General features: G+C 40.2%; 7 protein-coding genes and 1 pseudogene across 16 annotated transcripts in view; 5 read left to right on the forward strand and 3 right to left on the reverse strand.

Annotated features, from left to right (window-relative positions):
- The window catches only part of tspan5a (tetraspanin 5a), an 8,954-nt gene extending 4,902 nt beyond the window's left edge, over positions 1-4,052 (reverse strand). For all 4 annotated transcript variants that reach the window (XR_005205115.1, XM_037757815.1, XM_037757816.1 and 1 more), the window contains exons 1-5: positions 3,680-4,052; positions 1,811-1,861; positions 545-691; positions 279-449; positions 25-150 (exon numbers count right to left, since the gene is read on the reverse strand). Coding sequence is in view for 3 of the 4 variants with exons in the window: in XM_037757815.1 (XP_037613743.1) it covers positions 25-150; positions 279-449; positions 545-691; positions 1,811-1,861; positions 3,680-3,760 (576 nt within the window). In the remaining variant the exon portion in view is untranslated. The remainder of the gene's footprint in view (positions 1-24; positions 151-278; positions 450-544; positions 692-1,810; positions 1,862-3,679) is intronic.
- Positions 4,053-5,204: 1,152 nt separating this feature from the next.
- Positions 5,205-7,367, reverse strand: LOC119481158. The gene is made up of 2 exons (XM_037757819.1): positions 6,894-7,367; positions 5,205-6,144 (listed from the first exon to the last, which is right to left on the reverse strand). Exons 1-2 carry the CDS (start codon positions 7,177-7,179, stop codon positions 5,729-5,731), a joined length of 702 nt encoding a protein of 233 aa, XP_037613747.1. The 5' UTR covers positions 7,180-7,367; the 3' UTR covers positions 5,205-5,728.
- Positions 7,368-10,556: 3,189 nt separating this feature from the next.
- Positions 10,557-36,028, forward strand: frem1a (Fras1 related extracellular matrix 1a). Of its 3 annotated transcripts, XM_037757758.1 has the most exons (38): positions 10,557-10,675; positions 16,646-16,744; positions 16,804-17,091; positions 18,298-18,392; positions 18,498-18,808; positions 19,664-19,860; positions 20,269-20,592; positions 20,690-20,798; positions 21,454-21,585; positions 22,162-22,506; positions 22,603-22,745; positions 23,323-23,519; positions 23,612-23,702; positions 23,788-23,955; positions 24,040-24,248; positions 25,197-25,290; positions 25,399-25,651; positions 26,819-27,022; positions 27,148-27,333; positions 27,414-27,610; positions 27,707-27,917; positions 28,088-28,232; positions 28,314-28,455; positions 29,663-29,858; positions 30,005-30,269; positions 30,365-30,782; positions 30,937-31,138; positions 31,218-31,362; positions 31,440-31,569; positions 31,698-31,770; positions 32,372-32,521; positions 32,769-32,977; positions 33,086-33,133; positions 33,220-33,405; positions 33,539-33,670; positions 34,262-34,377; positions 34,521-34,606; positions 34,720-36,028. In XM_037757758.1, exons 3-38 carry the CDS (start codon positions 16,849-16,851, stop codon positions 34,920-34,922), a joined length of 6,555 nt encoding a protein of 2,184 aa, XP_037613686.1. In that variant the 5' UTR covers positions 10,557-10,675; positions 16,646-16,744; positions 16,804-16,848; the 3' UTR covers positions 34,923-36,028. The 3 variants fall into 3 exon arrangements, 2 of the variants coding, with proteins under 2 accessions (XP_037613686.1, XP_037613687.1); XM_037757759.1 differs by lacking the exons at positions 10,557-10,675; positions 16,646-16,744; positions 31,440-31,569; ... (6 more) ...; positions 34,521-34,606; positions 34,720-36,028 and having other exon boundaries at positions 16,849-17,091; positions 31,218-31,324; positions 32,348-32,513; XR_005205114.1 differs by lacking the exons at positions 10,557-10,675; positions 16,646-16,744; positions 26,819-27,022; ... (18 more) ...; positions 34,521-34,606; positions 34,720-36,028 and having other exon boundaries at positions 16,849-17,091; positions 24,040-24,243; positions 25,399-25,432.
- A 1,167-nt stretch (positions 36,029-37,195) lies between these two features.
- LOC119481160 (butyrophilin subfamily 2 member A1-like) lies at positions 37,196-40,145 on the forward strand. 2 transcript variants are annotated; one of them, XM_037757821.1, is made up of 4 exons: positions 37,196-37,513; positions 38,243-38,298; positions 38,430-38,789; positions 39,651-40,145. In XM_037757821.1, the coding sequence occupies exons 2-4, from the start codon at positions 38,244-38,246 to the stop codon at positions 39,887-39,889; spliced, it is 654 nt and encodes a 217-aa protein (XP_037613749.1). In that variant the 5' UTR covers positions 37,196-37,513; position 38,243; the 3' UTR covers positions 39,890-40,145. The 2 variants fall into 2 exon arrangements, with proteins under 2 accessions (XP_037613749.1, XP_037613748.1); XM_037757820.1 differs by having other exon boundaries at positions 37,200-37,513; positions 39,648-40,145.
- A 4,738-nt stretch (positions 40,146-44,883) lies between these two features.
- Positions 44,884-47,131, forward strand: LOC119482149 (annotated as a pseudogene).
- LOC119481162 (leucine-rich repeat-containing protein 72) lies at positions 47,043-53,478 on the forward strand. 4 transcript variants are annotated; one of them, XM_037757826.1, is made up of 6 exons: positions 47,043-47,127; positions 50,316-50,401; positions 51,125-51,210; positions 51,445-51,627; positions 51,717-51,794; positions 53,126-53,478. In XM_037757826.1, the coding sequence occupies exons 2-6, from the start codon at positions 50,372-50,374 to the stop codon at positions 53,316-53,318; spliced, it is 570 nt and encodes a 189-aa protein (XP_037613754.1). In that variant the 5' UTR covers positions 47,043-47,127; positions 50,316-50,371; the 3' UTR covers positions 53,319-53,478. The 4 variants fall into 4 exon arrangements, with proteins under 4 accessions (XP_037613754.1, XP_037613753.1, XP_037613755.1 ...); XM_037757825.1 differs by having other exon boundaries at positions 47,067-47,127; positions 51,045-51,210; XM_037757827.1 differs by lacking the exon at positions 47,043-47,127 and having other exon boundaries at positions 49,404-50,401.
- Positions 53,479-60,259: 6,781 nt separating this feature from the next.
- paqr9 (progestin and adipoQ receptor family member 9) lies at positions 60,260-63,652 on the forward strand. Its single transcript, XM_037757813.1, has one exon. It carries the CDS (start codon positions 61,268-61,270, stop codon positions 62,510-62,512), a length of 1,245 nt encoding a protein of 414 aa, XP_037613741.1. The 5' UTR covers positions 60,260-61,267; the 3' UTR covers positions 62,513-63,652.
- A 5,552-nt stretch (positions 63,653-69,204) lies between these two features.
- The window catches only part of aco1 (aconitase 1, soluble), a 13,414-nt gene continuing 12,423 nt past the window's right edge, over positions 69,205-70,195 (reverse strand). The window contains exon 21 of the mRNA XM_037757760.1: positions 69,205-70,155. Coding sequence (XP_037613688.1) covers positions 70,039-70,155 — 117 coding nt within the window. The 3' untranslated portion in view covers positions 69,205-70,038. The remainder of the gene's footprint in view (positions 70,156-70,195) is intronic.

Consider the following 70,195-nt stretch of genomic DNA (forward strand, 5'->3'; position numbering starts at 1 on the left):
CGTGCAGAGTGAGGGAAGTCGTACCGCTGGGTCCTTGGTGCAGCAGGAAAAGGGAACGCCACACTTTTCCCGACTGGGATTGGCGTCAGTACAGTTAAAATAGATGTTCAGGTTCCAGTCGTCTGCTCCGAACGCACCGCAGCAATCCCACTGAAAGGAGAAGGTGAAGCACACGGAGAGGAGAGAACAGTTAGAGGATCAGAGACAGAAAAGATACAGGGCAGTTTCAGACCCATCACAGGACATAATGAACATGCTGTTTTGTTTTTTAAACGTACGTATTCCTGAGTGAAGTCGATGAGGTTCTGCAGATCGATGTCGTCCCGGTACGCCCGGATGTTGTTGTTGATGAACAGGTTGAGCTGGTCTTTAATCCAGTCCTTAAAGACGAACGCCAGCACTCCTGTCGTCAGCTCCAAGAAAAAGATGATACCCAGAAACACCGAGAACTACAGCAGGAAGACACACAATGATACTGTCAGTTTTCCCATCATTCATGACAGCAGTGTGCATATTTGGAGGTCTTCTCATCATTGGAACATACAAACTTGAGTAGAAACGTGTTTTCCCGTAGCGCTCCGATGCATCCTGCAAAGCCCAGAATGAACATGACCGCCCCGACCACCATGAAGAGCCAGACTGGGTCCAGCCCCCCCAGGTCTGTGATGGACGAGATGTTGGACAGAACCCCCTGGAGGAGGAGAGACAGTGTGAGTCTGAGCCAGGCAGCTGGGTCTCCTTCAGGACCAACAGTCACATACAAGAAGATGGATGATCTCAAATAATGCTGCTGCAGCCACAAATAATACTACAATAGATGGTTTATCCTTTGATATGGTGCACTTTGATTTATTACATCTTTAGACCTATTTATCTTTAGAATGCTACTCTAGATAGCTGCGAATATGAACTGATTCAGTGAGATGTTTTAATTAGATTTCTTATTTCTATCACCCTGCATTTTACTGGTAGATATACAGTAAACTCTGTTTGAAAGATGAGCTAGTTTTAAAAGAACTGTGTAGCATTTAGGGGGATCCATTGGCAGAAATGGAATCTAATATTAATAAGTATGTTTTCTTTAGTGTATTAACACCTGAAAATAAGAACCATTGTGTTTTTGTTACCTTAGAATGAGCTGTTTATATACAATTAATGTAAGCGTTTGTTTAATCACATTCCCAATGATTAAATTCTGCAAACATTGGGCTGGAATTTAAAGCTGTATATATATTATTATTTTTTTTTTTCGCCCAGCAGAAGCAGAACTGCTAATTTATTGTAGGGTCGACCATTGGTGCTTTTATAAAATATTTACACTATGAGATTTTTGATAAATATTCATCAGTAATGTGGATATAATGACTAAGTGGGTAATGCAAATAATAGAACAGCTAGAACAGTCAGGTAAGTTCAGAAAAATACATCACTTTACTGTAATGCAGCCTTTAAAACCAGGAAAAGACAACACTTGTGCCATATTATTATATAACGATATAGAAAATCTAAGACGATATCTAGTCTTATATCACGATATTGATATAATATCAATATATTGCCCGGCCTTACTGTTAGTGTAAAGTGAGTTTATCATTTGCTCCGTGGGTTTGTCTTTATCTTTAAAAAGGTGCAGCTTTAAATTGCCAGAAGCGGTGGCATGAAAACAAGAAGATATTAATATCACATTGGCCTTCGATAAAAGAAATCTGTCAGCATGTCAGAAAATATTTGGAAATGTAGGAATAAAAAATATAATATCAACTCTGTATTTTGTAGTAGCATCAATAATAACTGAAGTGTCGCCACTTACCTTCTCACTCCATGCCCACAGTCCGATTCCAACTAAGGCCATGCCCAGCAGCTGTAAAAACACCACACTCATGTCAAAATCACTGGACAGATGTGTTGATGCAGAATGACATGATGGCAGTCTGTCACATTGTTATTCACACACATTTCCTCTGAGGCCGCCGTGACCCAGCTGGTTCTGCTCTGCCCTCAGTCAATCCCATATTGTCTTTTATTTCTCTCTCTCAGTACGACACCAGAGCTCTAGTGTACATGTTTCATAGTATGTTTACCCTCACAGTAACGTCACAGATGGGGCTTCTTATATCAGGTGGTATCTATCTCTGGGTCGTCAGATAGTGTGGAAAAAAACGGATAATTGTCTGAGACTGATGGTACCAACTGGCAACGACTTGTTGTGAAGTAAATGCAATGGAATGGGGGGAGGGAGAATGTGACATCTAGTGGCTGAATGTAATCAATGTTTTCAACTGTACCATTAAAATAAGGCCTGAAATGGCAAAAATGTGATGTTCCAGGTTTTCAAAAAGTGAAAATGTACTGCTTTTCTTGGTTTCTATGATAGTACATTGAATAAGTTTGATGACTCGGACTATTGGTTGAGCAAAACAAACCATCTGATGACATTAAAGTGGGCTCTGGGATATTTTAACTCTTTCCTGATGTTTATAGACTTTTACGACTTTTTTTCTTGTAAATTTACGACTTTATTCTCGTAATATTACAACTTTTTTCTCGTAAAGTTATGACTTAATTCTCGTAATAATATGATTTTTTTTCTCGTACAATTACAACTTCATTCTTGTAATTTTACTACTTTTTTTCTTGTAAATTTTCCGACTCTATTCTCGTAATATTACGACTTTTTTCTAGTAAAGTTATGACTTAATTCTCGTAATAATACGATTTTTTTCTCATACAATTACAACTTTATTCTTGTAATTTTACTACTTTTTTTCTTGAAAATGTACTACTTTTTTTCTTGTAATATTACGACTTTTTTCTCCTAATTTTACGACTTTTTTAATGTAAATTTACCACTTTATTCTCGTAATAATACGATTTTTTTCTTGTAAATGTACGACTTTATTCTCGTAATATTACGACTTTTTTCTTGTAAAGTTATGACTTTATTCTCGTAATATTACGACTTTTTTCTTGTAAAGTAATGACTTTATTCTCGTAATAATATGATTTTTTTTTTCTCGTAAAATTACGACTTTACTCTCTTAATTTTACGACTTTTTTTCTTATAAATTTACGACTTTATTCTCGAAATATTACGACTTTTTCTCCTAAATTTACGACTTTATTCTTGTAATTTTACGACTTTTTTAATGTAAATTTACAACTTTATTCTCGTAATAATACGATTTTTTTCTTGTAAATTTACAACTTTATTCTCGAAATATTACGACTTTTTTCTCCTAAATTTATAACTTTATTCTCAAAATCTCAGATTTGTTTTTCTCCTCAACGTGGCCCTAATACTCCATCATAAAGTAACGCATTTGATTGTGCATTAGGCTCCTGTATATAATGTGTGATATGAATGATAAGCCTGCAGCCTGAGACACTGCAGTCTGAGCTGTCATTAGTTCACTAGTAAAAGCCGATTAGCTCTGTGTAGTGAAGTGTTTACTTTACAGACATCACTGTACCATAATAAAAACACAATAATAAAACACTGCATGCATTGATCTGACTCTGAATAATGAACTTGAATGATAATCATGATAAGATGGAGATGATGATGATCAGGGCCTTCCTCCCTTATTATGGCCGATGGACATGATAATAACCGAGCTGTGCGCTACTAGAAATAGAGACGCGCATAACGTCATAATAAACCCATAATAAAGCTCCTCACCCAGAACAGGATGTTGAATCCGAAGATGAAGTATTTGATGCAGCAGCTGACTTCGTTGCCTTTGTAGAGATTGCCCGACATGTTTGAGCATCATCAGCTGGCTCTTCTCTGTGCTGGTGAAAGGACAAACACGGCCTGCTCTCACAGGCTTTGTGTGCTGCAGGATGGAAGAACAGGAACAGGTTCAGCTGCTGCAGGAGGAGGATGCATTTCACTTCAGATGTCCTCAGAGAGCAGCTTCAGCATGGTGGTGGAGGAGTCCCAGGGCCGGAGATATGAAGCTGCAGAAACCCGCAGGAATATATAAAGAAACGCTCCTCCGTTTTCTGGGCAAATTGCGCCTACAGGAGGCGGGAACAAGCTGCTGAGGGTGGTCGTCACTGATTGGCTGGAGAAACACTTGAAAGACTGAGGATGCAACCAATCACATCAGAGGAAGGATGGGGGTCATTTCCTGTGTCCTGAATGATGTCATGTAGCTTACTAATGATACTAGAGACATTTCTATTAAATAATAATAATTATAATAATAATAATAATAATAATAAAAATAATAAAACCCCTACATTTCCAGAAATATTACATTATATTTATATAAATATATTATATTATATTAATTTATTATTTATGTTATGATATAATAATAATACAAATACTACTCATAATAATAATAATAATAATAAACCCCCTAAATTTCCAGAAATATTAAATTATATTTATATAAATGTATTATATTATATATATTTATTATTTATATAATAATAATAATAATAATAATAATAATAATAATAATAAAACCCCTACATTTCCATAAATATTATATTATATTTATATAAATATATTATATTATATTAATTTATTATTTATATTATGATATGATAATAATACAAATACTACTCATAATAATAATGATAATAATAATAATAATAATAATAATAATAATAATAATAATAATAATAATAAACCCCCTAAATTTCCAGAAATATTATATTATATTTATATAAATGTATTATATTATATATATTTATTATTTATATAATAATAATAATAATAATAATAATAATAATAATAATAATAATTCCAAAACACTTTTTTTGGGGGGCATTTCCTGTGTCCTGAATGATGTCATGTAGCCTACTAATAATAATAGAGATATTTCTAAAAAGATGTCAATCATTTTATACTTGTTAACATTTTCTCAGATTTTGCACTATACTATAGAAATATTATATTTGGTTGCTATGATTACAGTGACAAAGACAGTAATGCATTTTTTCTTATTAATTTAATTTTAATTCTGTGTAGTGTAAATTTAAATTAAAGTGTAAATTTACCCCAAAAAAAGCTTAACTTCTTTGTATTTTTGAAAGAAATGGATCTATATCTGTAAACAACTTATTCCTCACAAAACAAAAAAGCAATGAAAACAATTAATGTATGCAATATCTTTAAATCTTTGCCACCAAATCCTACACTCTGTCCCTTTAAGTCATAATATTAGAGAAAAAGAGTTGTAATATCAGCTCAATGTGGTGTTACAGTTACTCACTGTGTCCACTGGAGGGCAGTGAGCTCCCATGATCAACACACTGACATCTCAATCAAGTCAGACATAACAGTACTGACACTTCCGGTGGAAACTTTCAAAATAAAAGATGGTAACTATGAAGTTCTAGTACAGTTTAGTTTTGTTTTTTTTTTCCAAAATAATGATCAGGATAATAAAAGTACATCACTCTTACTGTTTATTACTGGCTACATTTTCTGAAGGATATGCACACATGCCTAGACTGCACATGAAAGAAAAATATAGATATATACATATATAAAAAAAGAAAGGCTATTTCTATGGTTTTGTTTTTGTTAAGGTTTTGTGCATCTCAAAGTTACAACACTTTAACCGTGACATTATTACATCATGTCCTCACCCGCTTGTCAATTCTGTGCTGAATCATTGTGCATAATATATCCACCATATCAGAGGTGGATTAGATATGTTTTAATAAAAAACAACAGGTGATCATCTTCCCACTAATAGTGGATCCAGAGTTAGATGTGGAGGGGGTGTGACTGGTACAGCACCAGTAAGGGTTCACTCAGGGAGCCTCTGTTCAGACAGTAAAGACTCTGTGTCAGGGCTTCATGAAGGACCAGACTCCCACTCTCGTCTGTGTAACGCAGCTGGAAACCCAGCACCTCCAGAGGCTTCACAGGTAGAACAGCTGACACATCAAACACATCATATCCAGATGAGGACCGCTGGTCCAGGGTCAGCAGTCTCTCCTCGAGGGCAGGACTTTCCTTCAGGGCCCCCTGTGAAGCTGTGACACTGTGCAGGGTGACGGTCACGCTGATGGGACGGGGGTGCAGGGTTTTCCTGAACAGAACCAGCTCTGCACCCAGCATGGAGGGGTTCAGGCTGCTGACATTGAACCAGATCCATCCTGCAGGGGCCTGATGTGGACCTGGTGATCCAAAGAAAATAAAAAGAGAAGGGAAGGAAGTCTGCAGCACAAGGTTTTCTGCAGAAACATACCAATGTGTTTTTGCTCCTTAACTAACAATCATGTATAGTTACACATTTTACTGACCATTTTTCATTCATACAGATAAATGTAAAACATCACTTTCCGTTATTAGATAGGTTTCAATAAAACTAATTATTGAAAGAAAGTAGCAAATTTAAAGGTCCCATATCATGCTCATTTTCAGGTTCATACTTGTATTTTGTGTTTCTACTAGAACATGTATACATGCTGTAATGTTAAAAATAAACCTTTATTTTCCTCTCACTGTCGGCCTGAATATGCCTGTATTTACCCTCTGTCTGAAACGCTCCGTTTTAGCGCATTTTGACGGAATTGCATTGCTAGGCAACAGCTTGGGTCCATGTGTACTTCCTGTCAGCTGATGACATTCACATACACTGCAACCAGGAATAAACTGGGACACATTTAAAATGTTTACGTTTAAAATTGTGTCAAGGGTCTAAATATTGTATATTCGTGACATCACAAATGGGCAGAAATCCTGACAGCTTGTTTCAAATGCAGAGTTTCTGAATACGGGCTGTGTGTATTTCCCTGTGGATTGAGTGTTTCGATACTTTCACATTATTTATATAGGACTTAAGCCTGCTTTATAATAAAAATACATAACTTTTTTATAATATGGGACCTTTAAAACAAGATGGTAATTAATTTCACGTCCTTACCAACAACACTCCGAAAACTCTGCACCAGCGTTCCATCTGAAGTCCCAAAGTCTTGAGCCTCCAGTGAGTCCAGACGCTGATAGATCCCTCTCATGTAGGGATGTGGCTTAGCCTGATGGCTCGCAGACACTTTATTGATATGTAGCATTTCCAAAATGGCCTTGTTGCGCTCCTGGCCATCCTCTGCATCTCTGCGGTGATCCGTCTGCAGCAGGCCTGTGACGGAGCCCAGCAGGAGGAAGACCAGCGGTACGTCTAAAAATCCCAAGCAGACTCCTCGCATCATTCTGAGCTCAAATGATTTCCAACCAGTCTGATATGATCCTGTATCTGCACTTTCTTTTTCTGTCAAAATGCTGCTGGTATTTCCACCTGGCAGGCGGAACTGTACCAGTCTGTGCACTAATAGGTATGCAGGAACCACAGGGGCTGTCAGGACTTAGTGAAGCAATCCCATTCTGAAGCTGAGGAATGCTGCTTTCTTTTGACAAACACTCCACCGTGGACTGTACTGAGCCACACTGCTGCACCGCTCTCAACAACAAGCCACCACTGGGCTGATGCACAGGCACCAGAGCAATGGAGCCAGTGGAGCAAATGCATCCCCGTTATTCAATGAGGGGGAGCAAAGTTATAGTTTTGCTACTCCACTTTTTGTCTTTTTAAAATTAAACTTATCATCATACAGTCAGGTGATTATATTTAAAGGGACTGTTTGTAACTTCTTACACGTATAAATCAATCTGGGTCGGTGTACCATGCGCGCTCGCGTGTGGCTACGCTGTTCAGACAAGACTCCAACACAAACTACACGGAAGCACCAAAACCGCAAAGTTACAGTATATCTAGTAAAGCCCGTCTTGCAAAACAGTGTTGGCCGTGGTCAGAGGACGCGGGGGAGACCGTAGCTTTGGTCTCCAGGGCCGGAGTCTCTGCTGTACTCTGCTCCTCTGCCTGCCTGCCTTCACTCACACTCCGCGCTCGTTCTCACTCTTTCGCTCCACTCTCACGTGCATGCGCGCACACTACACACTGCAGAAGAGTTAGTTTAGCTCTGAGAATATATAGTGAATATACAGTGGACTTTTGTGCAGAAATAAATGCTGCAGCTCCTCCAGACCAACAGAGGTTTGTGAAGTGACGGGGCTCCGCAACGAGAAACGTTATCATTTCCGACCAAAACTCCGGTGTCTCCCCTGTTCCCTCCTTAGAAAATACAACAGAACTCATCTTCCTCCAAACCTCCAGCTTCGTTGCTCAGTACTGATCAACCCTGTAATAACACAATATGGATCCAGTAGTTCAAAAATACCTACGGTATAAATTAATTTTAAGTTCCCACATTGTTCCTAACTTTACATCTTTATCCCTTACACCTACATGTATACGTATCAAAACATGCTGTACTGGTACACAGTCAGTATTTTATTTAAATCAACATATAATATGAGATTTACATATACATATGAGTATTACTAACAACATTAGAATGATGATTCTGATGGCGTCTACATCATTTCTAGGTGACAGGGTGGTTTTCTGTGTTTTAATGGTAATGTGATTTCCATTAAACTGGTACTACATAATGAAAAATCCTTTTAACTTGCTTTAACAGTGGTTCACTAAGGCAGCTAGATGGAATACCATGTAGTGGTCACATTATGTTCTCAGGCTAATACTGAACTCTACTGGCTCTCTGCAGAACTACAGTCCTTTATACTGTATATTAGTAGAGCAGTGTTAAAATGATATTTGGAGGAATTTCTCTTCACTCACTTTAAAAAGGCTTTAATAAATGTTGTTCTGGTACTCCGTTTTAACAGCTTGAAAGGCTATAGGAGGTTGCTGGCAGGTATGGGAGATAAGTAGGAAGAATCCTGGGATACAAGAGAGACAGGTTGCACGAAACACAAAGATAAACACAGCTAATTGAATCTGTATTTTTTCTTTATACCACACAGTTAAAGCTTCAGTAGGCAAACTTTTTTTGGCATCATAGGGTAAAAATTCCATAATAACTTTCAGCATATTGTAATTCAAGTGTTCTGAGAGAAAATTTGACTTTTGCACCTCCTCATGTCTCTGTTTTCAGGCTTTAAAAAATCTAAATCTAATCTGACGGGAGACTTTGGCCAATCACACATCATTTCAGAGAAAGAGCGTTCCTATTGGCTGTGCTCCGGTCATGTGAGCGGTGCTTGGTATTTCCTTAAGAGATCTCAATATGGCTGCCGGGTCACAAACTTTCTCATTTTACAGCTAAACCGTGCAATACAAGATGATTCTGAAAACATTTGAGGAGAGAAATAGGCATTAATGTAACATAATATTGATTCATATTTGATCAACGCTGCCTAGTTTGACCGCTTGGTCGGAAGTTTGCGAGTGATTGACAGCCGGCTCTCATAGAAGGTTGCTGGAAAGCGGACCCCAGGTCAGCCCCTACTGTTTGTTTTACCCCGGTCTGTGAAATCTTGCAGATGCCATTAGGAGCACCGGAGGACACAGAGGTACATGTTTTTTTTCAGGTTACCTGTTTCATGTACTACTGTCACTATATAGCGATCGTTTTATAAAAATAACTTTTACTGACTTTAATCATATTTGCTCCCGCCTACTTCAGCTTACTTAATCTTAAAAAACAGTAGAATTGAACATTATCAACACAAAAACAATGACAAATATTGTCCAGAAACCCTCACAAGTACTGCATTTAGCATAAAAAGATGCTCAAATCATAACATGGCAAAGTCAAGGCCAAAAGGCAACAACAGCTGTCAGTGTGTCAGTGTGTTGACTTGACTATGACTTGCCCCAAACTGCATGTGATTATCATAAAGTGGGCATGTCTGTAAAGGGGAGACTCGTGGGTACCCATAGAACCCATTTTCATTCACATATCTTGAGGTCAGAGGTCAAGGGACCCCTTTGAAAATGGCCATTACAGTTTTTCCTCAACAAAATGTAGCGTAAATTTGGAGCGTTATTTAACCTCCTTGCTGACAACTTAGTATGACATGGTTTTCTAGTTTCATATGATACCAGTATCTTCACTCTAGCTTTAAAGCTGAGCCCTCTACAACCTACGAATTATCAATCTTGTTAACTTTGACAGTCCTATATACACACACACACACCACCGGATATACAGTATATAGGCCTGTGTATATAATCAAAGCAATGAGCTAAAAGAAGCTAAAAGGTTCTGGAGAGCTGACTAGTTTTTGTATAAGTTGAAGACCAGGATTTAGATTTGATTTCACAAACTCTTTGTGTTTTTTCACATCATCTGGTCAAACTCTCCTTTTTCCCCCCTCAGATTTACACCACTGTCTGTGGCTTTACAGGGTTTCTATCCTTTTATAGAGTACATGAGGTCCATTTTCTCTCCTTTGGTGTGGTCCTGACATTAGTGTGTGCTGTTAAGCCTTTTATCTCTGCATCTTTTCTGTTCAGTAATGACAAAGCTGCTCCGTAAACCACCAGGCACTTTGGACAGACTTTGATCTCGCAGCCCGGTGTTTGTCTTTGGGTTGTTCTGCTCCGATTACTGATCCCAAAGCAGCAGCAGCAGCAGCAGCAGCAGCAACAAGAGGAGGAAGCCGTCCTCAGCCTCTGTCCCTCCCTCCCGTCCCTCTCCCTAATCATCTCACTCTCTGGTGGGTGGAGTTTGTTACTGAGGAGTGAGCAAGATTCTGTCAATGAGGGAGTTGCAGTTGAAAGCAGAGGAGAGCAGACAGGTAGGGAAGAAGAAGAAGAGGTGCCAGATGTTAGCAGATCAGGTAAGGACATGTCTTAATGTATCTCTGCTGGAGACTACTATTGATCTGGAACATAATCAGATGTTTTCTTGGATATCTTTTTCTTCTTCCTACTCCTTTTTTGGGTAATTTTCTTCTTAATGACTTTGATTTATGCACTATCTGTCTTTGGTTCTCTCCCCTCTGTCTCCTCACAAACTATAATCTTAAGGATAAATCTGCCTTTTATCATCACAGAAATCTCCTGTAGTCTAAATGTAAGTATTTAATTAACACAGCCAGATATATATTTAATGAAATCTGGTTTTCATCATCAGTGATGGTGCATTTAAAGAGGGTATCATTTTAAAACATGCTCTTCTTTCTGTAACGGTACAGCACTGCAACATGCACCGGTGCACAAAACTGCACTTTCACCCATTTCTCCCATACTCAGCTCTGGTTTCTGCCAGTTAGGGAGTCTTTTAAGGGAGCCTTTTTAAGGCTTTTTTGTTGCACACTCTGGACTACGCTGCTGGACGGCAGCCAAAAGTTCTCCGTTCATGTTTTCAGCAGAATGCCTTCTTCTTCCCCGATGGCTCGTCTTCTTAGAAAATTGCTGGCTGCTAAGGACCCTGTCATTATTAAGATTAGAAGAAGAAGCTGTGAATGGATGGAACAGACAGCTGTGGAACGAAGCCACTTGTTACATGACACATCACATTCCCTCACAGCTGTGTGTTTTGTGATCATCACCACTGAAGTTTATGTTTTGGGAAAGGCCGGATGAAGTTCTGCCGGGTTACGTGAAGGTGACTCATTACGAGGATGGAATTATGACATGTTATTTGACCTTCATGACTGTTGATTATTATGTTATGCTTGCGCTGTGTGGAGCAAACAAGACAGAAAACACATGTTCTTGGTTTCCACAGCTGGTATATGTCTAATCTTTAATCTTGGTATCTCAGAACTACACCGGGTCCAAAGAAAACAGAGTCGTAACACGTAGAATTCATTATGTGTGTAGTACGTTTTTCAATTTGAAGGAGATTGGTGCAGAAGTGTTTGGGAAATTTTGTTTCTTTTCATATACATAACTGATGGCTAGTGCTCTTTGTAAAGAACTTTGAGTATTATGCACACTGTTTCTAATCTATTGAGATTAGAACTGTCCAGACTCATGGATTTAAATAGCCTCTGTGAACCGATCTTCACTGAAGGAATTATTATTATTATTGAAATGAATCGCATTTTTGAGGGCCTTACGGTGCTCAGAAAGTTGTTAAACTTTGCACACTGAAAAGTTTGTTATTTTAAGGTTCTCGGGCTTGGGTGTGGCAAAATGGCTCGCTGGCTCACCCTTGAAAGTTGAAAAAATTGAGCTCCTCATTCAGGTTTCACCTACATGTATGAAATTTGGAAGCAGATGTAACATGTGGAGACGCACAAAAAAAAACCTCTTGGAGGTATACCCAAATCCCAACAGGAAGTCAGCCATGGCCTTTTGCCATAAAACAGGAAGTTGTTGTAACCTCTACGTACTTTGTCAAATTTGCTCCACATTTTTCAGCCACGATGACGGTCCAAGCCTGAGGATATTTACATGCCAATACTGACTCGTAGTCCCGGCCCTGACATTTAGCCACACGCCCTTTCATAACCCATGAACTGTTTGTCATACATGGTAGAGGGAGGCATCATTGCACTCAGCAGAGTTCCTGTTTCATTGAGCCCGGGCATCCCGCCAGTACCCCCGAAGTGCGTGAATGTGCGAGAGCCCGTCCATCGCTGCTTGCAGCTTTAATTTTGGCTTTGAAGTCTTGCTGTTTTTAAATGCTGGTGTGACCTTGGAAGGCTCCCTGCTGGGCCACAGATGACATTATGCAACTGTTTTCACAGGATGAGTTGTACTCCTCATGAAAAACGACCTTCATGTGTAAAATCTGTGAAGTGCCCGTTTAAGAGGGTGTAAATGAGCTGGAGAGAGTGGTGCCATGCCATCCAACACTGATGTTTGGATTAGGCTTGGATTAGGGAGTGCATGTTGTACTACCACAAGCTTATGGGAATGTCAATGTAGTCTGTCATTAGACCTGCTGGCTCTGACACTCAGCCTCCTCCTGAATGTGAGTGAAGAAAACAATTCACTCCTGACATGTGAGGTTAATTCAAGAGGAAGTTGGTGGTCTTTGCCTATCTTGTCTATGATCTAGATCCACAGCACCCAACATGTCAGGAAATAGCACGGCTTCCCTGGATGCAATTTGTTGACTTTACATTGTAGAGTGACTGTAACATGACGCTCTGCCAAAACAGGAAAAGGATCAACTGCAAAACAGGGACAGGACCCTCAGAGTGCTCCAGGCAGCTTAACATTAGGACCTTTCCCAGCACTCCCACCTCCCGTCTGCAGTCTCCCCTCTGGGACTCACATCAGTCAAATCTTAACCAGGACAGATTAGTGAGTCCTTTGTGCCGTTACACTGACAGTTCATATCAGTGACATGCAGTAATTTAGTGTGACACAATGCTGGACAGGCTGTTATCTGCTCTAATGTGATCTTCACTCAGCTCTGCCATGTAGTCGGACTTTGGTTTGCTCTACGTCTCATTCCTCACAAAGCTGCGTGGTTTAGTAGTGTGTGCTCATGTAGACTAGGAGGGAAGATACTGCTCATCATGATCATGTTTCTTTCATCTGACCGACTGACTGACTGACTGCCTTTCAAATGTGCTTTCATTGTGACATGAAAACACATTCCATTCAACTACAAGAGCATCAGTGAGGTCCAGCGCTGATGATGGCTGATGAGGGTTTTAGTTGATGTTCCAGTTGACCCTAAAGGTGATGGATGGGGACGAGGTCAGGGCTCAGTGCAGACCAGTCAAGTTCTTCTACACCAAACTGGGAATATCATGTCTTTATGAAGCTGTACATGGGGCATTGTCATGTTGAAACAGGAAACCCAAACTGTTGACCCTTCACTGGAAAAACAGGGCCAAGCCATGAAAAACAGGCCCAGAGACCACTGTCCACATACTTTTGGTAATATACAGTAATGAATGACAACTGTTAACATCTGTAAGCACAACCCGTTCCCACTCCCAACGTGTCAAATACTGTAGCTTGGTCAGTGCTCCTCAGCGTCTGATACCGATTCACCGAGCTTTCAACTAACTCCGATGCAAACCCACCCGCGTCCTTATTAGACCATCAGAGCAACTGATGTAGTATAAAGTGCGTAATAATGCGCGATAGTCCACTTATGGTGGTGGGAGTGGTGATGGGTCAAACACAGGACTTTCACCGAGGAGACCCGTGTTTGTGTCCAATGTGAAAAAGTCAACGTTGACTTTATTTCTTTTGCCACATCAGCCAACACATTCTCACTCCCAACTCGTCAAATACCGCCACTTGGTCAATGCCCCTCGGCATCGGAGACCGACGCATGGGTTGCCACTCTTACGTTACTTTTGGACTGACCAGGGACGGCATGTCAATATACACTTGTTACATGCATAGTGTCCTTTCAAAATAAACTTGCGTTCTCACAGGAAGTTAGGTTTAGGCAACACAACCACTTTAGCAGGGTTAGACGGGACGGGACTCACAGGACTGACGATACCAAACGACGGTATTTGATGAGTTGGGAGTGAGAACGGGTTGCATCAGTCGTTTATCACGTGACTTGTTAGTATTGTTAGGGTTGTGTCTAGAAGGTAACCCACAAATTGCGAAAACTTGTAACACTTGCAAAAACTCTCGCGAGACTCACTGCCCGACGGCCTATCCTAACCATAACTATGTACTATTTACAATAGCTATGTGTAATGTGAAAGAGGTCAATCACAGTGAGGATTATCAGCAGACTCTGCAGTTCCCCTCAGTTCTATGGAGCATTTTAGCCTCTTTTAGCTCATTGTTTCGGTCTTACGACCCACAACTTGACTCTTTTTGTTCACCGCTCTCATCAACCTGGTTTTCAGCAGCAGTTAGTTCAGTTATAAAGCTCTGATAAACCCACTGCACACTGCCTGGTGAACATAGTGGAGCATTTAGCAGCTAAGAGACAGATATTTTTCTCAGGAGTTGGTGGAGACCAAACCAGAGCTAAAAGAGAGAGAGTGAATATTGAACTTATATTCATCAGGAGGACACAAACACGACTCCAAATGATCGCTGATGTTGCTCTGTGTCTGCTGGACGTGTAAATAGGCATCTATCTGCTACCATGTGAAAGAGGATTGTGACCGTTGGAAATCCTGTTTTTGCACTCAGCTCCTTGAACATGATCTTCCCAGCTCTCTAAACACAAGCATTGTTCATGGGGACAAGCTATAACTTGTTCCCTCGATGCAGAGGCTGATTATAAGGTGCTCTTCTGTTCAAGGTGCTTTCTGTGTGAGGTCTGGGTAGGTGTCCTAGACAAGTGTGGAAGGAATGTGGCAGGATGACATCTGAAGCCTGTTTTTAAATACTAAACAGCTACACCACACATCCTCAGTGGGATCTCGGCTGAGATCAAATTAAACTTTATTGATCAAGGACAAATTAGGTACTAAGAGCCAACAGCAAAACACGAAATAGAATGAAAACAGGCTATGGTTGCAAAAGAAGAGGAGCAATTTAAGGCACCCTTAGGTTATATTTAAAACATGGTTTTATAGGATGTTTGGGGGGTGGCTCTATGTAAAGGTCAAAGGTCACTGAAAAACATCACATCATTAGTAGAGAGAGCCTGTTTAGCCTCGGGGAAAAGACAACATTTGTTAGCAATGAAGATATTTCCTGGCAAGCTGAGAGCAGAACAAGCCGCACAGTCTCCTAATAGAGATGTGGAACACGCCTGAAGCTGGTTGAAAAATAATTTCTCTTCAAAAACAATGAGCAACAACTTTTTCATTCCGGCTTGTTGTCATAAACCAGCAGTGTTAATGTATTCCTGTATACCAGGGTGTGCTTATATTGGTGCTCATTCATCCTCCTGCTTGTAGACAGTAGATTTGTCCAATGATATCGTTTCTTGTGGAATTGGCTGCTGCTTAGCAGAAATTAAACTTTGGAGTTGCAGTATGATGGAGAACTGATGATGGAGGTTACTCCCTCTAGAACAAAGCATTTAAGATCAAAAGTTCAAGATCAAGTCAGGACACGGTCAGCCTAGCATAGCGTAAAGACGGGAAGCAGAAGAAACAGCTAGCCTGGCCAGACAGAGAATTATCCCCGACTCTGCAGTTCCCCTCATCTCTACAGAGCTTTTAGCCTCTTTTACTCGTTGTTTTGTTTTCAGGCCCATAAACTCTCATCACACCAACGATGTGTATTTTTCTTTGTGTTCAAAGTTATTTTGACCCAAAACACAATGTTTTTCCTTAAACTTAACTAAGTGATTTTATATGCCTAAACCTAAAGAAGTTGTAGTTTTGTTGCCTAAACCTAAAGAAGTTGTAGTTTTGTTACCTAAACCTAAAGAAGTTGTAGTTTTGTTGCCTAAACCTAAAGAAGTTGTAGTTTTGTTACCTAAACCTAACTGTTTTTTCTGCCTAAACCTAAAGATGTTGTAATGTTGTTGCCTAAACCTAAAGAAGTTGTAGTTTTGTTGCCTAAACCTAAAGAAGTTGTAGTTTTGTTACCTAAACCTAAAGAAGTTGTAGTTTTGTTACCTAAACCTAAAGAAGTTGTAGTTTTGTTACCTAAACCTGACTGTTTTTTTCTTCCTAAACCTAAAGAAGTTGCAGTTTTATTGCCTAAACCTAAAGAAGTTGTAGTTTTGTTACCTAAACCTAACTGTTTTTTTTCTGCCTAAACCTAAAGATGTTGTAGTTTTGTTGCCTTAACCTAAAAGAAGTTGTAGTTTTATTGGTTTTGTTTATTTAATTTCTGAAATGTTTGGTTTTGCACTTCCTTTCAAGTCACCCAATTACGTATATGTGTTACAGAAATTAGTGATAGAGAGAAGTAAATTAAACATTCTGCCACACACTGAAACTTGTTTAATTTCTTTACAGCTCCTGACCGATCATGTGAAGCGGTAAAAAGCAGATCAGACTTGCCACAATAACATCATAAAACCAGAGGAAAATGAAGCTTCTTCTGAAGAGAGAGACACCTTGGTTTACTTAAGTCTCTTACTGAAGTGTGTTTTTGAAAGCTTCAGTTTGTAAGCCAGTCCTTGAAGACCCTACAGGACACCGGCTTGTGACTGACAGTGATGGGTTCACGGGGTCAAACACTGGCCTGGACCTTGCTTCCAGTGCTTCTGCTGGGAATGACCTGCTCGTCACACGGCTCCCTTGTGAAAGTCAATAAGGGTTTAAAGGTGAAACGGGGTCAGTCGGCCTACCTCCAGGACGGTGACCTGCAGTTCCATATTCCCCGTCAGAAGGATGCATGCAAGCTGGAGGTGGTGTTAAATGAGCCCATAACTCAACGAGTGGGAAAAGTCATGCCTCAGGTGATGGAAAAACCTTTTTACAATGAGTGTGTTCCAGCCAATTTACCATGTGTAGTACAACAAAGCTGAAGGCATGCGTTACGCTTCCAGAGCACCGTTTGACAGCGAACATGTAGGAAAACATGCAATATATTATTAGTGTTGTGGTAATGAAGACAAGAGCCCAGTGCTGGGTTGTAAGGCTTTGGCACTATAAAAGCACATGCAATCTTTCAAAAACTAATTTTATTGACACAACAGCATTTTCAGCAATCTGAAAATGTTGCCCCAGGGCTTCGACTCCCAAGTGTAAACCCTATGGTTTAAGCTATAGGTTTAGGCTTTCTGTCCACTCGGGTTTAGGTTAGGTCAAGTCTGTGTGAAAGCTTTGTTAAGGACCTTTATGTCTGCCCTTCATCCTATATATACACACCTGGCTCGGAGATATATTCCCATGTCTGGAGCAGCATAGAGGAAAGAGAGGTATTTTGGGGAGGAGAGGGTGGAGGCACCCCTCCATACTTCTTCCTTTGTTTTCCAGGTTGACAGGCCGTCTCCTCTCTAATGACTCTGTGCTGACAGACACACTCATCTGTTGAACATCCAGAATGAGACGTTTTTCATGCTTAAAAGTACAAAAAACTAAAGTTTCAACTTGAAACATTTAAGTCTTTCACATGAGTTATGAGTTTAGTTACATATGAGTTGGTGACAATCAAGCCTTTTTTTTTTGCAGTTTACCTTAAAGGTCCCATCTTGTAAAAAGTGAGATTCTCATGTCTTTTATATTATAAAGCAAGTTCAAGTGCTATATAAATACTGTTAAACTATCGAAGCGCTCAATATACGGAGAAATACACACAGCTCGTATTCAGAAATTGTGCGTTTGAAACAAGCCGTTAGGATTTCTGTCCATTTGTGATGTCACAAATCTACAATATTTAGACCATTACACAGTTTTAAATGTAAGCATTCTCAGTGTGTCCCAGTTTATTTCCTGTTGCAGTGTATGTAAATAACATCAGCTGACAGGAAGTAAACATGGACCCAAACTGTTGCCTAGCAACGCACTTCCGTTGCAATTCCGTTGAAATTCACTGAAACGGAGCGTTTCAGACAGAGGGTAAATATAGGTATATTCGGGCAGACTATCAGGAAAATAACGTGTTTTTTTTAACATAACAGCATGTATTTGATAATTAAGATTTCTGCCTTTTATTTGTGCAGGTATTCGATTGCCACTATCTGGCTGACGAGGTCAAGTACGTCCATAACGGCTGTCCATTGTTAAAGGAGGACACTGTCATGCTTCGGCTTTACAGGTACAACACCTGGACATCCTTCAAATGGGAAACTTGATCATTCTCTTTCTTTCCTGTTCTTGCTGATGTGGCATTATGATCATCTTGTGTTTTTTTTTTTACCAGGTTCACAGAGACAGAGACACACATGGAGGTGTTTTCTCTCCATGTGGACATTTTAGACCCTGACTGCAGCATCATAAAGCTGGGGCCCAAATCCCTGGAGGTTCCTGAATTCTACGGCCTCTCCGATGCCGTGGATGGCAATGTGGTGTCCTTCCACTATGAGCGGAGGTCTAGCCTTGAGTGCAGCATCCATTTGAGTAGCCATGACACCCACCTGCCAGCCCACGGCCAACTGGTCACCGGAGACCCAGAGAAAGCCACAACAAGAGGGGACGAGCCAGAGAGCTTCATCCACCTACGCCAGCAGCTAGGTAACCTAGGAGTTGTAACAATAGCCAAAGAATTTGTTAATGATTAAGATATTATTTGTAAACCTTAAAGGTCCCATATTGTGCTCATTTTCAGGTTCATACTTGTATTTTGGGTTTCTACTAGAACATGTTTACATGCTTTAATGTTCAAAAAACACATTATTTTTCTGATACTGTCTGTCTGAATATACCTGTATTCATGCTGTGTCTGAAATGCTCCGTTTTAGCGCATTTCAGCGGAAGTGCGTTGCTAGGAAACAGCTTGGGCCCATGTTTACTCCCTGTCAGCTGATGACATTCACATACACTGCAACAGAAAATAAACTGGGACACATTTAGTATGTTTAAAACTGTGGAATGGTCTAAATATTGTAGATTTGTGACATCACAAATGTACAGAAATCCTAACGGCTTGTTTCAAACGCACAGTTTCTGAATGCGGGATGTGTGTATTTAACTGTGTTTTGATACTTTCACAGTATTTATTTATCACTTAAACCTGCTTTATGATATAAAAGACATGAAAATCTAATTTTTTACAATATGGGACCTTTAAAGAAGTTGTTTGTAAAACATCTATAAACATTATTTGGATGGCTATAATTTTATTGTTATCATCTCTTATCAGCTATTATACAATACAATACACAAACTAATGATGAAATAACAGAATTATAGCATTTCTAATAATTAGTTAACATTATTAATTATCATTTTGTTGTTTGTTAACAGTTAAATAACTATTAACTAAGTTTAATTAATTTAGTCTGCCATTATCTAGTCGTCACACTCAATAGGTAAAACAAGAACACAAAAAGTGATGTAATATCTCTCTATGCTTGTGTAATTATTCAGATAATAAAGCCAGAGCAATGTGTAAATCTGAAGACTGCCTAAAGGGTCTGAAGCTGGTGAAGTTCACCAAAATTCCCTGTGATGACTTCCTGATGATGGGGCTGAGGTATCAGCACATAGACCCTCCGTCTCCAGACGTAGACTACATCGCCATCAGACTGGATCTCAAGGACACCAGGAGTGGCAGCATATATCAGGTCATTTGGCTATTTTAATACTAAGTATTTTGTATTTCATTATTTAATGTGAACAATTTTGTATTTCTTTGTATTATGTTCCAAACCGCTTAGGGTTACTGTAAAATTTGGGGCTGCTATTCACCAGTTGTTAAGTGAGTTTATCTTTAAAATGTATTGAATGACAGCACAAAATATTGGATATCTGTCAGAATTAAATGAGTTTAGGAGAGTTTAACTGTTTTTTATTTAATATATTTTGCTTTTTTGCTCACAGCTTTAAAGATTTTAGTTCTTTTAGCCTTTGCTTTTAAAATACTGGCACTAAATTAACTTCATTAGAGACTCCAAACTTTAAAGATTGATACCATCCCTCTTCTCAAATTAGATGCCATTTGAAGTTCTGGTCATTGTGTTTTCTCTGTGTAGTCCGAACAGGCCTGGATTCCAGTGCAGATACTCGGTGCAATGCCCAACCAGCCTCCCAAACCGTCCTTCATGTCCATGTTTATCCTGGAAGTGGACCAGTTCATCCTCACTCCGCTCTCCACTGCGACACTAGACACCGAGGATGAGGAAACTCCCAAACAGCTTTTGGTCTTCAACATCACCAAACCGCCCGTGGACGGCTTCATCACCCATATGTCAGATCATACTCGCCCAATCTCCTCCTTTACATGGCTCGATCTCAATGACATGCTCATTGGGTATCAACCTCCAAACTCCTCACACACCCAACGCAGGAATTACAAGGTAACACTTCCCTTTCTTGTACTCTGTGCAGTATGTAAAACAGTTAGTTTGGTGTTGTGAATGGTTTCTGAAAAATCTTTGTAATCTTCCCTTACAGGTGGAATTTGAGGTTCATGATTTTTTCTTTGAGAAGAGCCCATCAATGACTGTTCACGTGTCTGTAAGGAATGCAGACACGAATGCACCCAGAGTGTCATGGAACATGGGTATGTTAACCACAAGTATAACTTCACCAGATGCTCCACGTTCCTCATTTTCACACAGGTGGCACGCTGCTCTATTTCCCCTCTAAAATAACACGTAAAATTATCACTTTATAATACTATGACTTTATTCTCATAAACTTCTGACTTTATTCTCATAATATTACAACTTTTTTTTCTTAAACTTATGACTTCATTCTCATAATACTACGACTTTTTTCTCTTAAACTTCTGACTTTATTCTCATAATACTACGGCTTTTTTGCTTTCAGTTGCAGCAGTTTTCAGAAAGAAAGCTTTGAAAAACCCACTGTACACTACCTGCAGAGCACTGACAAACAAACAAACAAACAAAGTTAGCAACATTTAGCAGCTAAAGAGCCAGATATTTATCTCAGGAGTTGGTGGAGACCAAAAACAGAGCAAAAAGAAGAGTGAATATTGAAGTTGTGGACAGAAATACAACCCAAATAAATTCTAATAAATGCTAATATTTTTGTCTGTCTGTTAATTGTTAGCTATTCCATGCAAGTTTTTCAAAGTGGTCAAAAAAAAAAGAAGGAATGCAGCTTTAAGGCTCTTTTTTCTATCCTTCAGAATTAGGCTCGGCATGTACAATATACTTAACTAAGTCATTTTTCTACAATATCTCTCATAGGCCTCAGTCTCTTAGAGGGTCAGTCTCGGCCAATAATGTGGGAGCAGCTCCAGATTGTGGACAACGACAACCTGAATGCTGTTCGTATCATCACTGTGGACGGCCTGCAGCATGGACGGCTCACTGTCAGAGGTACGGACGGACACCACAACTGCCAGTGGATGCAGACAAAACGACTTCTCATCACTTCTATCTCAATTAAACTTTATAAGCTCATTAATGCTAAAAATCTGTCTGGCTATGCTGCAGATATGTTAATCCATTATGAGCTGTTGCATCATCGGGTTAAGGTATACCTTTGGCTGTTCCCATTATCAAACCATAAGGCAACAGTGACTAGAGGGCTGAAGAGTGTCTTGATTAAATTGCTCATTAACAACCTGTCACATCAAGCTGAGGTTGGAAATCAGGTTTCACTCTAATGGTCCAGTCATGTATCTATAGAAAAATAGCAAAAACAGCAACGTTACTGATACATGTGACTAATGCTTGCTGTTGTTTCGGAACCATGGACAGCGCAGTTTGTTGTGTGTAGGTGCGGCGCTGTCCGTAGTACTGAACACCTTAAAAGTGAAAATGACAGCCTGCAATAATCTGGTCTATTTACTTAAATTTCTTAGTAATATAATATTGATGTTATTGATATCAACACATATCCAACATATTTTTTAATTCTGTTTTTATTTAATTGTTTCATGTCAAATCCAGGAGGAAAGGGCTTCATGTTCACCGTCAAAGACATCAAAGCAGGCGTGGTTCGCTATCACCACGACGACAGCGACTCCACCAAAGACTTCGTCATCTTCCGCATCACCGACGGCCACCATCAGACCCGACACAAGTTCCCCATCAAGATCCTGCCGAAGGACGACAGCCCTCCGTTCCTCATCACCAACATGCTGCTGGAGGTGTCTGAGGGCCAGACGGCGTTACTGAGAGGCTCCACCCTCCAGGCCTCAGACATGGACTCCAGCGATGACTACGTCCTCTTTAACATCACCCGCCCACCACAGGCAGGAGAGGTCATGAAAATGCCAACATCAGGGCTCACAGGTCAGATGGACGGATTTTATTTTATTATTATTTTTACCTACATGGATTGTTGTTTTAATTTTTAACCAAATCATGTTTCCGTTGGTTGTTATCCAGGTTATCCCGTCAGCCACTTCCTGCAGAAAGACCTGTCTCAGTCCATGGTTTACTATCGACACCTGGGAAACGAGGTGTTTTATGACTCCTTTGAGGTGGTGCTGTCAGATTTCCATGACCCCCCCAACCTGTCAGAGCCTCAAGTGGGTAACAGCAACATATCTAAAATCTAAACAACACATAAAAAAAAACGACTGCTAGCTACTGGCCGATAGCCGGTTGTTTGGGAACAGACGTTAATACATCCAAAACAGTACAAGTTTACATCATTTAGGACATAATGATTTAAATGAGGGCTATTTAAGTGTTCCTACTGGCAAGTTGATTTACGGCTGTTGTCAAAAAAGCACCAGAGTTTCGTCTGTTTGCTTCTATACTCTGTGGTCAAGGGACCGCTTTGAAAATGGCCATGCCAGTTTTTCCTCGCCAAAATTTAACCCAACTTTGGAGCGTTATTCCTTCGGTTCTTCTAGTTTCATATGATGTCTGTACCGTCACTCTAGCTCTAAAACAGAACCTGCTAGAGCCTCTGAAAGACAGTAATGTCAGTCAGGATCTCCTGAGATCCTGCGGGTCTCAGAGGCAGGAAAAACAGTTAATGAAGAATCCATGGTAATAACATCCATAGTCTAGGAAATAATCATACTACTTTGTGATGAAATTTCATCACATAATTGAACTTGATATCTGATCCAGTATAATGGTGCCCTTGTGGTGCAGGTGGTGATGGTGCACATAGAGCCGGTTCCAGACCAGCCACCTAAAGAAGTTCCCGGTTCCAGCCGCTGTCTTGTGATCAAAGAAACAGAAGTGGTCCATATAACACGGCAACAGCTTCACTTTGTAGACCAGGAGTCCCCCGACAGTGAGCTCACATACACGGTCACCACCCCACCCTTCTACTCTGGTCCTCGCGGGTTAGTATGTCCTCACCTTCGGGAAACACAGTGGACACCAAACTGTGGGAAAATGTTCTGTCTGAATCATGTCCCGTTGTCTTCATGAGCAGCGGTCCAGATGCTGGGAGGTTGTTCTTAGTCGACAGCATACCCAAATTCACCAAAGACTCCAACGCACCAGTGCTGAGGCTCTTCACACAGGTAATCCTTTTCATTTTTTATTCAGAAATTACCTACATGCAGTGAAACTATCTCATCCAAAATGTACCCAAACGTTTGTTTCCAGCATGCAGTGAACTTCATGAAAGTAGCCTACATGCCTCCAGTCCTGGACATCGGCCCTTACCCCCAGTATATCCAGTTTGTTCTCTCTGTAACCAACCACCTGGGTAAAACAGTCACTGGGATCTGCTTTAACATCACTGTGGTGCCAGTGGACAACCAGCCCCCACAGGTGCAAGAAAATTGTATTGTATTGTATTGTTTTCTCATTTTAGGGTGTGGATATGTTAAAAAGTGTGGATCCGTTGTGTTTCAGGTTATTACCAACCCTCTGACTGTAGATGAGGGAGGGGAGTGCTGGCTCGGTCCTGAACATTTGCTGCTGTCAGACGTGGACTCCATGGAAGAAGCCCTGCAGGTGGCGCTTCAGAGGGAGCCACAGCACGGAGCTCTGCAGCTCGGCGGCCTCCCACTAAAACCAGGACACGCTCTCACCGTGCAAGACCTGAAAGACCTTAAAGTTCGGTCAGACATCCTGCTGCATTTGTTTCTTCATTTCATGTGGGGATTATTTATGTCTAAAACATTCTCTCTAAATATGAACAGGGGGAAATAATCAACTTATAAAGCATTAATAGTTACACAATGAGATATTTGATAAATAATCCTTGATAATGTGGATATAATGACTAAGTGGGCAAAAGCAAATCATAGAACAGTCTGGTAAGTTCAGAAAAATACATCACTTTACTGTAACGCAGCCTTTAAAACCAGGAAAAGACGATGATGAAAAGACGTTATCTAGTCTCATATCACGATATTGCAACACAGTCTCACGGCAGTTTGTGAAATAGTGATAATTTTTGTGCATTTTCCTACAAATGTCCAGCAACACATGACGCACATGTCAATTTCCGCTCCAGTCTTTTCAAAATAAAGCTACTTAGTTAGGATTAGGAATAGATCGACTTGGTTAGGCTTAGGCAACAAAACTCTTTAGGAAAAGATGGTGGTTTGGGTTCAAATAACTCCAATGCTGTAACTTAAATACAGAAGTTACGTGACAAATAAATGAACTTTGACTTCCAAAAAAAGGGAAAAAAAGGATTAGTGCTACTTTAAACTAAAGTCAATAATTAAATCAATGAAAGTACTAATTATAAAGTTCATCCAAGTTTTGTGCTATTAGTATAGCTTTAAAGTAACCAACTCTCGTAAAGCAGGAGGAAAAGAACAGTATCAGTTTATCACTGTGTGTTCCTAAGAACACTGTAAGCCAATAGATAAACAGGATTCTTGCCAAATCCTCCAGCTGCAAGTCATTTTCAGACTAGATGGTGGGAGGCCACTAAGTAATCAAATACCAAAGCTGTTTAGAACAGATTCATTTATTTTGATTCTCTGACTCACATGTCAAACGTTGTGTTTATTTCATCACTCAGCAAATTTTTTATCTTGTCGTTTGTCAATCAGGTATAATCACGACAGCTCAGAGACCGTAGAGGACTTCATCGAATTCACTGCGACAGATGGCATCAATTCAGTCAGTTTCATGCTGCAAGTGAAGGTAACAGAACTGGACAACCTTTACATTCTTGGTCCTTCTGTGCAGTCAGAAAAATTAAAGTAGAACCATGAATTGTTTTACTAAAGTGACTTGGCATGTCATCTCCAGGTGATGCCCATCAATGATGAGGTCCCAGTGTTGGTTGCTGGTTTGAAACCAGTTCTCAGCTGTGCAGAGGGACAGGAAATAGTCATCACAGCTGAGTACATCTACGCTACTGATGCAGACAGCGACAACAGCAGCCTGGCCTTCCTGATCGCCCGCCAGCCCTATCATGGTGTGGTTCTCCGAAACTCCGTAGTGATTGATCGCTTCATCCAGGCAGACATCACTGCAGGGATCATCACCTACAAACACACAGGTGGGCCTAAGGCCAAAGGGTTTATTAATACTATTACTTCTACTACTGTCTTTAGGCTCAGGTATTGCTGAATTTATATCACCAGTTTGTTCATTGTTCAATTATTTTGCTAACTATTTTTTTTATCGTACTTGCAATATGTAATCGCAATTAATCGCAAATTAATTGCACATTATTTTTCTGTTCAAAATGTACCTTAAAGGGAGATTTTTCGAGTATTCAATACTGTTATCAACATGGGGGTGGACAAATATGCTGCTTTATGCAAATATGCTCAAATCATAACATGGCATACTGCAGCCCAACAGGCAACAACAGCTGTCAGTGTGTCAGTGTGCTGACTTGACTATGACTTGCCCCAAACTGCATGTGATTATCATAAAGTGGGCATGTCTGTAAAGGGGAGACTCGTGGGTACCCATAGAACCCATTTACATTCACATATCTTGAGGTCAGAGGTCAAGGGACCCCTTTGAAAATGTCTATGTCAATTTTTTGGTACCACTGGATTCATTAGGTTTTTTCTAGTTTCATATGAATATATAACATATATCTTCACTTTAGCTTTAAAACTGAAACTGAAATCGCAAGTTGCGTTAATGCATTAAAGAAATTAGTGGTGTTAAAACAAATTTGCGTTAACGTGTTATTATCATGTTAACTTTCTTTCTTTCTTTATTTATATCTTCATTTGTTACCTCAATGCAGAAAATGAGGTATAGTGTCCAATGGGCTTATTTATTTATTTATTTATTTATTTATTTATTTATTTATTTATTTATTTATTTATTTATTTATTTATTTATTTATTTATTTATTTTAGAGGGCGACCAGTGTCCCCCACAAGGTGGCGCCCTATGTGACCGCCTATGTGGCCTGTGCCTTAAGCCAACCCTGACTTAGTGCAAGCATTTGGGTCTCAGCTGTTAGACTAAGCGTATGTCCCACAATGTTAAACTAGACCTTGAGGTACATAGGTATATATAGTTGCTCCATTCTTTTCATTATCATTTCCAATATTCATAGCTGTACATCATTTTTTTTTTTTTACAAAGCACCAGGATATGTAACATATATATAATAAATATGTTGGAGAGATGAACGGGTATAACAATCCAGTACCGTAGGACCCGTCTCTAAATGTACTTTATATGTTTGTGGTTTTAGGACTGGAGATTGGACTCACTCCTCGCCATGACACCATCACCTTCGTTATTTCTGATGGCGAAACAGAAAACTCTGCTTTATGCTGCGGTGGAGAAATTCCCAGCAGGACCAGAGGCGTGACTCAGCTACGACACAGTCTGCCTGTGTATGACCTCCAGGTCACAGTGTTTCCAGTCGACAGCCAACCTCCTTCTCTCACAACAGGTCGCTGACGTTAAAACAAATTTACATCAACGTGTTATTATTGCGTTAACTTTGACAGCTCTACTTAAAATAATATCATTAGGCCCATGATCAATATATAAATACTGTGGTTAACTTTTTTTTAGGAGACATCTTTATGGTGGACGAAGGCGGGTCTGCCCCGATAACTGCATCCCATTTGAAGGCTTCTGATGTGGACACAGCTGTGGACAAACTGGTGGTCAGTCTGATTTCTCCGCCTCAGTTTGGCTACATTGAAAATGTCCTGCCCAGTCCTGGCTTTGAGAAAAGCAACACAGGCATAAGCATAGGTAAGTATTATGATATTCTTTATATTATCATCAGAATCAAAGCAATATTTCATGTTATTCTATAACCTCCTTCTCCCCAGCTTCCTTTTCATACAAAGACATCATTGATGGTCATGTGAACTACGTACAGTCCAGACACCAGAGGATGGAGCCCACAGCCGACCAGTTCATGCTCTGTGTATCAGACGGCAAACACAGCTCTGCCCACGTCCCCTTCTACATTATCATAAACCCCACAAATGATGAGATCCCACAGTTTGTGGCTCGGAACATCACAGTAAGGTTTTATAGTCAGTCTCACGTCTGAAGACCAAAATGAGACATCCTCATCAGATTATGGTTTGATGTTCATTAATGTCCTTTCTGTGATGAGGTACGAGAAGGAGAAATGAAGCAGCTGGACTCATCAGTTTTACATGCGATGGACCTGGACATCCCCAAGAATGGCTTGCTCTTCAGCGTGGTCAGAGCCCCGCAGCACGGCAGCATCATCACCCACAGCAGTGAAGAGACAGACTACAAGAGACGAGAGGCCAGTCCTCAACACTCTGTGGTCGACTTTACAATGACAGATCTGTCAAATGGTACGCTACTTTTTACATGTCAGCGCTTAAAGCATTTCATTTCACTCATAGGACTGATATGAAGAAATCAATGGCATCATAATGGCAGGAAATGCATTTGTAGAATAGTTTAAACTCACTATTGGACCTTTCTATAAGTCAAATAAATTTGTATGATCATGTGCGTTTAGGTATGGATCTGATGTACATGCACGATGACTCCGAGAATACGGAGGACAGTTTTACCATCCAGTTGACCGATGGCAGGCACCAACTCCAAAGACAAGTGATGGTTAAAGTGCTGCCAGTCAATGACGAGGAGCCTCGTGTCATCAGGTAACATCTTCACTACAGTTCCCGTTGAAAGGGAGTCGTCACATCATTGTGGGATGTTAACTGAGCCTTGCTGTCCTTCAGGAACAACGGACTGGAGGTGGAGCCGGGGGAAGCCAGGCTTATTTCCAGTGTTACGCTGTTTGCACAGGACAGTGATACTCCTTCTTCAGAGGTCATGTACATATTTGAGAGTGTTCCTACCCAAGGACTGCTTCAGCTGAAGGTTGGTGCAGTGCAACATTTTAAAGAGACACACCAAATATTGATGAATGATCTTTAATGATTCACAGCAAATTCTGTCAGTTTGGATTAATCTCATCTACAATAAGCAGTAGGTGATTTGTTAATTTGACCTGGTTTGTGTCATTCACCCGTGTCTAGCTAACCGCTTCATGAATGACTCTTTTGGTTATAAATCTGTCTGCTACTTCAGCACCACGGACAGCGCCATGTATTTATCAACACACAGCACATTTAGGTTACTGATATTTCTGAGCCATGGTCGGGGCCATAGATTCTAGCTTACTGATATTAGGGTTAGGGTTAAATCAAAATCAAAAATGAATAAATTGATTAATTAATAAATTAATAAATATGTCATTAAATGTAATATATGTAAATATAAAGAAATGTAAAACAATGCATATAAGTATACGTAAAATATATGTTAATATAAAGAAATGTATAAAGAAAAGAATACAGAAATAAATAAGTTTGGGGAAATAAATAAGGGATGAAATGCAAAGGGAACATTGTGAATAAATACATAAATAAATACATAAATACATATATACATAAATACATACACACATTTAAAATAAATATAAAATAAAAAATAAATGCATGAATAAATAGGTAAATAAAAATAAATAGAAAAAAAAATAAAATTAATAAAAAATAAAGGAAATAAGGGAATTAATACAAAGATAAAAATTAATAAAGAAGCAAATTAAAACAGAAATATCAATTTATGTCACATTTTATTAATTAATTAATGGCTACTTTTATTTTTAATATTATTTTTGCTACATTTAATGACATATTTATTGAGTCATTTATTTATTTTTTTATTTTGGCAGGTTCCGTCCTCCATACCTGAGCTCTATTGAGCTTTGAGTCTCTTTTAGTTCATTGTTTTGGTTTAGGCCTGGAGCATTTAGCAGCTAAAGAGTCCAGAGTTGGTGGAGACCAATGCTTTGACATTACTTGTTTTGGTTATGAATATTCACAATGTTGGAACTGAGGGATTGGATTGCACATGGAAATGTCCTATCATCATGTTTGTGTCATGTTTTCTTCTAATATCCTAAGGGAAATTTCAGTTTGTTAAATTCAGTCCCAATTGCCATTCCTTTGGGATATGCTGCTGAATAGTAGCTGTCACTGTAACCATTGGGATGACACTGGGAGGTGTTGTGCTCCTGTCTCAGGAAGGTCAGGACTGGCTGACGCTGACAGCAGGGAGAAACTGCTCCCAGGAGACGGTGGACATGAACCTTCTGCGCTACGTGCACACAGGCCTGCACGCTGCTAAAATACAGGACTTCTTTGTCTTCCACTTGTTGGATGGAAAGAATCGATCGCCCCCGCAGCACTTCCACATCTCCGTCAAAGATCTAGAAAAAGGTACTGGAATTCACTCTGAAATTCTTCATTAGACATCGGTTGGCATCAAATAGTCTACTCATGTTTCCCTGCCCTTTGCCCAATCTAGATTCAAACTGATCTGTCTTAACGTAGCCTCTAAATGTCTCCTCCACCATTATTTCCAGGAAGTATTGCCATGTTTGTGAAGCCGCTGAACGTCAGCCGTGGAGATCGTGTGGTTCTCACCACAGATGTGCTATTAGCCACAGACGGCACAGAAAAGCCAGAGGAGCTTCTGTACATCATCACCATCCCTCCTGCTCACGGACACATAGAGTACATCAAACATCCCGGACTGGCCATCTCCACCTTCAGCCAGATGGACGTAGCAGCCAACCTCGTGGCTTACGTGCACGACAACCGAGCCACCACACCGGCAGAAACCTTTCAGTGAGTCTAGATTAGAAGCCATTGTACAATTTGAGATTATGAATTTACATTAACCTTATCATGTTACTATTACATTTACATGTATGTTTTGGCAGGTTTGTGGTGAGTAACGGTAAAACCAGCCGTAATGGAAGCTTTGAGATCACAGTGGAGATGGTGGATCGCATCCTGCCGTCTCTGACCTCCAACAGAGGCCTCTCAGTTCCACAAGGCTCCTCCATGATCCTGAGTCCAGACCGCCTGGTCCTGTCTGACCCCGACACGCCACCCAACGCCCTGACCTTTGCCCTGCTCCAGCCTCCACAGTACGGCAGGCTGCTTTTAGCCGGTACCACTCTAACTGCTGGCTCCAACTTCACCCAGAGAGACATACAGGAGCTGGAGGTCACATATAAACACGACGGGGGGCCGTCGCAGATCGACAGATTCGCCTTCACTGCTTCCGACAGCACCAACCGGGGTTTCCTGCTGGATGGGCAGTTACATACGGAACCTGTGTTCTTCACTATTCAGGTAGGTGAGAAAGGATGGCATTGTTATTCCAACACGGCTCATAGAGGATGGGTTACTGTACCCTCAGCATCCTCTGTGAGCCAATGGGGAGAGAGTACGATACCCAGGTGTGATGCACCACTTCCATTAGCTGCCTTTTTTTATATGATTTCAGATCAAGCCTCTGGATAAGTCGTGTCCTGAGGTTGTGAAGCTACTTCCTCTCTGGAAAGCTGAGCTTCTAGTCGACGGACGACACGGGATCTTCGTGTCATCTCGTGAGCTGAAGGCCCAGGACAGCGACAGCAGAGAAGAAGAGCTGATGTTCTGCATCGTTCGACCACCTTACTTTGGTTACCTAGAAAACATCACCACAGGTCGGGATATACATTTGATTTCCATCTCAATCACAGCTTAGCTTAGAATGAAAACAAGTCTTTGTGTTGGCTCCTGCAGGTGGTTTTGTTCCACAGCGCTTCTCTCAGATGGAGCTGAACAAGAGGACGATCGCCTACATCATCAACGCAGACAGGGAGTCCCTGTCAGACAGCCTGGAGTTCACAGTGTCGGATCCTTTAGGGAACACTGGGCCGCCTCACATGTAAGAAAAACACTGATTTCTGTGACGTCTTGAATTTACAGTTTAGTCTTCACTGTGCCTGACCTTTGCCTCTGCAGACTTGAATTCAGCTGGTCCACCGTGGAGCTGTCTCAGCCGGAGTACTCTGTGTGTGAGGAGCAGGGGACTGTCTCGCTGGACATCATCCGGAAAGGAAACCTGGCAGAGTCTTCTTATATCACTGTCAAGGTCTGCAAGTCACCTGTTATTCAAACTGGGAAACTGCTCTTAACTCACCTTATAAGCACATTTAACTCATCAATCACATGACGCTCGGCCTTTTTCTGTGTTTCTGTGTCATCATTTCTTTATGGTAGGTGAAGGAGGTGACTGCAACAGCTGGAAAAGACTTCCTCATCAGCCCTTCTTCCCTCATTCAGTTTGATCCAGGTATCAACAGTAGGATCCAGTGGTTTTCGGTGCTTGACCCATAAAAGCAATAAAACTCAGGGAATCGCTGCTTCTGCTGCTTTGATTTGGACCTTTTTATTTAGCTCGAAGGTTCCTCCTTAACCTGGATCTTTATCCAACGTTTTCAGCCACTCCTCAGTGGATGGCGCTTGCTCATTTGCCATGGAAATTTGGTTTTTACTACTTGAATAAAGTTCGGAATTTTTATCATGTCTTTTCTGACAACATATTGTCACATATGAGAGGAGATTGATATGTAATATTGAAACAACGGTGCACATTCAGTGGTCCGCATAACCCGGAAGTTAAGCCAGAAGCTAGAAAACTATTTTGGCATATGCGCCAGGCAAAAAAATAGGCGCCATCTCGGGGTCTGGTGTCCAGTTCCAATAATACACCATGGAGACCCCAAGCAGCAGAAATGACATGCTGTACACTTAAGAAGTCTCATTGTTAAAATGTCTCAATGAGAAAGTGTAATAACTAATTTCAGTTCTTTACAGTGTGCTGCAAAATAAAAGGTACAAAACAGACAAAGCACCAACTCCGGTAAAAGCTTGTGATGTCTCGGTCTGTGTAGGAGTGTCAAAGAGGAGCTGGCACACTGACATCATACAGGATGACCTTGAGGAGGCTGAGGAGGTGTTTGAAGTGCTGCTGGTCTCTCCTGAAGGCTCAGTGATCGGCAGCATCAACAAGGCTCAAGTCACCATCAAGGACTCAGGACGAGGTACAAATAAACCCCCAGCTGTGTACTTTTAAGATCTTACAAGATAATTTGCATCACTTCGTATTATCCCAAGGAAAAACATTTTACATTAAATATAGATTTAAAATGATTTGGCTGTATTGAATGTCCCGTATAACCTTACCAGCTGTTTAATATTTCTGTAACAAGATGGTGCCAGTCATTCTGATTAAAAACTCGATATTTGCCCAAAGACACTAACATGACGGTTAAAACTTAAACACCACAGGACAGCAAAGTCTGACCCAGGATCGGGAGGCTCCTGTTCTCGGAGGAAAAGAGATCCGTTCTGACACGTACCCCCAGCATGGATCCATCCAACTAGAGAAACTGCCCCTCGGCACAGAATCAGTCATCTGGACCCGTGGAGACAGCATCTCCAGGCCTGCAGCAGATGTCCCAAAAAAGAAACTCAAAGTGACGGGCAACCCAAAGTCTGTAAGTTCCTGTTCTTAAAGATCAGCGCTGGATTTGACATTTTCCTTTTCGTCGTGACTTCGTTCCAGGTTGAAACTATCTATAAACTGCTCCTGTTTCATGTTTCAGATTGCTCCTTCGTCAGTTTTTCACAACGGTACAGACATTGTTTACACGGTAAGCAGCAGCAGCAGATGATACTATCTGACCTGACCTTTTCAAAGTTAGAAAAGTCCTCATTTCTGTTGTCTCTTCAATTCCAGTATCACGGCATCATGCAAATGCAAGTAGAGGACGACACCTCTCCATCGAGGAAGGGCAGAAAGGCTAACATCCGTGTGGTTAACAGGGGAGCACAGCAGCAGGGGTCAGCTGCGTTTACTAAGTCAAAGTCAGATCATCAGAGAAAGATCTCAAAACCCCAAAAAACAGCTCCGGCTAAAGGACATGTGAGCACCGGTCCATTTTTTATCTATCATGTAGTCTATTTTTACATACTTTAAAACATGTCTGGAGGGGAACTTTACTCTTTTTGCATTCCAGTTAAAGCAACACTAAATGTATTTGTATGGTTCATTATAGGCTCCAGCTGATACCTCCATACCCAAGCCCTGTGTGCCAGAACTGATGGGACTCCTGCATTTCAACCAAACCACCAATCAGCTCTTTCACTGCAACGGTGTCTCCTGGAAACCCTGGGCACCAACTGATCAGGTATTCCAGCTGCACAATAAAGGAACCTACTACCTAAAATATAAAGAAAAGAATACAGAAATAAATAAGTTTGGGGAAATAAATATGGGGTGAAATGCAAAGGGAAAATCATACATAAATAAACAAACAAATAAATGAATAAAATGTATTAATTAATGAAAAAATAAATGAAAAAATAATTACATAAATAAAAGGAAACATTAAATAGAAGAGTAAATAAATAAGGGAATTAATACAAAGATAAATAAATAAAGTAAATTAAAACAGAAATATCAATTCATGTCACATTTTGTCAATTAATTAATGGCTACATTTATTTTTAATATTATTTCTGCTACATTTAATGACATTTATTTATTTATTGAGTCATTCATTTATTTATTGATTTCTTTCAAAAGTAGTGGATCTAGGATATAACTTTGCGTATCTCCATATATAGACACGTTTGTAGATTATACTTTTGTTGTGAATTATTTTCTTTGCCTGACAGAACATTGATTACAGAACTAATTACTTAAAAACTGATTTGAAATGATTCATGTTCACCTCGGAAATGTCAACACATCTGCTCCATCTCCTCCTAAATCACAGCTGGTGAGCGCTCAGATGTGTCCTCAAGGCTGGACCTTCCATGGTGGCCACTGTTACACCCTCAGCACTGAGCACAAGGTCACATGGAGCGCAGCTAACAGGGCCTGCAGGGAGAGGTACAGCTTAACAGTCTGTGTGTTAAAGGATAAACACAGAAAGCATGCTTCTGATTAGATGTCTTTCATGCATAAGAACTATATAATCTGAATGATATGCACTATAGAATACACAACTCTCCTTGTCGTCTTGTTTATTTCAGATATAAAGGTACACTAGCAAGTGTTATCTCTAAAGTTGACATGGACTGGCTATGGGACTTCAGTGGAAGAAAACCATTTTGGATAGGTGGGGATCTTTGAATCATTTGTTGCAACACCATTCTGTTTTTAAATATATTTTTCCATTGTCAAGTACAACTTCTTTACTCTAACTGATGTATTTTTCTCCTACTGTTTAAGGTCTGAATGACAGGGATGGTCGTGGACGCTGGGAGTGGGCAGGCGGTGAGCCGGTCAGCTACACTAACTGGAGAAAGACTCCTCCTCGCTCCAAAAAGAAGGGAAGCAAAAAGTGCGTCCTGGTGTGGAAAAGGGCAAAGTGGCAAATCAGGGACTGCAAGAAGAGTAGAGGTCATCGCTTTGTGTGTTCAATAAGAACTTGAATTGAACAGCGTTTACAGCATCACAGCCATGAGCCACTGTGTTGTTCGAGAAGGAGGAAAGGACTGCTCCTCGGGACATTTAAACTGCAATACACCAGACAACTTTCCAATACGGATCAAAGGGAACTTTGCTGGAACTGTTCATATCATTTATTATGAGTGACAATTATTGTGTCTAAAAAGTTAACTTGCTACACTAAGTGACGTTGTTTACACTGCATTTATTCTAATTATTAACCACTGAAAGTGTTGTTATAAGCTTATACGGAAGCCCTGAGAGGCAAGTGACGAAAAAAAAGATAATTGTTCTGAGTTACTTTTTTTTCATCTGTTTTTTTTTTCCATCTGCTATCCGGTAGAAAACGGATAACCAGAATTTTTTTTCTCACTTGCCTCTCGGGGCTTCTGTAGTTGTATATGTAAAGCTCACAAGAGATTTTTTTAAATGTACAGTATTTAGTCTATTTTCCTTATTTCAGACAGAACCAAGGTTGGATTACCAACAGGGCGCTTCGACCGTCAGCCCCAGATTCACTGTGTCTCAGTGGTTTATGATAATTTAGTAAATCTGTTTGTTGATATTGTTAATAATTTCCTACAGGCCCTGCAACATTACCTAAGGCACCCTGTGTCCAAATCTAGTGTTAAGGCTTTTATTATTTAGATTTATATTGTGTTTGCATTGTCCATATCCCTAAATTAATTTGTGTTTATTCAGATTACCACAACCTAATTGACACACAGCAGAGGAGTACTGCTTGGTTTCCGTGGCTACAGGTTGAATATAATGAAAATGTCATGTGTATTCTGCTGTTCTTGATGGGAATGTGGGGGTAAAAGGGAGGGAGCATACACAATGCTCAGACAGTGGTGGAGTTGTGGGGGGACTAACAGTACATTTTTGCCGGAGGAACCCATAAAATATAATCCGGCCATGGACAGAACATCTGCTTCCACTTTGTTTAATTCTTCATTCACAAGTCTTTGGTTCAACATAAGGATAACGCTTCATTCCTTCAAAAATGTCTTCAAACCTCATGATTTCTATTCATAGACATGTTTATTTGGCACTGTAAACAGAAAAAATAAATACATTTCAAGTTGAAGTCATAGTCGATTTGTGTTAACTTGAATGGAATATTTTGTACAATCAGTTCATTTATTTTTTTAATTTATAGAATGTGTTGAATTCCATTTAAAAAGGGTCTAATTTAATAATTTGTTTAAATTGTTCTTACAGTATTTACAGGAAGAATCAAATCGGATTGCATACTTAATGCTCAGAGACTCTATCTTTCAATCGTCTCTTTGTCCGGCCTATTTTAAAACAACCAAAGGTACAGGATACAAAAGTACACAACAAAAGTGTGTTACAGTTAATGAACGTTTTGATGTCATACACCTTAAGAGTCTTTAAGGGATACCAAACAACTAGTCCTATAGAACAGATTTACCACAAACATTCAACACATCTGGAGATACGTGGGTTTTCACTGGACAGGACGGGGATGAAAAACTGTCATCTGTAAATTAACTAAAGCTGTCAGATAAATGTAGTGGAGTAAAAAGTATAATATTGGTTTTATATATATATATATATATATATATATATATATATATATATATATATATATATATATATATACATATATACATATATATACATATATGTATAGACTTTATTCCTCAGGTATAGCTCAATGACTATAAGAATACAGCAGAGGCTGTACATGCACTCACACACACTCTTTATATACAGTATATCCTCAGATTACAAGCAGTAGTTTAGCTATACTTATATCTGTAATAACTATATGTGTTTTAAAATGAATGTCTGTAGTGATCAATCAAATGCCTACAGAGGGACACGGACATGCAGTTGGTTGTCACAGGTGGTAGTGCATTAGTCAAACTGGAACATTTTGGGTTATGTTCCACAGACCCAGACAAAGTCAACAAAGTCATGTGACTGACCATAAGAGGCTGGCTGTAGGTTATAAAGCAACCAGGAAACAATGCCTCTTCCTCTTTGCCTTTCTCGCCTCATCGGAGACCGGTAAGCATGTCGGGAAGCCAATAATCCGTCACTTTAGTGTGCAGGTGCCTCGTGTCCCTGAGGATTTCTGTGGTTTTCCCCGTGAGTTCTGTATGTAACTCTCTGTTTGTTGCAGGTAAGATGAATGATATCACCTGCACCAGATGCTGGGATTTACAACACAGTTAATCATGAAAACACTGAAACTCACAGAACCTGTAACATTATATAATTTATTCTACTTTATTGTCATTCAGACGTCAACAACATAAAGTACATAGATTGTATTTAGGATCAAATAGACTCTTGTCTAGTCTATAAAACGGTAGAAATGTTCATTAGATTGTAAATGGTTGTATATTTATACATATAAGAACTATAACATGTATTTATTATTTTGACTTCAATCACCAGCTGGAACTGGAACAGGTTGCTGCGTGAAAGTAAAAAAAAAACGTTAAAGGCAAAGAAGAACAGAAACCACACCAGCAGCAGGATTGTTGGGTATTGCTGAGTCACACCGTGTGTTCCTGTAGTACGACAGAAGAGACTCAAGGTAATGTAGAAATACAGATTGTTGATATATTATATTAATCATGTAAATGTTTTTTTTTATTTATGTGAAGAAATGTGTTGAGAATAATTTGGACTGTTTTATATTTAGTGGCTGACCAGGAACGAATAGAGACATGAAGTGAAATAAATAGAAAACAAATCAACAAACAACCAAACAACCAGGTTCCTCTGGAGTTTAGTTTAGAGACTCTGTTAAGTTGTGTTCTCATCTGGAGAGAAATCAAGGAGAAATCTAGTTGGTGAAATAGTTTTCCTCTCTAACCCCCTACTCTGACTACAGAAACATAACCATTAATGCATGATGATCACGGACAATAAAGCCTTTAAATAGTCCACACAATAACAGGAATATAACAACAATCATTGGAGACGAGTATAGATTAGTCTGATGACATTTTATTGAAGAGTTGATCTAATGAGGAGTGAGTTGGAAACCTGTTTGGTGAGAGTGTGCAACACTGTTGATCTCAAAGCAGATCATACTTCCTGTTCTTCCTCAGTTGTAAAAGTCTAATCTACTAAACTGGCTCCATCTTGTGTCAGAAGTACATTAGTGTTCCTGTCTTGGTGTCAGTCCACTGGTCAGTCATGTGTAATCAGTAGCACAGAGGAAGAAGTACTGTGAGGACTAAAGACAGACTGTAGATTGTCTCTGTTCTACCTGTAATAACTGAACTTGTATCTGATGTGATTCTGTCTCCTCTCACAGGATGAAGATGATCTGCAGCATCCTGCTGCTCCTCAGTCTGACCTCCTGTGGCTCTGGTTAGTTGACCTTCACTTTATCATCCACAAACACTTAATACACATTCAGACAAACATCTCTAGATGGAGTTTGACATGTTCAAGTTGTCAGTTTGTCTGCTGCTCACTTTCCCTCTCTGTCTCCTCTACAGGACCATTTGTAGTGACTGTGACACAGACCTCCTATCAGGCAGAGGAGAACCACAACATCACACTGGAGTGGATGTTCACAACCAGAAACAGCAGTTCCACCAACATACTTTTAATCCGCTGTCGACTGTTTGCTGATCAGAAATACTTCGTCCTGTTTCATCTCCGTGAAGGTGTTGAGGTCCCAGAGTCTCAGGATGAACAGTTTACAGGACGAGTCCGGTGGGACAAAGACGTCCTCAGACACGGACGACTCAGACTTCACATGTCCAGACTCAGGATTAATGACTCTGGTGTGTACCGGTGTAGAATGGCCACAGGTGATGGTAAGGGCTCTGGGACATGTCACCTCAATGTCACAGGTGAGTTGATTCAGTAGAACTCAGTCAGTGAAACCAGACTAAGAGTCTACAGCCCTGCTAGTGCTAAACACATCTTAGTTTAGCATGTTAGCATACTGCAGTCTCGACTGGCTCAGAGCCTGGAGGGCAAAACACTGTTCCAACATGGCGGCTAACACTGTGAACTCCATAGAGAGGTGAAGTCCCTCCTCTTCTAGTCGACCACCATGGGACCTGATTTCTGAATAAATATGAACGCTAGTCAACGGAGAGAGATAAATAATCTTGTCAATTTAAATCATTATTTGTTCAAGTCCAGAAAGTCTCAGTTTGTCGTCGTATCATTTAGTTTAGTGTGAAACTGCTCAGTGGACTACATCTCTCGTCTCGTACAACATACATCACCAACACTAGCACGCTAGCTTATCAACTCCTTGATCATAACAGCATATATTAACTTTCACCACTGCTCATATTAGAAAGGACGCCGCATGGAAACGTGTTCTTTGTTCATGTAATGTGCGTTTAGATTGGTTTCCCATAAGCTTCACTTTCACTCTGCAGTTCTGTCTGCCACCGGACACGATCCTGAGAGAATTAAAGCTTACTAACGTGTTAGCTACACCAGCTAACGCTGGCAGCCAGAAACAAACATCTATGATCCATTGTCTGTTTGATAATCTAAACAAAAAACACGTTTTCTTGACTGAAAGCGACTACCAGACGCAGTAAAACGTACGTCATGGCTACCGCTGATGAAGACTAGGATCATATTTAGTCTTTCTTTTGTCAGTCTGCTGGATTTATTTAGTTTCCTGTTTCAGTAAAAATGGTTCCACTTCAGACAATCACACACATTTTATTTTCTGTCCTTTACAGCAGCTGCTGATGAGCCCAAACCTCCGACACCAAGAATGAGACTACAACCAGAGAGTGGGGGAAAGATCGCCCTCTACGTTATAGTGGGACTAGCAGCTCTACTGGTTCTCTGTGTTGGACTCTACTTCTTTCATAAACGGCCTTGTAGGCCTTGTAGAGGAAACACCGAAACAGACGTACAGAAGAATCCATGTGACCCGGAGGAGGGTATGCCTCTGAAGGATGTATGCGTAAGGCATTAGACCGGAAGTTGTTCTGGTGCGCCATCTTGAAGAACGTCCCAAAGCTCTTATTTCTGCACCGAGGATCGAGGAGGGATCTCTGAGGATCGAGGAGGGATCTCTGAGGATCGAGGATACACGAGAGCATCCTTCACGGAAGTCTTTTACCGACCGACACGCCCCCTTATTGGATATCAGTTACTGATTGGACGCTGCTGCTGATAGACACGCCCCCTTATTGGATATCAGTTACTGATTGGACGCTGCTGCTGATAGACACGCCCCCTTATTGGATATCAGTTACTGATTGGATGCTGCTGCTGATAGACACGCCCCCTTATTGGATATCAGTTACTGATTGGATGCTGCTGCTGATAGACACGCCTCCTTATTGGATATCAGTTCGGTGGTATCAGTATCTCTCCTTCCTTCAGTGAAGCAGTCTGTCACTGAAAGAGCTTTATAAAACCTGACAAACAGACTTAGAATAACTTTCTGCATTTATTAGAATGTTTTTTTATTTTCATGATCTGTTATTTCCCCCGTTAACTTTTATAAATGATATTGTTACTTATTTAAATGGGTCATATTTTGTTACACTTTGTTTAGCTCTTTTTTTACTGTGTTAGGTGATGCTTCTTGTTTTTTGCTTTGCTGCTGTACACTGCACATGTCCCCACTGCGGGACTAATAAAGGAATATCTGATCTGATCTTATCATATCTGCCTGTTTTACACTCTTTGACCACTCTTTGGTGGTTTCGTGCACATGAAGCCTCCAGAAATTAACACTTTTCTGAACCAATTTGCTGGAAAGCTTCATGAAGCTTCATCTCGCCATCACTACACATCATCTCGATTTGATCAAATAAGGAGTCGGTTGTTTGGTGAGAGTATGGCCCAATTCCAATCCACTCCCTCCACCCTCTCTCTACCTACTTCCACTTCGTTTGCGGATTCGCTGGAGGCTCTGCCATGTTAAGGGCCAATCCAAACCAATTCACGGGGAGTGGAAGTGGGTTATAAAACCCTCCAACAGCGAGCTGCATCGATGCCGACTCAACCAGCTGCCCTTATTGACGACGTGCAACGCCGTTTTGTGTTCATCCTGGAACCAGGGCTGGACTGGCCCCCCCATCAGAGTCTGAATGTGATAGGTCTGATAAGACTCAACAAACATTAATGATGATCTAATGTATTACTGATATACTGCATGAGACCCATCTGAAGTTCACAACATGTTTTAATAAGGAATTCAGCATCATTGATATTGTGACTTAATGCACGGTAAGTTATAAATTAACAACCATGCATCACTCATAGTTTTATCCCTCCCAGACGTATCCCAGTATCTGGTAGATGGGCCTAAACAGCATGCTCGCCAAGCCTCTTTAACATAAAAATGCTGTTGCAGTGTACTTATTATTTTTGTTATTTTCATTGTTTATAAGTCACATGAATTCAGGAAACAAAGTCTCTGAAACTCAAATTTTTTTGGGGGAGGGCCCCTAGAACCACCCCTTTGGTTTTGAAATCCTCCATATTTTGAGATCTCAAGGTCGGCAAGTCTGCAAAACAAACACATTTGAAGGGATTTCCACAAACAGAGCCTTCAACAAAACGTGGTACACACAGCTACAATTGCTGGTGATGGGGCAGACAAGACAGTAGCACAGAGGAAGAAGTACTGTGAGGACTAAAGACAGACTGTAGATTGTCTCTGTTCTACCTGTAATAACTGAACTTGTATCTGATGTGTTTCTGTCTCCTCTCACAGGATGAAGATGATCTGCAGCATCCTGCTGCTCCTCAGTCTGACCTCCTGTGTCTCTGGTTAGTTGACCTTCACTTTATCATCCACAAACACTTAATACACTTTCAGACAAACATCTCTAGATGGAGTTTGACATGTTCAAGTTGTCAGTTTGTCTGCTGCTCACTTTCCCTCTCTGTCTCCTCTACAGGAGCATTTGTAGTGAATGTGACACAGACCTCCTATCAGGCAGAGGAGAACCACGACATCACACTGGAGTGGATGTTCACAACCAGAAACAGCAGTTCCCCCAAATCACTTTTTATCTACTGTGAACTGTTTGCTGAGCCCAGACCCTTAGTCCTGTTTCATCTCCTTAAAGGTGTTGAGGTCCCAGAGTCTCAGGATAAACAGTTTGCAGGACGAGTCCGGTGTGACAAAGACGTCCTCAGACACGGACGACTCAGACTTCACATGTCCAGACTCAGGATTGATGACTCTGGTCGGTACCGGTGTATCATGCAGACAGGTGATGGTAGTGGCTCTAGGATATGTCACCTCAATGTCACAGGTGAGTTGATTCAGTAGAACTCAGTCAGTAAATCCAGACTAAGAGTCTACAGCCCTGCTAGTGCTAAACACATCTTAGTTTAGCATGTTAGCGTGCTGCAGGGGTCATACAGTACATAGGGTGACCATATTTTCAAACCCTCAAACTGGGATCATTAAAGGTACTAAATGTAACTTTCAGAAGATCCTTGTTATTAATGACACCGGTGGCCGTTAAGTGAACTACGGTATCCTGTTGCTTGTGTACGTACTCGCACTCCTTAAGCGCGAGCGATCATCCCGGGCATCGGCCAAAACAGTGATGAGACATTACATTACAATCATATATCACCACTAATATCTGTAATGTCCAATCTCCGTGATATCAAATAGCTCGCCATTTGCAAATTACTTCATCAACTAACGTTACGAAGCAAAACCGTCCCGAGTCCTTTACATAGAAATCAGTCCACAGGCTGTTATAGGCAAGAAAGTCGGGGAAGATCTCAGTTTTATAAGTTACAATACAATCTGTTCACACATTGGCAATACAAAGCAATTAATACATGTAAATTGTTACATATAGTACCTTTTAGTGCACGTTCATGCACAAACACGCGCAAGGATGGCTAACTTGGTGCACCTGTGGCACATTTGAGTACGGAGTGGGATCATAAAGAAGGTATTGTTATAGGGGGGTGCATTAGAGGCTGTGACAATCATGACTTCTCACATTCACTACTTTCTCCTCCTTTAATCACAGGACTATCCTCCTCATGACGCACTGTCAGTTTGGGAGTCCTGTAGAGAGTTTTCCTCAGAGGAAATTGTTGTCTGGGACTACGTACATTATTTTTCAACTTTATATATACATATATATATATATGTATATATGGCATGCCGTTCAGGAAATTATTATATATATAATGTGAAATTTGAGAATATTGAATGAACTCTGAATATATTGAATTAAATCTGAATATATTGAATGAATCTGAATATATGGTCTTGTGTTTTAGGTCATTATCCGTACAGATGTTGGTGCTGCTAGACGTGTGTGTCAGTATGAGCGAGTCAGCAGTAAATCTAGTATCAGCAATCCTAAATAATGAGATAATTAACATCCTGGTGAATGTGTGTACCACGAGCCAAAATAATACTGGTAAACATATTCAACACCGTTCTACAGATGAAGAGTTTATTCACTTTTGCATCGTGGAAGAGTGATGCAGAACTGAACTAGTTCAGTAAAGTTGGAAAAATATTGACAGATTTGAACTTCCCAGATCAATAACTCATAAAGGAAATGTAGTTTAAACACCAACGAGGACTCTTTCTAACCGTAGTGAGGTAGACAACCAGCTACAAGCTCATTTTAAATCACAACCAGCCTTTAGTCCTCCGAGCTGGACACATAACAAATACATCCATGGTCTGTATGTGCAGCCGGCTGTGAGACGAGAGGTCAGAGACCGTCCACAAAGTATAACGCCGAAAAGAGTTGCTACAAAAACATTCAATAACTCCACTATTATACAGTGTAGAGATACCAAAATCACTTCACACATCCTCAGCAGTCTCTTCCTGGGTATACTACAACGCTTATTTTGGAAAAATGTGCTTTTGCATCATTTTGGTGTATTTATAATGGGAAAATATTAAATGCACTTTGTCATGGACAAGTCTACAGACAGACAGACAGACAGACAGACAGACAGACAGACAGGCAGACAGACAGACAGACAGGCAGAGCGGCACATTTCACAAAGGAAGAAACTACATTTTTATATTAGACAAATACGAAGAAGTTAAACAATTAATCCAGACTAAAAGTAACACAGTTGAAGCTGCTAAATGCAGGAAGAACAGCTGGTGAAAGAAAAAATTCCAGATGTGTGAATGTGTAAATTAACAGACTTATTAATTTAACGGAACACTCAAAAGTCAGATATACTCGGCTAGATATAAACAACTTTTAAAAGTATAACGAATGACTGGATTATACCTAACCATGCCCAGTAATAACAATACGGTTTGTATGACTATTTGAACCTTCTTTCAGTTGCTTCTTACGGGGTAGATCTCCATGGTAACTGATGCTGGGTAGATCACCATGGTAACTGATGCTGAACGGCTAACCTGCTCCGGAGCAGGTTATGTTCCAGATAAGAGATCAACTCGTATGAAAGCACCTCCTACTGACCAATCAGAGCTCAGTGCGGTGATTGTATGATAATATTACACACATATGAAGAAGTTACAGTCATAATCCAGACTAAAAACAACACAGTTAAACTGACAGATGCAGGAAGAACAGCTGGATTTATGCTGTGGGTGTTTACCGCTTTGAATTATGATTTTATATTTATTATTTTAATCATAGGGTAAACAGAAATACAATCTATTCATCTATTACACTCCTTAAAGCTATTTATATTTAGACGACTATATTTGACTTTTGAGTTTTCCGTTAAATTAATAACTGTTAATTTATGCATTCACACATCTGGAGTTTTTTCTTTCACCAGCTGTTCTTCCTACATCTGGCAGCTTCAACTGAGTTACTTTTAGTCTGATTAAGTGTTTAACTTCTTCATATTTGTCTAATATAGTTTCTTCCTTTGTTAAATGCGCCGCTCTGCCTGTCTGTCAGTAGTCTTGTCCATGTCACTGAGTCTCTCTCTCTCTCTCTCTCTCTCTCTCTCTCTCTCTCTATGTCTGTTGCTATAGAAAGGAGAGGAAGAAAGGGACTGATTCATCAGAGAGTTCACACTGGAGAGAAACTACACAGCTGTGACTAATGTGAGAAAACTTTGGCTTTTCAGAGAGCCCTCAAAGTCCACCAACACAGTCACACGAGAGAGAAACCCTACAGCTGTAATGAATGTGGGGCAGCTTTCACTCAATTAGGTGCCCTAAACACACATCAACGCCTTCACACTGGAGAGAAACCCTACAGCTTTGATGAATGTGGAACAGCGTTCACTGTATCATCTTACCTGAAAAAGCATCAACGCCAACACACTGGAGAGAAACCCTACAGCTGTGATGAATGTGGGGCAGCTTTCATTCAATCAGGTGCCCTAAAAACACATCAACGAATTCATACTGGAGAGAAACCCTACAGCTGTGATGAATGTGGGGCAGTGTTCGCTACATCAGATGATCTGAAATCCCACCAATGCATTCACACTGGAGAGAAACCATACTTGTGTGACCAATATGGCAAAACGTTTTCTACTAGTACTCACCTTAAATCCCACCAACGCATTCACAGTGGAGGGAAACCATACTGGTGTGACCAATGTGGGAAATTTTTTTCTCAGAGTAGTCACCTCAAGGTCCACTAACGCATTCACACTGTAGAGAAACCCTACAGCTGTGATGAATGTGGGGCAGTGTTTGCTAAATCATCTTACCTGAAGAAACATCAACGCATTCACACCGGAGAGAAACCCTACTGTTGTGACCAATGTGGGAAAACTTTTTCTCGGCATAGTTTACTGAAATCCCACCAACGCATTCACACTGGAGGGAAACCATACTTGTGTGACCAATGTAGTAAAACTTTTTCTACTAGTACTCACCTAAAATCCCACCAACGCATTCACAGTGGAGAGAAACCTTACTGGTGTGACCAATGTGGGAAAACCTTTTCTGCTGTGACCAATGTGGTGAAACCTTTTCTCAGTCTAATTACCTTAAAGTCCACCAACGCATTCACACTATGGATGGGTCATGATTTTAGATTTTTTGAATAGTTGTTAAATTATAAAAAATCTAATAGTTTATGCAACTATTCGTCCCAGCAGGGGTGTGTGTGTGTGTGTGTGTGTGCACGCCCCTCGTAGTTCCAACAGGTAGATCAGCTGTTCGAGATGGTGGGCATGAGCCTTCTGCGCTACGTGCGCACAGGCCTGCACGCTGCAAAACACAGGACTTCTTTGTCTTCCACTTGTCGGATGGAAAAAATCAATCACCCCCACAGCACTTCCACATCTCTGTCAAAGATCTAGAAAAAGGTACTGGAATTCACTCTGAAATTTTTCATTAGACATAGGTTGGGATCAAATAGTCTACATGTGATATGCTTGTCAGGCCACATCATGTTTCCCTGCCCTCTGCCCAGTCTAAAGGACAAGTGGGTAAAAAAAGTTTTGCCAGGATAATTTTTTTTTTTTAATAATGTCACTTTTTTTCATATGTGGATACAGGTGAAAAAAGTTGTTGTTGTTGCCAGGTCATTTTTGCAGGTGTTTGTTGTTGTAATACTCATTTTGACCACAAGAGGCTGTAGTGCACCACTACCCTGTGTTCTAAATAGGACTAAAAGCATTCATGTTTTGTTCTAGGTGAGTTTTAATTTAATAACTTGCCAACACACAATATATGTACTGTAGGGACCTCACGAGACAAAGAGCCTTTGCCTACATGGGAAACCAGAGACCTAATCACAGCAGGGGACCTAATTGCCCAGCTCTTAAAATTTCGCATCTACATGTGAAATTTCATTTTGAACCCAAACAAGCAGCCCCATTGGATGAGGCTAACAGGAAATGTGGGGTCTTTCCGGGGAAACGCCCACTATCCTCACAGGAGATATAGGCACGCTCACCTGAAGCTCGCCCCTTTTCCACTGCGACTCACGTTGCTACAGGAGGTACCCAACGCTGCGGCGTTCACCTAAAGACTCGAGCCACAATTTCCTGACCTCGCTGGACGAGTTAAGATAATGTTGTGTCCATCAGACTTTGATCCACATCCCTGCAGAAGGAAGACTACAGCCCGGCTTCACCAAGGAAGCCGAGGACAACCGCTCTTCATCAAAGGAAACGAGCGCACCGCCTTTTCCTTCATTTCTGGCGTTCATCAGCTGATGAGCATCATACAGCCAGCGCGACGCCGCCGGACCAATTAACGACGATCTACTCCACTATCGCTCCGAAGAAGCGATTCAAGTAAGAGGCTTGTGTCTGGGCAGAGACTAGTGAGATTGTATATTCCAATAAGTTAATAACTATTGTTGATTCATACTGAACGTACGGACCGCAGAGTCCGTCTGTTTGCTTTGTTTATTTAACTTGCTTTGCTTGTTTATGTTGCTTTGTTTATTTAACTTGCTTTGCTTGTTTATGTTGTTTTGTTTATTTAACTTGCTTTGCTTGTTTATGTTGCTTTGTTTATTTAACTTGCTTTGCTTGTTTATGTTGTTTTGTTTATTTAACTTGCTTTGCTTGTTTATGTTGCTTTGTTTATTTAACTTGCTTTGCTTGTTTATGTTGCTTTGTTTATTTAACTTGCTTTGCTTGTTTATGTTGCTTTGTTTATTTAACTTGCTTTGCTTGTTTATGTTGTTTTGTTTATTTAACTTGCTTTGCTTGTTTATGTTGCTTTGTTTATTTAACTTGCTTTGCTTGTTTATGTTGCTTTGTTTATTTAACTTGCTTTGCTTGTTTATGTTGCTTTGTTTACTGTTGCTGACTGTCTGATTACTGTGTGCTTCTTGTGTTAGCTCCTGCCAAACGTGACGATCTGTAGCTGTAGTTTATTATTAAAAGACCAGTGCACGGATCTGAGTAATAATAACCCAGCTAGTACATCTCTCGCGCGGCAGTTAGGATTCCTGCTGCTGCGCTGTTTACTGTTTACTGTTTACTGTGTTTTATTGTGTTATTGGTGACTACTGTGTGCGCCCCGCCGTGGGTTTCCCTCTCTTTCTCTTTCATCGACCACGTGGGACTTAAATCTCCCCGTTCGTACGCAGTCGGTGATTTCCTCGTGACGTAACCACTTACGTGGTGACGTCGCCTCGTGATTTCCCTAACTCCTCCCTCACGTGACGTAACCGCTTACGTAGTGACGCCACCGTGAGCTTCCCCTCTTGCTCCTCCCACACACACACACACACATAGACACTCCTCCTTCACACCTAAACACATTTGCATTCACACACACATCTCTTTCTCTTACACACATTTTCTTTTGCTTTTGTGTTTTGTTTAATTCTAGTTTAGTGCTTAGAGCTGCGTTGTAGAACATCCATTTGTTTATTAAGTGTTGTTAATTAGTAATTACTGCTGTAATAACTGTTGATTTAGATTGATGTTGTTAGAGTGTTTATTGTTGATTGAGATCACTATATTTAAATAATGGTCTTATTTTAAATAGCAGTTGTCTGTGTTTATTGTGCATTCATATTGTAATAACAGCTGGTTATGAGAGTTAGTGCTCGGATTCACCCTTCGCTATTCACCTCCTAAGTGTAAAGTAGTGTTAAAATACTGGCCTTTGGAGGGAATATTTCCCTTTTGAGACTGGATTAACGTTTTGGTTATTGGTCCCTGATTCCAGGGTGGTGCCCCGTTCATTATTAATGTTAATTAATAATTCTTATTAATAATAATAATTCTATGAATATTATTTATTAAATTAGCTAATAACCAAACCTGTTCCATTTGTAAATCCCTTACAGTACCTTGTGTTTAGAGTGAAATTAAAACTCACCTGGATTAAAACATGAATGCTTTTAGTCCCATTTAGAACACTAGTGCAGTGCCCGTCCGCAACGGGCCGATTGCTCGGCACCCAGAAGTGCTGCTTGATGCGTTGTTGAGAACCGCGGTATGGCTGCTCATTCCCACCGAGTGTGAAGTTGATTGGATGAACTGCTCTCGAGATATACGAAGGGCAGTCATACATATGCAGATAGACAGAGATTCCTTCCTTTATAAGTACATGATGCTGCTACAGCGCCCCCTGTTGGCCAAATGGCACCAAATTTGCCATAGTCACTCAGACATCATATACGTACGTTACACATGTCCACCAAATGTGGTCGAAATAGCGCAAAGCGTTCAGGAGATATGACATTCTTTGTAATATAAGTCCTGCCTACAACATTTGAGCTACATTTGAGGGTCAACTATAGCAAAACTGTATGGAAAAAACCCAAAACTCACTTTTTCCGGCTTGGTCCAGAGATGTTCCGTATCTAATTTGGTGACGATTGCTCAAAATTTGTCAGAGTAGTAGCGAAAAAATTTGATTTGAACAAAATTCGAAATAGCGGAAAAGAGCCAAATGGGCGTGTCTTCTATGGATAAATTCATCTGGACCTACAAAATCCAGGGGAAAATAATTTAGTTTCTTAGGCTTAGGGTCCAAAAGTTACAGGCCAAAATGTAAAGTTCATTGTTATAGCGCCACCATCTGGCCAAATTAATTTAGTAAATCTGTTTGTTGATATTGTTAATAATTTCCTACAGGCCCTGCAACATTACCTAACGCACCCTGTGTCCAAATCTAGTGTTACGGCTTTTATTATTTAGATTTATATTGTGTTTACATCGTCCATATCCTTAAATTAATTTGTGTTTAATCAGATTACCACAAACTAATTGACACACAGCGGAGTAGTAGTGCTTGGTTTCCGTGGCTACAGGTTAAATTAGTGAAAATGTCATGTGTATTCTGCAGTTCTTGATGGGAGTTCGGGGGTAAAAGGGAGCATACACAATGCTCAGACAGTGGTGGAGTTGTGGGGAGGGTCGGGAGGCCCAACAGTACATTTTTGCTGGAGGAACCCATAAAATATAATCCAGCCGCGGACAGAACATCTGCTTCCACTTTGTTAAATTCTTCATTCACAACTCACAACTTTGTTTCAACATGTTTCTATGACGATTAGAATAATGCTTTGTTTCTTCAAAAAAAAGTCTTCAAACCTCATGATTTCTATTCATGGACGAGTTTGTTTGGCACTATAAACAGAATTTGTTTTATTTTTTCACTCATAGAATGAAAAATTTGAAATTATTATTACAATATTTGCAAGTAGAATCAGATCAGTGTTTGTGGGAACTCCTACAGACTTTAATCTGTGATGTGTCCTAATCATTTGTAAATGTCCAAAATGAGCTTATTATAGAGTAAATGTTATCAGTCCAATAATATTGCCTCTGATCAGCAATCCACTACAGTAAAACAATATTTAATGTTGATATTTCTTCACTGCTGATAACCCCGGTGTTGTTTTTGTCCCACTTTTGAGACTTCAACATTATCCATGGTATTAATATGTGGTCCAGTGGTTCCTGAACCACAAGGTTCAGCAGCAATGTGATTATCTCCATCATGTGATCTACAGCCGGGTATGAAAGAGCGCCTTTTATAGGAGCTGGAAGCAGTTTCTCAGAGGTTCGCATGCAGATACACCAGATGCTCCTCAGCTCGGTAAGTCCAGCTAACTCTATCTATGGTGCATCTAGATCCATGTGTTTGATTGTAGTGTTTCACAAAGTAGCAGGACAACCTGGAATCTGTTTTTGCAGTTTCAGTTGACATGTTTTTATGGTTGGTTACTACTGTAAATGATAAAACATATTCTCTGTAAAGTTTGTGATGGTAGCATTTGGAACATTAGTCAGGATGAAAGTTCACCACCAGTGTTTAATGTAACTGATAACATGTAAAGTGCATTAGCAGCTGCTATGAAAAAGACTGATAATTCAATACAAAGAGCAGACCGATTGTGAATAATCTTAACCTTAATATTAGTCTCTTTCAGCATTTTATCCATAATATAATCCATAATTGGTTTTAGAATAAAGAGGGCTTTCAGGGGCTGATTTTACTGAGATGTTTTTTTTTCCTTTCATTTTTGATATATCTGAGCATTTTTGTGTTAAGATGATGTCACTATGTCCGCTAGCTAACCATAGGTAACCACTGTCTCTAAGAAATATGATTTATACTATAGTTCCAGGTTATCAATTAATGGACCAGTTGACAGTTTTTAATCCACAGTTTCTGTCAGTGTTTTGTTTTGTTCTTGAGTTCATCATTTTCGAAAATGAGCTTATTCACTTTCTTTCAGAGAGATTATTCATGGATCATCCTACCTCAGGTCAACCCAGCCACACCTCGAGCTTTCAGTGGCTTTCTTTTGCTTACCAGGGCCTGACAGAAATCCCCTATGAAACCATCCTAACACAGACAGACTCACTGGAGGTGCTGGACCTGAGTTACAATGTGCTGGATGAGTATCCTTTTCTTAATAACCAGAAGCGTTTGAGTCTTCCTGCTTTCCACGGCCTCACCAACAGAATTACTGCATAAGTTAGACACAGGTATGCCTTTTACAGCAGCACATGGTCGAATCGGGTGGCTAAAGACACTTTCCATGTACGTAGGAAGAAACTGACAGGGCCAGTAGTTTGTGGAAGAAAAGTGTGAATGTTGAGTTTGGTGTGTTGTCCTTCATTGAGTCTTTATTGGAACCCGGCTCTGTTGGATCAGCTGGAGAAGCTCAGCACTCTGATCCTGGACTGCAACAACTACACGTCTCACATCAAGTTCCCCTACATGCTGAGCGTCACCACCGTGTGCATCAACAAGAACAAGATCAACAACCTGCCGGTGTTTGTGGAAGAAATCAGGCGAAAGTTCCCCAACATAAAGTGAGCCTGGGATTGTGTTATTATTATTATTATATTAGTGCATATAACCATGATTTAATTTAATGCTTCTATATTGCTTTCTAATATAGGATCCTCAGTATGATGAACAACGAGGCAGCACCTAGCTATTTCAATGGAGGAAGTCTGACCCAGTATGAAGACTACAGGTGAGCATCCAGGTCTTTTTTTTACTACCTGCTCAATGCACGATTGAAATGTTAGAGTTGAAGTATTTAATGTTGACAAAAACAAACAAATACATACATAAATAAAACATCTCCACCAGAATCGGGCATGTGGAGAAGGCTTTTAAACAGTATTTAGACCTCCATGTTTGGAAATAATATTAAAAGGGGACATATTATGCTCATGTTCAGATGCATACTTGTATTTTGGGTTTCTACTAACATGTTTATATGCTTTAATGTTCAAAAAAACACTTTACTTTTGTCATACCGGCTGGGCTGCAGCACCTCTTTTCACTCTCGGTCTGAAACGCTCTGCTTGAGCTACGCAAATTTTACTTGTACTATGTTGCCCACATCTGGTTGATCGGTGCAAAAACCTGGTGCCAAAATGTGTTGTGAAAATGAGACTAGTAGTGAAAAGATGTCTGATCAACAGCAATGTATTCATGGACAATCAGTCTGCTATTTCATTTATAGTTTAAGGAAGCCAAAAATAAGATTCACACTTCAACACAACACTGTTATAGGAAATTAATAAATAACATCATTCAGTACAACAAATATACAACACCAACAGAATCAGGTATCAGAAATACCTTATTGATCCACAGGGGGCGTTACAGTTGCTCTTGTATTTCCTTATAGGAGTATGAAACATAAATGATGTACATAATGCTACAATATATAAAGAAATATAATAAAGTATTAAAATTGAAAATGAGAATATGAGAAATATGTGCAAATATTTGCGTTTGGATGTGCAATATATAACAAATAACTACAGTGCTAATAAGTAAAAACAAAATGCTGAGAAGTGGGATCTATTAAGTGTGTTAAATATAAATGCCAGAATGGTTAAAATAAGAAATGAATAAGAATATTGCTTGAAATGTACAGTACAGTATATAGAATACAGAATATTGTCAAACAAAAACAAAAAAAAGTCCCTCAATTCTCAATGTTAACTGTTCAGTTCAAGGTCATTAGCATTATCCACTTGGTGGACAGGCGCCACAACCTACCAGCAGAAGATCATCTTTAATATGCACTCTGTAATATAAGCCCTGTGGATTGTCTTTATTTGTAAAACGTGTGTAACATAATGTGACAGCGTTGTAGTAGTATTAACTGCTGCATCCTTATTGTGTTGTGGAACTGTGTACATATATGTCACGTTCCCAGAACGTTGCAGTCAGCAGAAGCAGCATCCAGTGGGCTCATTTTTAAAACTTCTAATTATAAAATTCAATAGAAAACATTCATATGTATTCATTTTGTTGAGTGTTTTTGTATTGTCTTTGCCTCCTCAGACAGTATGTCATCAGTCAGATCCCGGGCCTGGAGATTCTGGATGACACTGAGGTCCTGGAGAAGGAGAGAGTCCAGGCTAAAAAGACCTACCGGCTGCAGCAGAGCAGCCACAGCAGCAGGAAGTGGAGGGAGGACTCGTCAAGGAGACACACACACATGCAGAAGAAGACAAATGCTGTCATCAGCCAATAGGATCTACTACGTTATTAAACCCTTCCCTTAAAACCACACTTTTAATGTTACTCTGTCAACATTATGATACACATTCTGTATCTGCTTGTTTCAACATATGTTTGTGTTCCACTGTTATTACTATAGCTGCACTATCAAATTAAAAAAATGAAATATTCTACATGTGTCTCGTGCATCATTGTCTACACCTTAACCAACATTCAGCCTGGTATACTTGACAGCTTTGGAAAGGGATGTTGTCTACAGTTTAACATAAATTATGTGGGTTTGAACAGTGCTTGGTCATCAGAGTTAAAGTTGCAACAGGCAATTTATTAAATGTCTGTCAAATTATTCAAATGTTTTTTTGTTTGTAGACAAACAATCCTTGATAATGCTGGATCAGTCTATGTGTAGTTTTCAGCCCATTCACCAAAATGGCAAAATAAAAAATGAATAAATAAATAAATGACTTGATAAAATAATAAATATGTAATTAGATGTAGAAAAAATAATATTAGCCATTAATTAATTGATAAAATGTGACATAAATTGATATTTCTGTTTTATTTATTTATTTATTTATTTTTGTATTAATTCCCTGAAAGAAATGTATAAAAAAAAGAATACAGAAATAAATTTGATAAAGTTTAGGGAAATAAATAAAGGGTGAAATGCAAAGGGAAAATCGTGCATAAATAAATAAATGCATAAATATATAAATAAATACATACATTTAAAAATAAATAAAAAAATAATAAATGCAAAAAATAAATGCATAAATAAATACATTTAAAATTCAATAAAAAATAAATACATAATAGGGAAAATCAAATGGAAGAGTAAATAAATATGGTAATTAATACAAATAAAGAAAGAAAGAAAGAAATTAAAACAGAAATATCAATTTATGTCACATTTTATTACTGTAATTAAATGGCTAAATATATTTTCAATATTATTTTTTCTATATTTAATGTCATTTATTTATTCATCGAGTCATCTATTTATTTATTAATTTATTTTTAATTTTGGCTCAGTGTCCCTGGGTTGGATTCTGAGGAGGAATGGAGCTGGAGCTGCATGCATTGCAAGTGTCGTCATTAGTGCTACCACTAGAGGGAGCCAAAGTCCAACAGAAAGCCCCAGTGGGTGCTATGTTTTCTTGGATCCAACAATTCCTGCTAATGTATAGCATACTGTATACATCCATGATGAACAGACACAAACAAGGCTCAATTTTGAGTTTGTGAAATAATGTTCATACATATTTAAAGTAATGGAGTAACTTACTAGTAGAGTAATAATTCATTATTATTAGAGCAGGCTGCAGCTAAAAATAGAGGTTAGTAATATGACACAATTTACATAATTAGTAGACTATCATCTCCTGAGAGCAGCAGCCAGCATCCCTCTCCTTGCTTCTGCCACCATCCGTGGTGGATCGTCCACTGTGTTTACAGTGAAAACAATGGAGCCTACAAGTGTTCACTGTCTTAAAGCCTTTACTCCACCATCTTAGTTTACATTTCCACAAAGTTGGAGGACTCGCGAAAGACAGAATAAAAAATAAATGGTAAAAAAATCGAAGCAGCTGAGGCCAAGATATCCAGACTTTTAGTGTTGTTTATTGTGCACAAATTTACTGTAGATCAGCACTCTCAGTTCTGCAACACACAACATTCAGTTCCACATTATCAGCATTTTGGTCAGTTATAGCCACATGTTGTGATTCCAACCATGTCAGAGGCGGTGGATCATGTGAACAGATGGCTAAGGTGTTTCCACCAACAGGCACTGCAGGTCAAGTGTATTCACTTCATTTTCCCTGCAGAATGGAGCTGCTCTAATGTGGCTGCTCGGCTCAGCACTTTACCGAAAGCTTCTGTTTACTGTGGTACAGAGCCGTTTCTTAAACCTCTTGCAGGCCTCTCCAAACTGTTGGCAAGCTGTCACTGTGGCTTAACTGGTTACTTTGCTGTGGAGTAGCCAGATGGCATTCATGTATCACCTGGCAACCTGGCACTAAGGTGGGCCCGATGAAAGAGTCAGTTAACTGGACTTCATTACCCACAAATCCTGTATGTTAATATCAGCAAAAACATGTCTTTTTGGTCCAGCAAAGTATTACTTATTGGAGTTTAACATTTGGCCGCTAAAAGCTAAACTTTTCCCAAGTTTTGTTTGACCGCACTTCTAATCAAACGGCTGCAGCTCGCTGAGTTTGGAAGCAGCCGCCGCAGCTTTTCATTGACATTGCACTGCAGCTTGCTGCAGACCGCACTTCAACACTGCTCTAGTGTGGCGTAAGTTTATGGGAAAAAATATTTTTGGGCCCAATGGCATCACATGACTGACACAGAAGATGTAGTACCACCGTTTGGCCACTACGAAAATTAACTTCAATGCCCAGCGCACTTCCTGGGGGCTTGGGACCCGTTCCCTTTGTATATAAACGGCTCATCCAAAGATAAATAAAACACAACTATTCTTATAATCAGGTGATTTTACACTAAAGAAAACATACTTATTAATATCATATTCCATTTCTGCCAATAGATCCTTCTAATTGTTACACACTGGTCCTTTAATTTTACAATAGTTGACGTGATGCTAAATATAACCCATGACTTTATACAGAAGTAGTGCAGGTAGGGTTCTGTGTTCTTACTTAACAGATGTGGGAGATAACAGATTTATATTACCAGTAGTTTAACTTTAACTTCAGTGTTAAAGTTGACTGCTTGAAGATATAAACTTTGGGAAACCACATGTTCAGCAGTTAGGTAACGCAGGCCAAATGAGAGATAAAAGCCTGTCTTTCTTGTGAAATCTTGGCTCATTGTTCCACACACTGTTTCCCTCCTGTTGACACATGCTGACTTCTTACCTCTTTTCTCCTACGTGCTTTGCAGCGCCTCAGTGTTTTCATATCTCCTCTCACCTCGTTTTTTTTTATCTTATCTGAGTCCTCCTGCTGTGGTACTGGGTGTTCTTTCTTTGCCCCCGCTTCCTCTGTCTCTAAAGGCCTGTCTGTATCTCTCTGCAGCCCCCGGTGTAAGGCAGTCTGTTACTGTGAAAGGTGTTTCCTAATAGATGCCAAGCATGAGCACTGGTGTGCCAAACTGACCAGTTACATGGAGCATGAGGTCCAGCTGGCAGACCTGCTGTTCAGCTATGCAGCAGGTAGAGGCAGAAACACATCTTCACTTTATCTTGTATCTTGTATACTGGCAATTCCATCATTATAATGTAATTAGAAGTTACAGTTACAGAATTCAACCCTATTATCTGCAGTTTTCATGTAGTAGATTCATACGGCAGGTTATACTGTATGTGTCTGTGTGCTAAAAATACAAGTCAACAATAATAACAACCCTTGTGTTGGATGCAAATGTTAACATTTGCATGTCAGACTACATCTGTCCTCTGTCAGAATAGCAGTGTGATCGTCACTGACCCTAGCTTGATGCCACATCAGAAAGCTGACAAGAGGAGCATCAGAGTTCAACCTTAGCACAGACTCTACTGTACCACATGCTGCAGGGAGCCTGAGCCTGACCTGGTCATCTGTGAGTGTTTGTGTATTTGTGTCGACTTTCAAAGGACATAATGTATACAGTATTAGATGCTTGTTTGTTGTGTGTAGTGTATTGTCTGCTTTTGAATGGAGGGAAGTCAGTTTCCTTCCCTTCGACAGTCTGTCTTTGTCTATGAACAAGTGTTTTGTAAGTGAGCTGCAGTCATGGTGATTTATTTTGGCGTATGTCCACGGACTGTTGTTCTCGTCCACGTTGTCCTCCATTGTGCTCTGCTAGCAACGCAGATTCCGTCACTCTGGATTTGATGATCTCATTTATAGCCATCGCGTTCTTGGTGTTTGGCCATCGCCGTGTCACATCTTTTTTCAAACTAGAAGTGACACGAGAGAGTTGAGCTACAGTAAGAGAAACCAGAGGAGTCGCCCCCTGATGGCCATTAGAAAGAATGCAAGTTTAAGGCACTTCCTCATTGTCTTCACTTTTCAGACCCCTGGAGGTTGCCGCTTGAAAATGTGCTCCAAACCCTGGTGCTCTCCCTGGGGGCCAGAGACTCAGCTGAACAGTTCCTGTTAACTTGGGCATGTTGTTGCATGTTATTGTAGCTCTGCAGTTATCAGTCCACGAATGCTCTCAGTTATAAAAAAGTTTGGATTCATCTCTAGTTATCATTCTTGTTACTTAGTTAGATTTTAATTGTGTAACTCTATACCGCTCTTTATTTGCTTCCCATGTATTCCAATGACTTTATCTTCTACCTCATGCAGGCCTATAAGCCTTTAGCAAATGTCCAGCACCCGGTAGCAGCCATTAAGTCCAGTGTGCAGCCTGATGAGCACACACCATCCTCCCTGGAGCCGCCACACTAGAGCAGCACTGCAGACACAAACTAGTATATATGGACAGAAAGAAAAATGTGCTACTATCATTAAATGTGTAAAAAAAGTAAGAAGTTATAGCTGGGGGACATAAATATGTAAATTAGCATTTTCCCCTGTGCAAAACATGACCAGTCAAGTGACTGACGTGCTGCATTTTTGTTGCAGCTGTGTCAAATCTTTGTCTTGTTTACACTTGCAGACTAACACATGACTGTGGCTCTTCAAAGAGAGGCCAGGCTTTTCACAGTCGGGTTAGTCAGGCAACGTGCTGAAGGCAGAACCGGCACTAAAGAGTGTACAGAGACACCAGGAATCTTAACGGGACACAAAGATGCTCATGGTTTCTGAGAGAATATCATGGCAAAATAGCAAAATAAAACATAGTTTAAATCATAAATTCCTTTCATAAAATTGATCCCAGTTGGACTAGAATGTAATCAAGATGTTTACAACGTTGTACTGAGTTTAGTCTTTCAGTTCAGATGTGTCCCGTGCCAAATCTACCCAGCCAGTTATGTCTATTTCATCATAATAACTACAGGCGTGGCTCCACATCCATTAAATCTTCCGTTCATGTCAATCGCTAATTAAAAAGGCATGTTCTCTCCCAGTCTGCCGAGCACTGAAATGTGGCCTGCTTTTTTATTCTTCAGGGGAATTTGGAAAGTGGCCAATCCACCCCCATTCTGCTGGAATTGCTGGTTCAAAGACTTCCTGTCATCTGGCCGCAGCAGTCATTGCTGGAGGGTGAATGGGAAGACGGATGAGCAGGGTTACTGCCTGTGGTCCCAGCTGACTGATGGACATAATAGAGGCAGCTATGTAGCTGTGGGTCGGCCTAGGTGGGCCTGGGTCCACCCACTTGGCACTCAGGTCCACCCAATCAGAAGGCTTCCTTTTTTTTTTTGCTGGATCATCCAGTGAATAGCAGTCGGCGCTGTTTCAATTATCTGACTACGACCATAAAGTGGTAGTGCATCTCACAGCAGCCCCTCCTCTTTCACTCAGCGTACAGTCGATGTCTCTCGGACTTGTGATTGCTCGTAGTGTCGAAAACACAAACAGAAAGCCTAGAATTTTACTTTATCCATTCGCAATAAATACTCCTCTGTGTTTATTATCTACGTTAACCAGTTACATAAAAGAAATCTTGCAGATGCCGTTAGGAGAACTTGTTTCATCTACTACTGTCACGATATAGCGACCGTTTTATAAAAATAACTTTTTATTTAATCATATTTGCTCCGATCTCGCCTACTTCAGCTTTAATTGTTCAAATGATAATAAATAGTTTTAACTATATTTATATTCTTGGTAGTTTATTGTGATCCTTGGTATTTGATATTGATATATATTTGATATTGGTTTTACTTGTATTGTTTCAATTGCCCCTTATATGCTGTTACTATCGCCCCTGCACGTGGGGGTAGATGTAACATTTGACTTAGTGTCTCAATCAATATTGTGACTCTAACACTGTTGATGACTTTAACTGATGAAGTTATCTACATAAAAATTGTATCCAAATATCTCATGAGGTTTATGAGTGATGGCATCAAAACCAACAAATGTTACAACTGCCCCCGGTCTCCCCTACTGTCTGTCCAGTGTTAAGGCACTTTGTAAAGGTTGAGGTATTCAGAAGCACACAGGAGAGGTGGAGGAGCTCTAACTGGATTACTCAACAGAGACAGACTGTGCATTTTAATCAGATAACGGGAACACCAAGTGGGAAAAAGGCAGAAAATGCAGAGCTTTGAAGTAGTTGTGTACTCTCAGTTGAAGTGCCTGCAGGCACACAGTTAGTCAGAACCAGACCGGAAGCTAAATAAATGTGCCTTCAAAATAAAAGGGTCAGGTTTTTCTGTCTTTATGTTCAAATTCAAATGCTCTGTATTTGCCAGACCAGAATCAAGCACAGTATTTCAATAGCATGTTTATAATGTCAGTGTAATGATTAAGAATGAAAAAAGAGTGTCTGGACATTAGTCTAAAGCTGGGCTCAGCAACCTTTACTATCAAAAGAGACATTTTAGGCAAAAGAAATAAATAAAAAATCTGTCTGCAGCCGCAAAACATTTGATCATTGTGATGAAGGTAACACAGTTTATAGTCTAAGTATATAGTATTTAAGTCTAATGCAGTGAGGACCAAAGTGCAAATGTACTACGGAGTATTAGGGCCACATTTAGGGAAAAATAAATGGAGATTTCCAGAATAAAGTCATAATATTACGTCTTTTTATAGTAGGAATATTACGAGAACAAAGTCATAACTTAACGAGGAAATAAGGCGTAATATTACGAGAATAAAGTCATTACTTTACGAGAAAATAAATTGTAATATTACGAGAATAAAGTCATAATTTAATGAGTAAAAAAAGTTGTAACTTTACGAGAAAAAAGAAAATAACATAAAATTACTACTTTATAATATTATGACTTTATTCTCATAATATTACGACTTTCTTTCTCGTAAATGTATGACTTTATTCTCGAAATCTCAGATTTATTTTTAGACTTACGACAATGATAAATAAAAATGAAAATGTAAGGGTCATAGGTCATGACAGTAAAGCAAATTTGAATTACACCTAAAGGTCTTGTGTAAATGACAGAGACATCAATCACATCCATTTAGCTGATATGATACTGAAAACCAGCAACATGACCTCTAAAAAGTATTACATCACAACCTCTGAGTTTTATTTTGAAACTCCCAACCGGAACCTCCGGTATTATAGCCCATGTGTGCAGCTTGATGCTGGTACCTGTCAAACCGTCTCTCCTCTGCTGTTTCGCAGAAATGCCGGTTAGCTTCAGCCTCTCAGGGCTTAAAGACTCTCTGCTGTGTCCTCCTGTTCTTCCACCCTGGACATCAGACTGAAACATGACCTTCATGTGTTAAAGGACTGCTCTTCTTCTTCAGGAGGATTTCTTCATCTTCTTCTTCTTCTCTTCTGCAGCGCCCTGCATTGCAACATTGAATGCATTGGAAGTGGGACGTGGATATACAGGCTGATGGACAACAGAAAGCCTGAGCTGCAGCCTGATATAGTGGAGCATGACCTATATACTGCAGAGCTTTAATGGACATCCCCTGCTGCTCTATGGATGGATGCATTACACACAGTAACTGATTCAACCTTGTAACACTGTAATAAGTGACCTTCATTTTTTATTTGCTGGTGCTGCTGCAGAATTGTCCATAACAGGACATGTGAATGTGCATATGACTGAACAAAGAGGATCATGCATGCAGATCATGTATAAGGGAACAAAATAAATTTGCATGCTGGATGCTTTTGCTGGAAACCAAAAGGAGAAATAAATCAAGCAGGTTGCTCTGAGGATTTTTGGATACTCTCCTCTGCCATTTTCTCTCAGTATACTGCCGGATTGTACACCAGGATTAGCCTTTACAGCTCACGAGTTTCCACAGCGGAGCCGGGTTCAAAGGTCCTATAATAAGAGGCAGAGCTGAAAGGTCTTTTCAAGCCGGAGAGGAGAGCGGCCTGCAGATAGATGCCTTATCCACTGAAGAGGATTTTATGGTGATCACTCATTGTGCTGTGATCGGCAATAAAAGTCAACAACCCAAAGCAATTAAGTGCTGTGTAGGAAAACGTCTTATCAGCAACATTATGCTTCTGAACTGTGCTCAGCCGTTACCTCTTCTGAGGCATACGGATGTGCCGTCTCGGGTCATAGAGAACTTCATCCTGACCGGCTACCGCTTCCCGAACTACAGCCTGAAGGATTGCTTACTATCGGCATTCAGGCCCACCAATGAAACCGGCAACTTCTGGACACACTTCCTCCCAGTTTTTATTTTTTCATACTATTTCGTGGAGGTGTTCGGTTGGGAAGGTGCGCCGCACGCCGACGACACGTTCTTCTATCCGTTGTGGAACTACTTTATCGGGGTGTTCTGTCTGTTAATGGCGAGCAGCTTGGCCCACCTGCTCAACTCGATGTCTATAGTGGTGAGAGAAGTGTGCTTCTTCGTGGATTACGGCACTATCAGTTCCTACACGGTTGGCTCATCGTTGGCGTACTACTACTACATCCACCCTCGGGCGGGGATAGTGGAGACGGGAGGCCACAATGGCTCCAATGTGGACTTGAAACATGAATCTCTTACATCCTCCTATGCAATCCCAGATTTCTGCGTGTTCTTTGAGACTTTCTACATCCCGACCGCGTGCGTCGTAGCAATCATTTGCGTCTTATCTTGCTGCAACACTCGCCAGAGGTGGAGGCGGTATCGATACGTCATCCGAACCTTTGTTTTCCTCCTCCCGTTCGTCATCTCTTCCACGCCGATCTTCTACCGCCTCCTCACCAGATCGCCTTATTCCGCCACCTCCTCGTCTTTTGCGGCTTCCAGCTCCACGGCCACTTTCTTCTATCGCCACTGCCTCTGGCTGGTGGTGTCGGCCGTCTTCAACATCAGCAAGTTCCCCGAGCGGCTGGCCCCGGGTCGCTTTGACATCTGGGGTCACAGCCACCAGTGGTTCCACTGTTGCACCTTTTTGTCCATCCTCGACGAACTCCACATGATCAAGACTGAAGTGAAGGCCATCCTACTCAGCCCGACTTTGCTGCTGCCCCCGCAAACCCTCTCCCGCCTACCTGGACCAACCGTAACCTCCACCTACGGGGTGATGCTCCTCCTCCAGACCACCATCATCTCCATCATAGTGTGGTTTTCCTGGCATGCCAACAGTATCTACGGACCCCAGAGGGACCAGCTAGCAAAGGAGCACCCCAAGAAACACCTGAAATGCCACTGATCGCAACGATTTTTTTTGTAATCATCCCAACTGTGAAGGAAGATTTTGCACATGCGTACAAAAGCCATGCCACAAAGAGAAAGCGCACAAGTAAAACCAATATTTCCCTCCTAAATTTCAAGTCCCTCGTATGTTCCAACCCCCTTCGAGAGCGTTTTTCAAGCTTGCACGAGCAGAAATCGGGGGCAACGTGAGATGAGAGGATTATATTCTGAGCTCACCACAGGGTGGCTGCCTGGTTGAGTGGATATTGAAAGACCTTGCCAGTTCTTTCCCTTGAGCTGCTCCGGCATGTTCCAACAGGATGTCCGAGCAAATGTGATAATAACTACCTCCAGGGACTTTGCACTTGAGGACACAGGAAAGGTGTTGGTACACAGGGGAACATGTTCAATATAACGTTTTTGGTAATGTGGCGGCGTGACCATTTACAGAAATGTGTACTCTGTGGTCAAGTAGTTACTTCCTGCTGCACTTCCTTTTTCTTTCACCTCAAACAGCATCTCTTGAAAAGTCTGCTATGGTTGAACGTGTTGTTTCACATTTAAGAAATCCGTTTCTGGCTTTTGTTAACCACACCTCGTCCTCTGACTTACAAGAACGCTCACACGCACTCTCATTTCCTCTCTTTTTAAGTGACCCTTGCAGCAGGAAGTGCGGTGGCCTTGACGACGCAACAGAAATAGCCGAGAGCTCATATCAGACGCACAGTAAAGCACTTTCAGGGGCCGGTCCAACTCACCCCTGTCATTAAGAAGCCATGCTCGCTTTTTTTTAACCTTAAAGGACGTGTATCATTACTGAAGCATATAATGATGTCCTGCTGACATTGTTCTGTTGGGGTTATTTTAGATGTGAAGTGTATACACAGTGCAGGGAATCAATCTGCTGTAAGTATGGTTCTCATTACACTGATGACTAGTTCCCCATAGATTATGTTCACACTACTTAAAGAGCTCTAGCTCAGATTAAATGTCATGTAAATCTGATGTTTTCTAATCAGTATGAAAGCATACTGGACCTTGGTACACCCTCTGTACATGCTTATCTTTTTCGGTGACAGCTCATGTAAAAAAAAAAAAAAAATGTCCGAGCAGCAGCTCCAGTTTAAAGTTCCTGTTTTGTGAACGTAGATGAAATGAGGACGATGAAACCAGAGGCTGCTTTTTATGTCATGTGATGTACAACAACAACCATCCATCCATTATCTGTAACCGCGTATCGATCCCAGCTGACATTGGGCGAAGGCGGGGTACACCCTGGACAAGGTCGCCAGTAGGGATGTTAAATTTTAAAAAGTTTCTTAACCGATAACCGACCCTCGTTAACCGATTATTAACCGTTAACCGATAAGATTTGTGCCTCGCATGCAGCGGTGCGCCAGCTGCAGTGTATGGAGCACAACAAACAATTGAGTCCGCAGTTCACCCGTCCGGGAGCGTTAACTTAGAAGCCACGGTGCTTCTTGTAGTGTCGCGGACATGCAGCCACTTTCCCAATAAAAGTCTCCACCGCACATTTAGCAGGTTGTCCGCTGTGTGTCTGCCCGGCGTAACGACACTCTGTCTGCCCGGATTAACGATAGCGATTGTCCGACAAAACAGTGCGTTGTGTTTGTGCTACGTCAGCATCCGACAGACCGTGTGTGTGTTGTCGGTGGCGTTATAGGTGTAGGTGTAGCAGACAGTGTGTGTACAGTTGTCAGAACTTCCTGTATCTGTAACGCCGGCTCAGACTCTCTTAAGGTGAACGAGCTTTTCTCCTTTAAGTGACGAGTTTTTCCTCAGCTTTTTAATGAATTATTAACATTTCTTTTAACCGTTTTAACCGATAGCATTAATCGGTTAAAATGCTTAATGTTGGTTAATGGTTAAACGGTTAATTATTAACATTCCTAAGCTCCTCTGAGCAAAAAGCCATACTTTGTGAAAAGCGATCGTTGAAATAATGACATCATTGTACTGTTATCACCAGGAACTTCCTGGATCCATTTGCATTTTTGACAGATAGATCAGGTTAATAGTTCACCTATAGCAGTTTGTACCTTTCATGTATTATCATTACAGTCAAGTCACAAAGCTATGTTGCTGAGGACCTTCTGGCTTTTCAAAGACACAAAGGCACAAACTGGGTTCACCATGTAAATTAAATGCTTTACCATCTCTTTATTCAACTTTCAACTGCATGAACGCCTTATTGCTAGCAGATATTTCTGTGCTGTAGGGTCATATCCAAATGTTAGCTATATCACCCCTTATTGAAATACCCATGTAGACGTCCGCTTTACTGCCTTTTTTGTTTTTTTTATAGAATTATAAACCTGTTCTAGTACAAACCCAAAATACAGCTGAAACTAAGCATAACAGCCCCCCTTTTAAATCTGACAAAACACTTGTTCTGCTGGCTGACAGGTTTTTTTTGGCATTTTCTTTTCTGCTATTTCACATTTAGTAGCAGCTTCAATCCTACTCAGTAAACTGTCTTCTGTCTTCAAGCAAATGTGTTGCGTTCAAGACCCCCACCTGCTGAAGCGTCCACAAGCAAGCCACTTAGTACTGCTGTGTGCTCAAACTTGACCTCCCTAATGAGGGAAGAGGAGATTTCAGTAGAGAATTATAAAAAGTAATTCCTTTGTTCTGAGTTAATTTGCACACTGAAAATGGACCACGACTATCAGTATGAAGGTTAATGTGTGTTTTGTGTCACGTCCTCAGTGATTTCGTCCTGTCACATTTACATGTTACTAACTCAAGTCGGTCACTGACTAATTTCAGAAATATAATGATTACCACTGTATTAGTTCTACTCGTATCTGCACACTTGTGTTTCGATGCTCACTTGCACAAGAGCTAATGTTTAGAGACTGAAGCTGAGTTGTTCGTTATGTACGACACTGGAATGAGTTCATACATAAGGATCCTACTGAGTGGTTGTGATAATCATGCTGTTTATGGTGCACTTTAAAGCTCCTCAAAATGTTCCTTTTAAGGGTCAACCCTGCAGTACTGTATTATTTCAGCACATCTTAGATTTAGGTTGTGCTTTCTAATGAATATTCAAGAGACTCATCAGGTAATGATGCATTCAGTGTTGCAGCGATGTTTCTACCTCAATAGAGCATTTGTGTCACTCCGGCAATGAGAGAACCATCGTTGAAGCAGACTTGAATCAATCTATGTTAAAGATCAGTATGTGAATGTTAGACTCACACACTGCTGTACTGTATGTTACCCAGTCGAGCACTCAAGGGCTGACTGAGGAACCACACTAACACATTATTCACACATCATGCGTTTAAATGAGAATCACTGGAGGATAATCATAGAATCTGTGTCTGTTAATGCTAAAAAATAAAATGTGACAACCCTCCTCCATTATGTTAATTAATGTATTGAATATCACTAATGTGGATGATTAGAGTTTTATTGAATAAATTATACAGAGAATTGTTATCATTGTGGCATTGTATTCATTTTACTGTGTAGAAGTTTATCATGGGTATGGCTTTAGCCAGTTTCTAGGGAAACTGTAATTATTTATAGCAGTGATAAAATGTACGTTAGGCTGTCAATCAATTAAAATATTTAATCGTGATTAATGGCAAATTAATCACACATTTTTTATCTGTTTTAGTATTAAATACTCTTATCAACATGGGAGTGGGCATATATGCTTGCTTTATGCAAATGTATGTATATATTTATTATTGGAAATCAATTACCAACACAAAACAATGACAAATATTGTCCAGAAACCCTCACAGGTACTGCATTTAGCATAAAAAAGTTGCTCAGATCATAACATGGCATACTGCAGCACAACAGGCAACAACAGCTGTCAGTGTGTCAGTGTGCTGACTTGACTATGACTTGCCCCCAAAACTGCATGTGATTATCATAAAGTGGGCATGTCTGTAAAGGGGAGACTCGTGGGTACCCATAGAACCCATTTTCATTCACATAACTTGAGGTCAGAGGTCAAGGGACTCCTTTGAAAATCGCCATGCCAGTTTTTCCTCAACCAAATTTAGCCCAAGTTTGGAGCGTTATTTATCCTCCTTTGCTGATAAAATTGAGCACGCTACAACCCTAAAAATCACAAGTTGGTTTAATGCATTAAAGAAGTTAGTGGCGTTAAAACTAATTAGCGTTAACGCCTTATTATCGCGTTAACTTTGACAACTTTTATGTGTCTTTAAAAAAGGCGGTTGCTAACAAGTGGCTAAATGAGACTACTAAACGTCATCACGCCGACTCGTTCTCCTTTACAGCCTCGTTGTGAATACTCACGGTCATCTGACCGTGATGTAGTTCGCCTAACATTATCTTTTTACTTCTGGTGATTGCATTCACACTTTAAAAATTATAAAGCGGTGTTCATTTGTGAAGATTACCTTGCTGGAGTATCATAAACGTGTGTTTGCCACAGAGCTTATTTTCTGTAATAATCCAAAACCCAATGGAACAATCCCTTTGGCTTTTAATCGAGGGAACCAGGGCGATGCTAACTTCCTGGTACAAAAATACGTCCTCTCTTTACCCCTTCATAAGGGTATTATTTCATCCGAGTTGAGCCTGACATGCTGAGTATCAGATGTCCTAACATGGCCTCTGTATTGTTTTCTAGTGTGTGATCAGCAGCAGCCTCTCAGAGCTGCTGTGCCCTTTTAAGTGAACTGGTTTTCAAAGGTTTGAATAATTCAAATGTTTCCAAATGAGTTGTGTCCATTTGCAAGTCCAGCGTGTGTATGTCTGTGTGAGTGTGTGCGCACACTGTACGTGTGCTGGACCTTGGCAGGGTCATGCGTGTGAGCAACACGTGCAGCTGGCTTTTTATGTCACACTCCACTCCTCCCCCACACCCCTCTGTCTGTTTTCACTACGCCGTCCTGAGTCACCAACAAACGGCTGGTGAAACATGAACCACAGAGAGAGAGAGGAGTCCTGGAGGAGAGCTGCTGCTAAATCAATGAGCCTTCGTCATCTCTCACAGAGAGGAGGCTGCTGAATAACGCCAGGAAATGCTTCCGTGTTGGACACAAAACAGTCAATCTGGTCATAATCCATCAACAAGAGTAAATGTAACTGAGCCCAGAGTGGTCACTGATTAAGAATGAATGAGAAGGGAGGAGGAGGAAGAGGAGTATGAAGGTGTCAGATATCATCTCTGCTTTTACTGTGGTAGCCTGCCACACAGAACTCATCCTCCCCCCCCCATTCAGTAGTATCACTTTGTTTTTATGATGGTTGTAAAAACACTCTGCGCTCAGTGTTTCCTCCAGCTGTTTCATCATAATCTGAGCAGCGCACTATACGTCAGGCTGAGGTTTTATTTAATGAATGTAGAAAATGATGTTTCCATTTGGTGAAAGGGTGCAGCCACAGCATCAGGGCAGCATGTATTTCTTCTGGGAATCTGGGCATGAACACAGTGGTATTTTATAAGCCCTCTCCTCTATTTTTAAACTCAGTATATTTTTGATACTCAACTTTCAAACAGCATTTAGACTAGACCAGAGGTTGTTAAAGTCTGGCACTGTGGGCCTTCTCACACACCCCTCATCTACACATTATGGCTTTTGTAACTCCTATTATTATTCCTTGCCTAGACCTTTTTTGGGAGCTAATGAAAGTTTTACATTTTTATATTCGAAAATGTATTGTAGTATTTTTTTTTAGGTATTATAAAGAAGCACTGTTTTAGCTTTAGGTGAAGTTATTTGAAATTTGGAGCATGTTTAGCAGGCAAGAAAAGAGGAGAATCCCCCCAAAAGATAAGATGTTATTACTGTACAAAGCTGCAAATTTGTCTGATTTTTAGATTGATCAGAAGATGCGTTTTATTTTTATACTTTTTCTTTAATGACAGAATTTCATTTTTACATTTACAATTTATTTTACATTTTTATTCAAGGGATTTTCATCAAATTATTTATAGTTGTGCTTACGTAAAGAAAAAAAAAAAAAAAAAAGAATTTCAGCTGATACTGTATCTCAAAACTCAAATATCAATATTGATATTGACTATAAAAATGAATTGTAATTTAGGATTTAATGGTGGGAAATAATACAAAAAATATTATTTTGTAATGTTTGGTTTAAATGCACATCTGGAACTATATTCACAGTACAGCACGTCAACACTTATCGTGCAGCTCCTTTCAAAGTTCTGGTACTGTATGTTAAAGCAGTAGATGTTAACTCGCTGGTCATACTATCAGCATCTCAGTACAGATCTGTTCCATCTCAGTGCTCCCTCTAACTGATCCTGATGAGTGAGCAGTTGTGAAGGTCCATCCGAGACAACTCAGCCAACCACAGCTCACATCTCTCCTACTCCCGTCAAGTGTTTGAACATTTGTTCTATAGATAGAGAGCGGCTTAGAAACTCACTTTCTTCTACAAACTTTTAATAACTCTTTGAAAGGAACCAGGATCAGTGACAGCAGAGTACAAACAGCCTGCAGCATATTTATAGACTTTCAGATCTTTGGGGACTATTTAAGGCTCCTATTCTCCAGTGTATTAAAAAAAGCATTCTAATATAGTCTCTTAATAGTGTTTGAAGTTTAGAGCTGCAGAAGAGCTTCAAGCTGACAATGACACAATTACGATGGTCATATCCACAAATAAATATAATTAAAATAGAAACTAAAATCTAAGAATGCTGAAGCAAATTAATGACATGAAAAATACCAAAAAACAAAATGACATTTTATTGTTTTTCAGTAAATCAGTGGCAGAGAGTAATGCACATGGATCAAGATTTTGTCAGTGTTCTTAATCAAAATGATCAGTGTTTTAGGATAAAAGGTGCAAGAAGACACAAACATCCCCACATAAGCAGTTATTAAGGCAGTTAATAACATTAGCAAAAGCAAGATTTACATCGACATTTGGAATGTCTGAAGAACAAAACAGGCGTGTTTTCTTTTAAAAGTGATCTGAGACGGACAGCAGGAAGAGAAATCACGATACTGTTTGTGAATAAAACGGACAACCTGAAGAAGGGCAGATCAGATGGAAACAGCTGAACCCATGTGCAGCATCAGATAATAATTACTGTAATCTGTAATACAGTATTTCACCAGTGTGTTCAGCTGGAGAAGCAACTTCAGACTGACGTTGTAATAAAGCGGAATAACTCTTTTCCTTGGCTCAGCTGAAACCCTGACACAGCCCTAAAACCCCTCAGACATTTGGCTGAGCTATCATTTTAACTCTTTAAATCAACATCCTCTTACCTTGCATACTATATATATATATATTTATACACATCTCATATATATATATCCCCCCCGGTCTAAACAACTAAAAGAAGTAGCAGCATTCTCAACAATGAGAACATTGTGATAAATGATTTCAGGCTGTAAATCAGCGCTCTGTAAATGGCTCCTTTGCACCAAACACGGACAATAACTAGATTATTTTTGGACGCTATTCTTCTACGTCAACCCTTACATGAACTCACATGTTGGACTGTTAGCTGACAGTTAGAAAATGACACGTGTCGCTGTACTTGGCATGTTAGTTTTCGGACATCTTGCGGATCATGTAGTTGAGGATGCCTCCGTGGTGGAAGTACGTCAGCTCCACGTCGGTGTCGAACCTCATCCTCACTTGGAAGGTTTTCCCTGTGTCCAGCTGTGAGGGCAGAGACAGACAGCGTCAAGTATCGCATTAC

The sequence above is a fragment of the Sebastes umbrosus genome, chromosome 22 (assembly GCF_015220745.1).
Source record: "Sebastes umbrosus isolate fSebUmb1 chromosome 22, fSebUmb1.pri, whole genome shotgun sequence".
NCBI lineage: Eukaryota > Metazoa > Chordata > Actinopteri > Perciformes > Sebastidae > Sebastes > Sebastes umbrosus.

Coding starts and splice junctions, on each gene's coding strand:
- LOC119481158 (XM_037757819.1), bottom strand. CDS start 7,179: ATGATGCGAGGAGTCTGCTTGGGATTTTTAGACGTACCGCTGGTCTTC. Junction 6,145..6,893: donor GAGTTTTCGGAGTGTTGTTG/GTAAGGACGTGA, acceptor TTGGATCACCAG/GTCCACATCAGGCCCCTGCA.
- LOC119481160 (XM_037757820.1), top strand. CDS start 38,244: ATGAAGATGATCTGCAGCATCCTGCTGCTCCTCAGTCTGACCTCCTGT. Junction 38,299..38,429: donor TCTGACCTCCTGTGGCTCTG/GTTAGTTGACCT, acceptor TCTCCTCTACAG/GACCATTTGTAGTGACTGTG. Junction 38,790..39,647: donor ATGTCACCTCAATGTCACAG/GTGAGTTGATTC, acceptor TGTCCTTTACAG/CAGCTGCTGATGAGCCCAAA.
- LOC119481162 (XM_037757825.1), top strand. CDS start 51,056: ATGGATCATCCTACCTCAGGTCAACCCAGCCACACCTCGAGCTTTCAG. Junction 51,628..51,716: donor CGAAAGTTCCCCAACATAAA/GTGAGCCTGGGA, acceptor TTTCTAATATAG/GATCCTCAGTATGATGAACA. Junction 51,795..53,125: donor ACCCAGTATGAAGACTACAG/GTGAGCATCCAG, acceptor TTGCCTCCTCAG/ACAGTATGTCATCAGTCAGA.
- frem1a (XM_037757758.1), top strand. CDS start 16,849: ATGGGTTCACGGGGTCAAACACTGGCCTGGACCTTGCTTCCAGTGCTT. Junction 22,507..22,602: donor GCCAACATCAGGGCTCACAG/GTCAGATGGACG, acceptor GTTGTTATCCAG/GTTATCCCGTCAGCCACTTC. Junction 33,671..34,261: donor CCTGGGCACCAACTGATCAG/GTATTCCAGCTG, acceptor CCTAAATCACAG/CTGGTGAGCGCTCAGATGTG.
- paqr9 (XM_037757813.1), top strand. CDS start 61,268: ATGGTGATCACTCATTGTGCTGTGATCGGCAATAAAAGTCAACAACCC.